At 46.8% G+C, this 70,752-nt stretch overlaps 4 protein-coding genes and 1 long non-coding RNA gene across 8 annotated transcripts in view; 2 read left to right on the top strand and 3 right to left on the bottom strand.

Annotated features, from left to right (window-relative positions):
- The window catches only part of LOC309614065 (WAP four-disulfide core domain protein 5-like), a 94,078-nt gene extending 77,085 nt beyond the window's left edge, over positions 1–16,993 (bottom strand). Inside the window, exon 1 of the mRNA XM_082361845.1 lies at positions 16,574–16,993. Within this exon, the coding sequence (XP_082217971.1) occupies positions 16,574–16,676 (103 nt within the window). The 5' untranslated portion in view covers positions 16,677–16,993. The remainder of the gene's footprint in view (positions 1–16,573) is intronic.
- On the top strand, positions 2,623–7,039 carry LOC309614091. Of its 2 annotated transcripts, none has more exons than XR_014236009.1 (2): positions 2,623–5,994; positions 6,426–7,039. It is a non-coding gene; the product is annotated as an uncharacterized lncRNA (long non-coding RNA). The 2 variants fall into 2 exon arrangements; XR_014236010.1 differs by having other exon boundaries at positions 2,623–6,011.
- Positions 16,994–23,811: 6,818 nt separating the features above from the next.
- Positions 23,812–28,837, bottom strand: SLPI (secretory leukocyte peptidase inhibitor). The gene is made up of 4 exons (XM_082361844.1): positions 25,850–28,837; positions 25,012–25,170; positions 24,612–24,761; positions 23,812–24,025 (listed from the first exon to the last, which is right to left on the bottom strand). The coding sequence occupies exons 1-4, from the start codon at positions 25,929–25,931 to the stop codon at positions 24,021–24,023; spliced, it is 396 nt and encodes a 131-aa protein (XP_082217970.1). The 5' UTR covers positions 25,932–28,837; the 3' UTR covers positions 23,812–24,020.
- A 16,357-nt stretch (positions 28,838–45,194) lies between these two features.
- Positions 45,195–59,929, bottom strand: MATN4 (matrilin 4). Of its 3 annotated transcripts, none has more exons than XM_082361734.1 (11): positions 59,673–59,929; positions 54,508–54,590; positions 53,226–53,795; positions 52,371–52,493; positions 50,427–50,549; positions 50,215–50,337; positions 49,999–50,121; positions 47,954–48,367; positions 47,701–47,853; positions 45,639–45,745; positions 45,195–45,558 (listed from the first exon to the last, which is right to left on the bottom strand). In XM_082361734.1, coding segments are annotated over exons 1-11 (1,881 nt in total). In that variant the 5' UTR covers positions 59,675–59,929; the 3' UTR covers positions 45,195–45,498. The 3 variants fall into 3 exon arrangements, with proteins under 3 accessions (XP_082217860.1, XP_082217859.1, XP_082217861.1); XM_082361733.1 differs by lacking the exon at positions 59,673–59,929 and adding an exon at positions 57,022–57,356; XM_082361735.1 differs by lacking the exon at positions 59,673–59,929 and adding an exon at positions 57,022–57,149 and having other exon boundaries at positions 54,508–54,621.
- Positions 57,365–65,427, top strand: RBPJL (recombination signal binding protein for immunoglobulin kappa J region like; the record flags this gene model as incomplete). Its single annotated transcript, XM_082361759.1, has 11 exons — positions 57,365–57,547; positions 58,377–58,502; positions 59,685–59,755; positions 59,922–60,037; positions 60,307–60,481; positions 62,802–62,939; positions 63,351–63,460; positions 63,740–63,892; positions 64,640–64,795; positions 64,939–65,042; positions 65,154–65,427. The coding sequence occupies exons 1-11, from the start codon at positions 57,375–57,377 to the stop codon at positions 65,425–65,427; spliced, it is 1,596 nt and encodes a 531-aa protein (XP_082217885.1). The 5' UTR covers positions 57,365–57,374.
- Between the last annotated feature and the right edge of the window lie 5,325 nt (positions 65,428–70,752).

Raw genomic sequence — 70,752 nt, 5'->3', positions numbered from 1 at the left:
TTCTGTGTGTGACTGGCACTGCAGGTATTACATCAAAACAGGAGAAAGCAAGAGAAAGCGTCAGGAGAAAGCAAGAGAAAGTGTCACCTGCCATTCAGGGAAGAGAGTGACGCTGGGTAATCTGGCAACAAATGTGGCAACGCCCAAGAGTCCCAGAGCGTGGGAAAGTCAGGGCACTTAGACAGGCCCCAGCTAGCTGATTGCTTCAGGTTTTTAAGAAACTCCTTTTTTTTTTTTTTAATTTATTTATTTTATCTTTGGCTGCGTTGGGTCTTCGTTGCTGCGTGGGCTTTCTCTAGTTGTGGCGAGCGGGGGTTACTCTTCATTGCGGTGCTTGGGCTTCTCATTGCGGTGGCTTCTCTTGTTGCAGAGCACGGGCTCTAGGCACGTGGGCTTCAGTAGCTGTGGCGCACAGGCTTAGTTGCTCTGCAGCATGTGGGATCTTCCCGGACCAGGGCTCGAACCCGTGTCCCCTGCATTGGCAGGTGGATTCTTAACAACTGCGCCACCAGGGAAGACCCTACGAATCTCCTTTGTAATGCTCTGTTCTGCCCTCTTTGCCCCCTCCCCTACTCCACCCTAAAGGTGGGTGGTTCAGGTCCTCTAGCTTGTTCCTGAATGGCTTCCTGAGCAGCCTGGTGACACCTCCCCCTCCAAGTCCTACATTTCCCTTCCTAGGCCTCACGCTCTTGCCTAAGGGCAGAAAAGAGCCAGCAACACTGGGGATGACGTGGTCACTGTCCTCACCTGAATGTCGGGCTTATGAAATAGCAGCTGGGAAGGCTCGGGGCAATTCTGGCGGGACCACACGCATAGGAGCGGGTATAAAGGGTGAAGCCAGCACGGGCCACCACAGCTCCACCTGCCCTCAGGATGAAGCCCAGCAGCCTTACCGTCTTCCTGGTGATATTTGCCTTTGGATTCCTGATGCCCTGGGCTGTGGAAGGTGGTTTCGGAGGTGAGTTGGACTCTCTCAGGCCATACCCAGGTGCCTGAGTCAGTGAGAGCTCAGAGTGGGAATAGCCTCTTCCTTTTAGCCTGGGGGCTGACCTTGAAGCCACTGTTCCAATGGTCGGGCCTATTGCCCCTAATTTCAAGCATCTCTCTGAGGACTTCAACTAAGGGAGTTTCTGCACATCCAGAAATTTACCTTCCACCAGATGGACTTGTTTACCCCAGCCCCTGTATTTCTTATTTTTCTTTCTCTATAGCTCCTTCTTTACTGTTTTGTTTGGGTTTTTTTTCTCTGTCACATGATTTTGGTCACTATCGTTTTTAATTTTCCAAATTGGTCTCTTTTTCTCTTAATGTTTCTTATTTTAACTGTCACTCTCTCTTTCTCTATCTTCTTCTCAGTAGATCTGTTCTCTTTTATTTAATCTCTGATGAGTGGCCTCTCCTGTTATCACTGTCCCGTGCTGCCTCCCTCCCAGGCAAACCCGGGCAAGGGATACCTGACCATAAGCTCTAGTCAGCATTTACTGGAGCTGGCCTATACTGACCTGCAATGGCTGATTGTGAAATCTTCAAGACTTTTGCGAGCTAGTTGATGTCACATTGGTAGCTTGAAATTAGCCATGATGGGAATATTTACACCATGGAAATTGGCAAACTCTACAAAGTCTCCCTCTTAAAGCATCTAGTAACACACCACCATCTATACCTTCTTTCTTGTGCCATTGACTCCCTCTTGGCTGAGTGGTTGGCTGAGCTAGGCACTGCCCCACACCTGCCTTGAAACTGGAATCCTAACGGTTCCCTTTATTCCTTTGGGGTCAGCCACCTAGGTTAGGTTTTCTCTCCTCTCCTGGGAAGCTGATTCCTTCTCCAGGATTGTGGTCATGACTCAGCATCAGCTTCTTCTTCCTCCTTTGTTCTTACCTTTCAGGCTCATATAAACCTGGAATCTGCCCCTTCTTCGACCGTTCTGTGAAGTCCCTTAGATGTGCACCCTCTGAATGCCAGAATGACTGGCAGTGTCCGAGAAGGCAAAAATGTTGCTCCGACTATTGTGGCCGCAAATGCATGGATCCTATATACATGTCAAATCCAGGTGAGGAAGTAGAGTCCTGGAAACCGGGCCCAAGGAGATTTGAACTTGAGGATACGCATCCTGAGGAAGTAGAGAGCGCTCCTCTGAACTGGGATGGAGGCTGGGACACAGCCAGGGATCCTCCACCCCCAGCTCTGTATTCTCAGGGAGACAGTGGGTCAGTTCGTGAGCCAGTCAGCTAGCTGGCCAATCAGATAATGGGACTTAAAGTGCTGTGTGCATTGAGAGAGTGTTGCTATGGTTATGGCTTCGATTGGCTGGGTTATCTGGAACCAAAGGAAAGTCTAGTAAGATGCATAGATGTAGATCTGGCCCAATGCCCTGATTTTACCAGAGGGAAGACTGCAGCAGAGAGCCAGTGAAAAGCCTGGATTCTTTTCTTGATTCCTAGATCAAAGACTGGCACTGTTTCGACTATCCCAGCACCATGCTCTCTCTTTACGTATCCCAAAGGACTTAGGGCCTGGTGGCAGAAGGACCCTCTTGGTAGGAAGGATATAAGGGTCACTTAAATTGTTCCTGCGCTGAGGCTCTGCTTTATTTTCTTTCCACAGATTCATCCGGGCCAGTGTGAAAAGATTAGCACTTCCTGGTCTGTGTGGTCTGGGGATTTCCTTTTCCCCCCAAGCCTGGAAAAAAAATGAGAGCACCTTGGTGAAGATGTGGTTTTGTGACCAATACCTCCTTGGGGGCCAAGATTTGGCCTGTTTTATCTATGTATCCCCAGCATCCAACGTGAAGCTTGGCACACGACAGGAAATGTCTGCTGATTAGTAAATAAATAAATGTCCCAGGTTTTCTCTGCATTTCTATCTTCCTTGACTCATTGAGTCTGGTCTAGGATATGAGGTGTGAGATGAAGTATAAAATATCTGCATGTGCGGGATTTCTCCCAAAACCTATAAAGTAGAAAAAAGAAAGTGTTTTGGATCTAAGCAGATATGGGTTTAAATCCTGCATCCATAGGTTACTGGCTCTGTAATTTTGGGCAATGACTGTTCCACTGAGCCTTAGTTTTGTCATCTATAACATGGACATGATGACTACAATGCCAATTTCATAAAATTATGAGGATTAGAGGTGATAACATGTGAAAGGAATAGCTCAGTGATTGTCACATACTAGGGGTTCAATAAATGCTAGACTTACCTCAGGGTAAGCAAGGCACAAGGAGTTAAGAAAATGACTGGTTAAATTTGATGACATCAGTATCAAAACTGACAAACACAAGAGTTGAAAGATAAATGATAGCTTAGAAGTAAATATTTGGAATGATTATCACAGACAAATAAATAGAATGAAAAATACGTGAAGAATTTTTACAAATAAGTAAGAAAAACAACCTACCTCTTAGAATAAATGAACTATGAATAGAATGGACAATCAAATAAGAGATTATTATTATAACGGATGGTATATAGACATATAAAGAGGTTCATCCTCACTAGTTACAAGGGAAAAGCCAATTAAAACAACCAAACACCATTTTTCATTGGTCAGAATGGCAAGAATTAAAAGTCTACAATATAAACACTCAGAGACTCTGAATAGTTTGCTGATGGAAGTGTAAATTGGTACAACCACTTAGAAGAGTGATTTGGTTATGCCTAATAAAACTGAAAATTCACATAAGCTATCATTTAGCAATTTTCCTTCCAGAGACATAGGAAAGACAAAATACCTGCCAATGGGAACCTAATACATGTATTAGGATGTTTAGTATAAGATTGTTCCAAAGAGTCAGAAATCGAGACCAGTCAAGATGGCTCTCATTTGTGAAATGGTTAAATTTTCGTACTTTGATATGCTTGCTATGCTATAGAAAAATGAAAATAAATTTATATGAATCACCATGGAGACATATCACAGAAAACTTATTGTAAATGTGTAGTATGAAGTATTCATATACATTTTAAAATTACACATAAAATATCAAGCTGGTTATGGGTATATACCAAAGAATACGCACCAAATGCAGGATGATGCCTTCCTTCATAGAAGAGGAATTAAAAATGGGACTGGTAGTGCTGACTATGGAAAGTGATGATTTATCTTCAAGATTTAATGCTTGAACGAAATAATGCCATTTGCAGCAACATGGATGGACCTAGAGATTGTCATACTGAGTGAAGTAAGTCAGACAAAGACAAATATCATATGATATCGCTTATATGTGGAATCTAAGAAAAGGGTGCAAACAAACTTATTTACAAAACAGAAATTGAGTCACAGATGTAGGAAACAAACTTACGGTTACCAAGGGGGAAAGGGCGGGGGAGGGATAAGTTGGGAGGTTGGGACTGACATATACACACTACTGTATATAAAATAGATAACTAATAAGGACCTACTGTATAGCACAGGGAACTCTATTCAATACTCTGTAAAGACCTATATGGGAATAGAATCTAAAAAAGAGTGGATATATGTGTATGTATTGATATAACTGACTTTGCTGTACAGCAGAAACTAACACAACATTGTAAATCAACTATTCTCTAATAAAAAATTAATTAATGAAAAATGGATTTAATACTTGAAAACAAAATGAATATATAATGTCCCCACTCTAGGTACTTCTAGGATAAAACAAATCTTTCTCAAAAAAACCAAAACAAACAAACAAAAAAACCTTTCTCTTTTTTTTCTTCCAAAAGCCACACCCAACAACATGGAGAGCAAAAAACGAAAACTCAAAAACCATCTCGGGTGAAACTAGAAATCATTTGTACCCACTGGCTACAATATAGAACTGGAAATCAAATTCTTAAATTGGAGAAAGGTGAAAGCTAATGGTTTGCAGCAGGAGATATTTATGGGAAGCCCTGCAGAATGTTTAAAAGGCTCTGAAATTAAGAGTGGGAAAGAGAGGGAGATTGTTTCAACGGGGGTGTGCTGTTTTAATATCTGTACAAAGAACAATTAGACTCCCAGGTCTATGCCCATATCTTGGGCATCTCCTAAAGAAGTTAGAGGCTTTGGTCTCTGTAGAAATTGAAAGGGAGGAACCCCGGGCTCAGCCATCCCTGGTATGGGGAAGGAACTGAGACATGGTGCTGAGAATGAGAAGAATCAAAAAGCTCTTGTGAATAGTAAGGTCTCCCAGCAGTCTTCCACTCTGGCTAGAACTTATTGTCAACTAGCTTATCTAAAATCAAATATTTGGACGACAAAGTTAATTTTTCTCTGAGACCCTCCCAAGGTCTATATGGAGGAATCCAATCTTATCGCACGTGGTCCATTAATTCTGCCTTATTGTTTTAAAAGAGCGTCTGCCCTTCCAATCCTCTTGGTAAGTTTTGAACCCATCCTTCACTGACTGACGGAGTTCTGTGCTCAAATCGCTTCTTCCTAGTCCCTTGGTTTCTCCCTTTTTAAGAAGATTGGGGGATGGGGGGATTTTCTTTCATCCTGACTCTTCAAATAGCTCTTCTTTCAGGGAAGTTAGCTTGAGGGGGTATCTCTTACTTCGAACCAAAACAAGCCTTGACTCAGTCTCTCAAAGAACAGGCAACGTGGGTGTTGAGAAACCACTTGAGCAGGTTTCGGGAATAGAGGTTGATTCCCAATTTTGCTGCTGACTCATTCTGTGACATTGGCCATGTTCCTTGACTCCTTTGTATAATAAACGGATGATCCAGTTGATCTTTAAGATTCCACTTTGTTCTGCTGTTTTACAAATTAATGATTCATAGAAGCACCTTTGAGGGAAAGCCCCAGTGGGATGGGCCACGTCATTGAGTTTGATGAACTCTCTGTGTCTACAGGTTCCCCTCTTTATCTTTCAGCCTCATCTTCTCCAGCTGTTGTGGTCAGCTTCCAGGGCACCTCCTTACCTGGTGATTGTGACTTATGAGGGTCCCAATGAGTCTAATAACACCGTCTCAGTGTACAGATGGGAAAACTTAGGCCCAAAGAAAAGATGGGCCCAAAGAAAAAATGTGCCCAAGATCATAGAGTAAGTCACTGGTAGATCTCAATATCTTTATCTCCAAGCCCCATATTCTTTTTCTTTATTTCGAGTTTACTTTTTTTCAGATTACATAGTGGATACTGTAGTGGGCTGTCAGATCCCTTTAGGATGAAGGCACTCATGCCATCAGTTGCTGGGGTGTTGCTGGCTGCTGACACTGAGAGCTGAGTCCCTCCCTGGGAATTTCCCTGGGCCATAGTGAGCTGTTTCAACCAAGGTTACACCCCATTCCCAGGGGCAACCTGTATCCACAGACTGGCTGATGTTGGCGTACAAAGGCTCAGCTCCATAGTTTGATTAGGGGCACCTCTGAAGGACCCTCCCAGCTCCAGAGCTCCCCAGGGGACTGGCTGAGCCTTTGCTGCAATGAATCACAATTCCACTTCTTCTTCTCCCCAGCTGTGTTCCTCTTACTTCTCGCAGGTGTTGCTTCTCAGAATACTCCCCAGAAAACCTCCTACACATAAACATGTGCCCCTAAGGCCGTTTCCCAGGAAATGTGACCTAAGGAAGATTATACAAGATAATCATTGCCAAAAAAAATTATTAATATGAAAAACTGCTCTGCAAAAGACAATGTTATGAGAATGAGAAGACAAGCCACAGGCTGGGAACAAATGTTTGCAAAAAAACACCCATGATAAAGGACTGTTATCCAAAATAAACAAAAGACTCTTAAAACTCAACAGTAAGAAAATAAACACGCAACTCACTTTAAAAATGTGCCGGGGCTTCCCTGGTGGCGCAGTGGTTGGGAATCCGCCTGCCAATGCAGGGGACACGGGTTCGTGCCCCGGTCCGGGAAGATCCCACATGCCGCGGAGCAACTAAGCCCATGTGCCACAATTACTGAGCCTGCGCGTCTGGAGCCTGTGCTCCGCAACAAGAGAGGCCGCGACAGTGAGAGGCCCACGCACCGCGATGAAGAGTGGCCCCCGCTCGCCGCAACTGGAGAAAGCCCTTGCACAGAAACGAAGACCCAACACAGCCAAAAATAAATAAATAAATTAATTAATTAATTAAAAAAAAAAAAAAATGTGCCGGACTTCCCTGGTGGCACAGTGGTTAAGAATTCGCCTGCCAGTGCAGGGGACATGAGTTCGAGCCCTGGTCTGGGACGATCTCACATGCCTCAGGGCAACTAAGCCCGTGCACCACAACTACTGAAGCCCCCGCGCCTAGAGCCTGTGCTCCGCAACAAGAGAAGCCACCACAATGAGAAGCCTGTGTACCGCAAGGAAGAGTAGCCCCTGCTCGCAGTAACTAGAGAAAGCCCGCACGCAGCAACAAAGACCCAAAGCAGCCAAAAATAAATACATAAATTTAAATTCAAAAAAAATAAAAAATAAAAATGGGCCAAAGACCTTAACAGACACCTCACCAAAGAAGACAGATGGCAAATAAGCATATAAAAAGATGCTCTACCTCGCAGGTCATCAGGGAAATGCAACTAGGAAAAACAGTGAGATACCACTACACACCTACTAGAATGAACAAAATCTGGAACACTGACAACACCAAATGCTGACAAGGATGTGGAGCAACAGGAACTCCCATACATCACTGGTGGGAATGCAAAATTGTACAGCCACTTTGGAAGACAATTTGGTAGTTTCTCACAAAACTAAACATACACTTACCACACAATCCAGCAATCATGCTCCTTGGCATTTACCCAAAGGAGTAGGAAACATATGTCTACACAAAAAACTGCACACAGATGTGTATAACAGCTTTATTCACAATTGCCACAACTTGCACGCAACCAAAATGTTCTTCAGTAAGCGAATGGATAAATAAATTGTGGTGCATCCAGACAATGGAATATTATTTGGCTCTAAAAAGAAATAAGGTATCAAGCCATGGAAAGACATGGAGGAAACTTAAACACATATGAATTACTAAATGAAAGAAGCCAATCTGAAAAGGCTAAATGCTGTGTCATTCCAGCTATATGACATTCTGGAAAAGGCAAAACTACAGAGACAGTAAAAAGATCAGTGGTTGCCAGAGATTGGGAAGGGGGAGATGAATAGGCAGAGCACAGAGGATTTTTAGGGCAGTGAATACTCTGTATGATATTATAATGATGGATATATGTCTTTATACATTTGTCCAAACCCATAGAATGTACGACACCAGGAGGGAACCCTACTGTAAATGATGGACTTTGGGTGATTATGATGTGTCAGTGTAGGTTCATTGACTGTAACAGGTGCACCACTCTGGTGAGGGATGTTGGTAATAGGGGAGACTATGCATATGTCGTGGCAGGGGGTGTATGGGAAATCTCTCTACCTTGTTAATTTTGCTGTGAACCTGAAACTGGTCTAAAAACGTTAAGTCTTTAAAAGAAGAACTGGAGAAACAAGGAATTTCTGGACTCAAATATTTTTAAACTCATTGATAAGAGTTTCATTTTTTAAAAGTGATCATTGTCAAAAAATTGGAGAAGTAGAAAAAAAAACCCTATCACCGCTTCTTCAGCATGTGTATAACCTAGGAGTTTATCTCCTTTCGGGGCTTGGCCTCCTCCCCCTGATGCAAGGTGATGCATGGGCTGGACTGTATTTCCCTGAGCCTGGGGTCCTTAGTCTGGAATAACCCTTGCTGGAGGTAAGGGAAGAATACAGCAGGATGGTCTGGTGAGGTCTTTGGCATTCCATGTTTCCCAAAATAATCCAGAGGGGGCATTGACACAACATGGTTAGTACACCTGCTGTGAATTGCAGATAATTTTCTTTATTTGTCCGCAGGTCAGGTGAATATTGGGTGGATAAGATGAGAGACAGACTGAAGGATAAACAATTCTCAGATCATGTACAGTCTAAATCTACACAAAGAGAAACATTTTCCGAAACTGCCCGTAATTTGCAAAGCCATCCTCCCAGCCAAGTATTGACGTTATTTCACAAAGCAGCCCTTTTGTTCCTTTTGAACTGTGGCTCTTGCAATCTATGGGGAATAAGAAACACTTTATACAGAAGACAAGCCAAGGTTTTCACAGGACCACGTGTCCAGGCGCGCCCGAGGTCTCAGGCAGGCCTCTTGCCTCCTCCCCACGCTTTGCCTAGAGGGAAGGTGTGGCTTGTTCTTTCTGATTCAAGTGCGTTTTTCCCTTGACTGTAATTACACTGTATATGTAATTTCATATCCTCTTTTCTGGTTTACGTTATAACACAATTTCCCGATGTCATACAAACTGCATCAATATCTTGACCCTCGTGAGAGCAGGGGCGTCAGCTCTATCAACCTCAGGTACAACATGCACTTGGCTGGGAAAGGCCACTCAGGAAACAAGTGTTTTGCTGAACTCAGCTAATGACTACATTGTTATCCACTTCAAGGCTTTGTCATCATTTCTGTAACTCCACTGGACAAACCAGTCATTTCCAGTTCTTGGTTTCTTTTAGAGATTATGTGTATATGTAAGTCCTTGTGCATGAATCATTTTTTCTTTAATTCAGATTTCTCTGCTGGGTCAGATGCCTAGAGGTGGAATGTATCGAGTCAAAGCATTTGGATATTTTTAAGGCTTTCAGCACAAATCATCCCTACTCTCTGCTTCTCCCAAGGCCTTCAACAAAATCAAACGAGACAGAGGATACAAATGATTGTGTTAAGAATTTACAGGGTGCCTGGAATATAGTCGGCCCTCAGGAAATACTCCCCTCATCACACATGTAAAGACACGCATAGGTGTGCTTGTAAACATACAGATCTGCAATCCAATGCACCCATCCTATGAGTACTGACCCTCTCTCCTAAACAAAGTATAAGCTCTCCTGGGCAGCTACAAACAGGTTTGCCAGACCTGTCAAACTTGACTGTGCACGAGAATCATAAAATGCATATTCTGATTCAGTAGGTCTTAGGTGGGGCCAGAGATGCTGTATTTCTCCAGCTCTCTGGTACGCCACCGCTGCTGGTCTGTGGACCATGCCTTGAGTAGCAAGCAGGTGTGCCACAAAGACACAACAGGCACATAGAAACACACATGCAGGCATAAGTGAAAACCCACATATGCACATGAATTTGCAATTTCCCAGAAATACACTAGGTAATAGGAGTCGGATCTCCAAGGGCATGGACCCACATTTCATGGGAAAAATTTGATCTGTTGGCATCTGTCCACAACCTAAGAAAAGTTAGGCTCTGGGAGTGCTAGGGCAGTGCTAGGGTGGGGTGGGACAGAAAAGGACAGGACAGGACAGTCTGGACATTCTGTCCCTGAAGTAAGTGCTGCTCCCATGAAATGGGGGCTTGGAGTCCTCCTAAACTGTCCAATCTAGACCTCTTTGGTACCTGGAAGCCTTCACTTTCCCTTAGGTAGCAGCAATCTCCTTCATCTGCCCCAGCTTCCCCAGGGTCAGAAAAGCAGGGAGTATCCGGTGAACTAGTAGTTCACCTTTTCCTTTTCCTAACAGTATCTTTTGTTAAACAGAATTTTAATTTTTTTGGGGGGGGAGGGAGTGACAAGAAAGAGCCCTATTTATTTATTTTTTTCAGCCAATCATTTAAAGTGAACAATTCAGTATCATTTACTACATTCACAGTGTTATGTAACTGCCACCTCTATCTAGTTCCCAAACATTTCCATCACTCCAAAGGAAACCCCCTTACCATTAAGCAGTAATTCCCCCACCCCCAGCCCCTGGCCACCTCCAGTCTGTGTTCCATCTCTGGATTTAGCTATTCTGGATATTTCATATAAATGCAGTCATACCATACATGAGCTTTTGTGTCTGGCTTCTTTATCCATGTCAGAGCATGTATCAGTATTTTACTCCTTTTTATGGCTGAACAATATTCCATCATAAAGATACACAACATTTTGTCTATTCACCCACCGATGGACATTTGCACTGGCTACTATAAATAGTGCCGATAAGAATATGTATATGCATGTGCTTTTTTTAAAATAAATTTATTTATTTATTTAATTTATTTTGGCTGCTTGGGTTTTTTTTTTAACATCTTTATTGGAGTATAATTGCTTTACAATGGTGTGTTAGTTTCTGCTTTATAACAAAGTGAATCAGTTATACATATACATATATCCCCATATCTCTTCCCTCTTGCGTCTCCCTCCCTATCCCACCCCTCTAGGTGGTCACAAAGCACCGAGCTGATCTCCCTGTGCTATGTGGCTGCTTCCCACTAGCTAGCTATTTTACGTTTGGTAAGGTATATATGTCCATGCCACTCTCTCACTTCGCCCCAGCTTACCCTTCCCCCTCCCCATATCCTCAAGTCCATTCTCTAGTAGGTCTGTGTCTTTATTCCCATCTTGCCCCTAGGTTCTTCATGACCATTTTTTTTTTGTTGTTTTTTAGATTCCATGTATATGTGTTAGCATACGGTATTTGTTTTTCTCTTTCTGACTTACTTCACTCTGTATGACAGACTCTAGGTTCATCCACCTCATTACAAATAACTCAATTTCGTTTCTTTTTATGGCTGAGTAATATTCCATTGTATATATGTGCCACATCTTCTTTATCCATTCATCTGTCAATGGACACTTGGGTGGTTTCCATGTCCTGGCTATTGTAAATAGAGCTGCAATGAATATTGTGGTACATGACTCTTTTTGAATTATGGTTTTCTCAGGGTATATGCCCAGTAGTGGGATTGCTGGGTCATATGGTAGTTTTATTTTTAGTTTTTTAAGGAACCTCCATACTGTTCTCCATAATGGCTGTATCAATTTACATTCCCACCAACAGTGCAAGAGGGTTCCCTTTTCTCCACACCTTCTCCAACATTTATTGTTTGTAGATTTTTTGATGATGGCCATTCTGACTGGTGTGAGATGATATCTCATTGTAGTTTTGATTTACATTTCTCCAATGATTAATGATGTTGAGCACAGAATTTTAAATTTTATTGTAGTCAAACTCATCAATCTTCTTTATAGTTAGTATTTTTGTGTCCTCTTTAAAAAATCTTTCTCTGCACTGAGGTCATGAAAATACTATCCTGTATTACATTCTAAAATCTTTATGGTTTTGCCTGTTGTATTGTCTACAACCCATTTGGAACCGATTTTGCATGTGATGAGATATAGTGATCAAGTTTCTCTTCTTTCTTCTTCTTTTCTAAAAATAGGGATAGGGATGTGGCTATTTGTCCCAGTGCCATTTATTGAAAACACTCTCTTTTCCCTACTGGTTTGCCAGACAACCTGTGACATAAATCAAATTCCTGCATGTGTAGGGGACTGTCTGGGGGCTCTTTTTTCTAGTCTACTTGAGTGAGTTTTCAATTTATTGCCTCTCAGCTCCAAATCCATCTTCCATTGCTGGCTTATAATATGGGAACATTCTCCCTTGCTGGCCAACGTGATGTTAATCTTTATCAGTAGTGGGTGCAGGACGGACACTGGAGGAGGAAGGGGCTCCTCTTCCTGATTCTGATGTGCTTTCCTTTTTCTTGCTCTGGTGCTGCTGCGCTGGTGTGTGGTACCCACCATTGGAGCTCACCCAGCAGGCGCATTCAGTGGAACGCACAGCCAGCTCCAAGAAGGGTTCCCAGGACCACCCGGCAGGCTTCCTAAGTGTGAGCCCTGCAGGTGCCCCAGCTTGCTTCCTGGTCACGGTTTCCCAGTTAGTCCAACAGCACCCCAAGCAGGCAGCTTCCCAGAGCTTTCCTCCAGCACCCCTCGGACTGTGGACCAGCTCTGGCTTGGGACGACCCACCCAACTTCTCTGCCAACCAGGGGGCTGCCACCACATCCTCTCCAATGAGTCTAAATCCTAACCTTGGAGAGGATTCACTCTCCTGCATTTTGTTCTTTTTTCCTGACTACTCTCCCTCAGCCCTAGGGTTTTCTTTCTTTCCTTTTTAGTTAATCCCTTGTAACCACTAATCATTTTCATATTAAACCTGCCCTGTTCACGTTACTGAGCTCTTTCTGTCTTCTCATTCAATGCTCATACACTAAAGGTCTATGAATCTATCCTTGGCCAATATCGCAATACTTTATTTACTCTAACTTTATAATAAAACTTTATAATTTGTAGCATAAGTTTTTCTGCCTTATTCTTTTTTTAATGTTTTTTTAAAATTTATTTATTTTTGGCTGCGCACGAGCTTTCTCTAGTTGCGGCGAGTGGGGGCTGCTCTTTGTTGCGGTGCGCGGGCTTCTCATTGCGGTGGCTTCTCTTGCTGCGGAGCACGGGCTCTAAGCGCACGGGCTTCAGTAGTTGTGGTGCGCAGGCTCAGTAGTTGTGGCTCGTGGGCTCTAGAGCTCAGGCTCAGTAGTTGTGGTGCACGGGCTTAGTTGCTCCGCAGCATGTGGGATCTTCCGAGACCAGGGCTCGAACCCGTGTCCCCTACATTGTCAGCATATTCTTAACCACTGTGCCACCAGGGAAGCCCCTTTCTGTCTTATTCTTATATTCTTCTTCATTTATGTCCATGCTATTCTTGTCTCTTTGCTTTTCCAAATAAATTTTTTTTCCAAATAAATTTTTATATAGCTTCTGCAAGATACCTACACATGCAAATAAACAAAGCAACAACAACCTATTGGGATTTTCATCCAGGGTGGCATTGAATCTATAAATAAATCTAGGGAGAAAATACATCTTTACAATATTAGGGTTTGCAATCTATGAATATGCTATATCTCTCTTTCTATTTAGATAGTCTTTAATTTCTCTCAAAAAGTTTTACCATTTACTACATAAAGATTCTACACATCTTTTCTGAATTTTATTTATAGCTATTTGATTTTTTATGCTACTATAAAAAGTTTCATCTTTAATTGTTTCTTTCTGGGATATAGAAATATAATTCACTGTTTACTGCTGAGTGCCTGATCTACCAGCATCAGAGACCAACATTCATGCCCAATATAGAGCCATTCCCTGGGGTGATCAGCCAGCTACCTGGTGGCAGGTTGGTTACATTGGACCACTTGCATCATGGAAGGGGAATAGACACTCTGGATATGAATTTGCCTTCCCTGTATGCAATGTTTCTGCCAAAACTACCAAACATGTACTTATAGGATGCCTTATCCACCTGTCACGGTATTCCTTACAACACTGCTCTGATCAAGGAACTCACTTCGCAGCAAAAGAAGTGTGGCAATGGGTCCATGCTCATGGAATTCACTGCTCTTACACTGTTCCTCACCATCCCGAAGCAGCTGGCTTGATAGAACAGTGGAATGGCCTTTCAAAGACTCAGGCAGAGTGCCAGCTGTGTGACAATACTTTGCAGGGCTGGGACAAGGTTTTTCAGAAGGCTGTCTATGCTTTCAATCAGTGTCCAATATATGATGCTGTTTCTCCCATAACCAGGATTCATGGGTTCCGAAATCAAGAGGTAGAGATGGGAGGGGCACCACCCACTATGATCCCTAGGGAGCCACTAGCAATTTTTTGGCTACTTGTCCCCTTGACTTTGTGCACTCTTGGCCTAGAGGGGTTAGTTCTGGAGGGAGAAATGTTTCCACCAGGAGACACAACAATGATTCCATTGAACTGGAAGTTAAAACTACCATCCTACCACTTTGGATACCTCATGCCTCTGAATCAACAGTCAAAGAAGAGAGTGACAGTGTTGGCTGGGGTGACTGATCATGACTACCAAGGGGAAATTGGACTACTACTCCACACCGGAGATAAGGAAGAGTATGTCTGGAACACAGGAGATCCCGTAGGGACCTGGTAATATTATCATACTCTGTAATTAAGTCATCAGAAAACAATGACCCAATCCAGGCAAGGCCACTAATGGCCCAGACCCTTCAGGAATGAAAGTTTGGGTCACCCCATCAGGTAAAGAACCATGACCAGCTGAAGTGCTTGCTGAAGACAAAGGAATATAGAATGGGCAGTGGAAGAAGGTAGTTATAAATATCAGCTACAACCATGTGACCAGTTACAGAAATGAGGGCTGTAATAGTCATGACATTGCCTCCTTATTTTGCTATGAATACATGTGTATGCATGTTTATTTTCTTTCCTCTCTCATTACCTTATCATGTAACATAAGATGTATTGACTTTATATCATAGTATTTATGTATCGTTAATTTTACGTCATAGAATTTGTTACTGGATATGAAGGAGGAGAGTAAACATCACTCTAGAGCTTTACTTCCTCTTCTGAGGAAGGAATTAACATGTTTTGGTTTGTATACGGGATAATTGTACCCTGTCTGGCAGAATTATGACCCTGTCATTGTCTTTACTTGAAGATTAAGTATGGTTTAAAGAGATCCACATAGGTGCCGAGTTGACTTGTAATGGTTTATTTTATGTGTCAACTTGACTGGCCATGAAATGCTCAAGTTAAACATTATTTCTAGGTTGCCTGTGAGGATGTGTCCAGATGAAATTAGCATTTGAATCTGTGGACTCAGTAAAGTGAATTTCTCTCCCCAGTGTGGTGGGCCTCATCCAATCTGTTGAGGGCCCAGTAGAACAAAAGGTGAAGGGAGGAGGAATTTGCACCTTTTCTCCTGCCTCTCTGCATGAGCTGGGACATCTCACCTCATTATCTCCTGCCCTTGGACTAAAATTTACACCATCAGCTCTTAGGGTTTTTTTTCTGGCTGTGCCATAAGGCATGTAGGATCTTAGTTCCCCAACCAGGGATCAAACCCGTGCCCCCTGCAGTGGAAGTGCAGAGTCTTTACCACTGGGCCACCAGGGAAGTCCCAGCTCTTAGGTTCTTAGGTCTTTGGACTTGAACTGCATTATACCACTGACTTTCTTGGGTCTTCAGTTTACATACGGCAGATTATGGGATTTCTCAGCCTCCATAACTGTGTGAGCTAATTCCTCATGATAAACATAAATAAATAAATACACACATATATACATTGCTATGAATACATTTGTGATATATATATATCTTACTGGTCCTACCAGTTCTGTTTCTCTTAGGGTAGAACCCTGACACTCTATGTTAAAAATTACTATTAAACTCAATAAAAGTTGTCAGTGTGAACTTTAAAAAAAAAAACCAATTGCTTTCATTACTAGTTTGAGCTTTGCCCTACCCAGTTGTAAAAATTCCTCCTTTTTATATAACAAATTTGGGGAGGAACCAAGATGGTGGAGTAGAAGGACGTGCTCTCACTCCCTCTTGTGAGAACACCAGAATCACAACTAGCTGCTGGAAGGTCATTGACAGGAAGACACTGGAATTCACCAAAAAGGATACCCCGCATCCAAAGACAAAGGAAGCCACAATGAGACAGTAGGAGGGGCGCAATCAGAGTAAAATCAAATCCCATAACTGGTGGGTGGGTAACTCACAGACTGGCGAACACTTATACCACAGAAGTCCACCCACTGGAGTGAAGGTTCTGAGTCCCACCTTGGGCTTCCCAACCTGGGGGTCCGGCAACGGGAGGAGGAATTCATAGAGAATCAGACTTTGAAGCCTAGTGGGAATTGATTGCGGGACTTTGACGGGACTGGGGGAAACAGAGACCCCACTCTTGGAGGGTGCACACAAAATAGTGTGCGCATCGGGACCCAGGGGAAGGAGCAGTGACCCCAGGGGAGACAGGACCAGACCTACCTGCTAGTGTTGGAGGGTCTCCTGCAGAGGCAGGGGGTGGCTCTGTTTCACCGTGGGGACAGGGACGCTGGCAGCGGAAGTTCTGGGAAGTACTCCTTGGCATGAGCCCTCCCAGAGTCTGTTATTAGCCCCACCAAACAGCCCAGGTAGGTTCCAGTGTTGGGTTGCCTCAGGCAAAACAACCAACAGGGAGGGAACCCAGCCCCATCCATCAACAGTCAAGTGGATTAAAGTTTTATTGAGCTCTGCCCACCAGAGCAACAGCCAGCTCTACCCACGACCAGTCCCTCCCATCAGGAAACTTGCACAAGCCTCTTAGATAGCCTCATCCACCAGAGGGCAGACAGCAGAAGCAAGAAAAACTATAATCCTGCAGCCTGTGGAACAAAAATCACATTCACAGAAAGACAGACAATATGAAAAGGCAGAGGGCTATATACCAGATGAAGGAACAAGATAAAACCCCAGAAAAACAACTTAATGAAGTGGAGATAGGCAACCTTCTAAAAAAGAATTCAGAATAATGATGGTGAAGATGATACAGGACCTCGGAATAAGAATGGAGGCAAAGATCGAGAAGATGCAAGAAATGTTTAACAAAGACCTAGAAGAATTAAAGAACAAACAGAGATGAACAATACAATAACTGAAATGAAAACTACACTAGAAGGAATCAATAGCAGAATAACTGAGGCAGAAGAACGGATAAGTGACCTGGAAGACAGAATGGTGGAATTCACTGCTGCGGAACAGAATAAAGAAAAAAGAATGAAAAGAAATGGAGACAGCCTAAGAGACCTCTGGGACAACATTAAACGCAACAACATTCGCATTATAGGGGTCCCAGGAGGAGAAGAGAGAGAGAAAGGACCCGAGAAAATATTTGAAGAGATTATAGTCGAAAACTTCCCTAACATGGGAAAGGAAATAGCCACCCAAGTCCAGGAAGCACAGCGAGTCCCATACAGGATAAACCCAAGGAGAAACACACTGAGACACATAGTAATCAGATTGGCAAAAATTAAAGACAAAGAAAAATTATTGAAAGCAGCAAGGGAAAAATGACAAATAATATACAAGGGAACTCCCATAAGGTTAACAGCTGATTTCTCAGCAGAAACTCTACAAGCCAGAAGGGAGTGGCATGATATACTTAAAGTGATGAAAGGGAAGAACCTACAACCAAGATTACTCTACCTGACAAGGATCTCATTCAGATTCGATGGAGAAATCAAAAGCTTTACAGACAAGCAAAAGCTAAGAGAATTCAGCACCACCAAACCAGCTCTACAACAAATGCTAAAGGAACTTCTCTAAGTGGGAAACACAAGAGAAGAAAAGGACCTACAAAAACAAACCCAAAACAATTGAGAAAATGGTCATAGGAACATACATATCGATAATTACCTTAAACGTGAATGGATTAAATGCTTCAACCAAAAGACACAGGCTTGCTGAATGGATACAAAAACAAGACCCGTATATATGCTGTCTACAAGAGACCCACTTTAGACCTAGGGACACATACAGACTGAAAGTGAGGGGATGGAAAAAGATATTCCATGCAAATGGAAATCAAAAGAAAGCTGGAGTAGCTATACTCATATCAGATAAAATAGACTTTAGAATAAAGAATGTTACAAGAGACAAGGAAGGACACTACATAATGATCAAGGGATCAATCCAAGAAGAAGATATAACAATTATAAATATATATGCACCCAACATAGGAGCACCTCAATACATAAGGCAACTGCTAACAGCTATAAAAGAGGAAATCGACAGTAACACAATAATAGTGGGGGACTTTAACACCTCATTTACACCAATGGACAGATCATCCAAAATGAAAATAAATAAGGAAACAGAAGCTTTAAATGACACAATAGACCAGATAGATTTAGTTGATATTTATAGGACATTCCATCCAAAAACAGCAGATTACACTTTCTTCTCAAGTGCGCACGGAACATTCTCCAGGATAGATCATACCTTGGGTCACAAATCAAGCCTCAGTAAATTTAAGAAAATTGAAATCATATCAAGCATCTTTTCTGACCACAACGCTATGAGATTAGAAATGAATCACAGGGAAAAAAACATAAAAAACACAAACACATGGAGGCTAAACAATATGTTACTAAATAACCAAGAGATCACTGAAGAAATCAAAGAGGAAATCAAAAAATACCTAGAGACAAATGACAATGAAAACACGACGATCCAAAACCTATGGGATGCAGCAAAAGCAGTTCTAAGAGGGAAGTTTATAGCTATACAAGCCTACCTAAAGAAACAAGAAAAATCTCAAGTAAACAATCTAACCTGACACCTAAAGGAACTAGAGAAAGAACAAACAAAACCCAAAGTTAGCAGAAGGAAAGAAATCATAAAGATCGAGCAGAAATAAATGAAATAGAAACAAAGAAAACAATAGCAAAGATCAATAAAACTAAAAGCTGGTTCTTTGAGAAGATAAACAAAATTGATAAGCCATTAGCCAGACTCATCAAGAAAAAGAGGGAGAGGACTCAAATCAATAAAATTAGAAATGAAAAAGGAGATGTTACAACAGACACCACAGAAATACAAAGCATCCTAAGAGACTACTACAAGCAAATCTATGCCAATAAAATGGACAACCTGGAAGAAATGGACAAATTCTTAGAAAGGTATAACCTTCCAAGACTGAACCAGGAAGAAGCAGAAAATATGAACAGACCAATCACAAGTAATGAAATTGAAACTGTGATTAAAAATCTTCCAACAAACAAAAGTCCAGGACCAGATGGCTTCACAGGTGAATTCTATCAAACATTTAGAGAAGAGCTAACACCCATCCTTCTCAAACTCTTCCAAAAAATTGCAGAGGAAGGAACACTCCCAAACTCATTCTATGAGGCCACCATCACCCTGATACCAAAACCACACAAAAATACTACAAAAAAAAAAAAAGAAAATTATATAACAAATTTCCACAAATACACAGATTTCTGTTTAGACATTCTATTCTATTCCATTAGACTATTTGTTTATTCCTGTACCAACATCATACTACATTTATTATTATAATGTAAAAATAATATAATTAATAATATTTTGATATGTGGTCTTGCTAGTTTCCATTCTTGTACTTTTAAAAAATGTTCTTGATTCTTCTGCAACCTTTATACTAATATATGAACTGTAGGATCACTTTGCCAAGTTGTTTTAAAAAATAATGTTGGGGATTTTATTGCAGTTATATTGAATTTACAAATGATTCTTTAAAGAGTTGCAATCTTTACCTTACTGAGTCTTTCCAAACATAAACATTATTTCTCTATTTATTCAGTTCTTCTTTCAGACCTTCAATAAAATTCTTTTTTTTTTTAATCCACAAAGTTCTGGCACAATTTTTATTTTTTTTAATTAAAAAAAATTTTTTTAAATATTTATTTATTTATTTATTTATGCTGCACCAGGTCTTAGTTTCAGCATGTGGGATCTTTTAGTTGTGGCATATCGGCCTCTAGGTTGCGGCATGCATGCGGGATCTAGTCCTCCGACCAGGGATCGAACCCATGCTCCCTGCATTGGGAGCACAGAGTCTTACCCACTAGACCACCAGGGAAGTCCCTCTGGCATAATTTTTAGGTTTGTTCCTAGATATATTGTAGGGTTTGTTTCTTTGATTATTTATGTCTACTTTTATTATTTCTGACTGATTATGGGTAATGTGGAGAAATGCTATAGAATTTTGTATAGACCTTATACCCAGCAACTCTGATGAAACTTATTTCATTCACTGTATTGAATGTCTTAAATTGTTATGTAGGAAATGATACTGTCTGCAAATAATGACAATAATCTTTCTTTTCATTCTTACATATTTTATTCCTTTATCTCATTGCATAGTTTTGTATATCTCATACACTGCTGAAAAATAGTGGTGACTCTTATTCTATTTATGACTTTAATGACAATACCTCTGAAAATTCAACTTAATGTAGGTTTTGCTACAAAGTTTCAGATAGGTGTTTTTTCTTTTCTTTTCTTATGGATTAATTTCTATCCTTTCATTTCCATTCTTAATTTTAATAAAGAATTCACATTTCACTTTTAGGAGAGCTTTTTAAACCCTCATGAATTCTAATGTTTAACATTCTATTTAAGATGTTCCCAACTTTGCTCAGAGAAGACAAAATTGGTACATAATTATTTTTTCTTCTACAGGCCAGAATATTTGGCTGTAGTATCAAATTTTTACTAACCTCAGCAAATTTGTTATTTATGGCTATGTAACAAATTGTACAAAAACTTAGCATCTTAAAACCATAAACATCATCTCACAGTCTGAGGGTTACCGTTCATTGAGATTCTGATGTGTCTTCATAATAGAAATAGAAGTCATGAATATATGTTGACATGGTTGAAATATAGAAATCTTCATAAATACCCAAGAAAACTATGTGAAACCCTTCCCTGAAAGGTCATATAATTAATGTACATCCGTGCATTTTGTAAACCATAAATAATTACCTTCCATTTTGTAAACCATAGAAATCACATTTCTCAGATCATTATATCAGAAGAACAGAAAAGTCTGAATGCTTGTAACTTGTATTTTGATTGGGACTATAGAGTGGATTTGGGAAGGCTTCATTTAGATTCTGTGTGAACTTACGATATGTTAATTAATAAAACTGAGTGGTTTTTATTTTTTCTATTTTTTGGCATGCAAGATCTTAATTCCTCGACCAGGGGTCGAACCCGTGCCCCCTGCAGTGGGAGCACGAGTCTTAACCACTGGACCGCCAGGAAAGTTCCCCCAAACTGGGTAGTTTTTAGTGTGTAAAACTTGATGTGTAATTGATGAAGTGTTATTCCACCACCAACATTAACATTAACGAGCATTGTCATCTCCCACCGTATTTAAGATTGTAGATAAACGATGATAACAATGAAGTATTTGGTAACAGAAAAAAAAAATCCAGGAACAGCTTGGCCTGGTGGTTCTGGCCTGGGGTCTCTCACAGGTTATAATCAAGCTGTTTGCCAGGACAAGACTAGACTGAGACTGAAAAATCTACTTCCAGGTCTCTCACGTGATCGTTGGAGGGCCTCAGCTCCACACAGGCCGTTGGCCAGAGGCATTAGCTCCTCACCCTGGGGGCCGCTCCCCAAAAGGCTGAGTGTCCTCACAACGTGGCAGCTGAGTTCTGCTTGAGCGAATGATCGAGGAGAGCACAACCTCCCCAAATGGAAGCTAATCTCTTTTAATGATCTAATTTCATAAGGACATAAAGATCTGTCACTCTGCAATATTTTATTGGTCACACAGACCAACTTTGCAAAAAGGTGGGAGGGGACCGTGCAAGGGTGTGAACACCAAGCAATGAGGATCATTGGGAGTCAACTTGGAGGGTGGCTAAAATGAATGAAATTAAAATGAATTGAATGGCTCATAAAATGAATTAAACGGCTCTTCCCCTTTTCCCTCACCTCTGAAATGGTTAACTTAATACATCCAGTTGTTACTCTTGGAATATTGGTTGAAATAGTATGGAATATTTTCTTAGACCAGTGACATTTTCCAGGAAAGGATTGAATTTTATTTTGCCTTTTTTTAAATCATTAATCTAATTAAGTTAATCATTAATCTAATTAATCTAATCTTTTTTTTAAAAGATTAGGTTGAAATAGTATGGAATATTTTCTTAGACCAGTGACATTTTCCAGGAAAGGATTGAATTTTTTTTTATTATTTTATTTATTTATTTATTTATTTATTTATTTATTTATTTATTTATTTATTTATTTATTTTTGGCTGTGTTGGGTCTTCGTTTTTGTGCGAGGGCTCTCTCTAGTTGCAGCGAGCGGGGGCCACTCTTCATCGCGGGGCGCGGGCCTCTCACTGTCGCGGCCTCTGGTGTTGCGGAGCACAGGCTCCAGACGCGCAGGCTCACTAGTTGTGGCTCACGGGCCTAGACGCTCTGCGGCATGTGGGATCTTCCCGGACCAGGGCACGAACCCTGCATTGGCAGGCGGATTCTTAACCACTGCGCCACCAGGGAAGCCCAGGATTGAATTTTATTTTGTCTTTTTTTAAATCATTAATCTAATTAAGTTAATCATTAACCTAATTAATCTAATCTTTTTAAAATCATTAATCGAATTAAGTTCTCTGTTTCCTTTAGAATCCATAGAGCACAGAAAAACGTGGAGCAAAGTTCCCTACTTGGCTCTAGCTCTCGGAATTCCGGTTCTTGTTACTCTTTCCACTCCACTGAGTCAAGAACAATATCACTCTCCTGTGGTTCTGGCCAAGAACATGTCATCAACATGACCTACCATGACAATACTCCTAGTGTTGGGAAAGGCAGTCTCATGCATGTATCCCCCACTGCAAAAGAATGGACCTTGGACCTGGAATACTTATTTACCAAGACATAAGGAGCCCATACAACCTGTGCCGGGCTTATTGTCATGAGTGGAAATATCTTTCCCTGTTTTAAGCTCAACGCATGCTCCTTTGTTTTGTGTGTGTGCCCTCTGGCATCTGGTTAACCCCACTGCTGTATCTGCCCTCAGCGGGGCAGGGATGGGGTCCTTCTACCGTGTCATGAGAGGAGTGCCTACACGTAAGTTGCCCGGAGAGACTCCCTAGCCATGGGACATCGAAGCCCGCTGTGGAAGCGTCTTGTGTAAGTGAAGCATTGTTTCATCCAGTGCTCGACTATGCTGTGCTTTCCTTGGAGACTCTGATACCAATATACAACGGACAGACAGATGTGTTTGGAGTCCTCCTTGGGACTGATAATCGGGTACACGTTGTTCTGTTCAACACTTATTTTAAGATAGAAGAAATAGTGTCTTGGGAGAGAGGAGAAATGAAAGAGGCTCAAGATCACCACAGAAGGAAAGTATCCACCATTTTCTGAGAACCTGCTATGGCCCCGTAACATTGCTCTTCATTTTGCATTGGATACCCCAAGGCTCCAAACACCAAACACTGTGAGAAGTTGATTTTTATCATCACTTTGCAGGTCAAGAGATTAAGATGTAGGAGATAAAGTCATTTGTCCCAAACCACAGAGCCAAGGCTTTTCAGACTCATGATGTAAATTCTGGTCTGTCCAGCCCCTAAGCCTCTTCCTTCCACTCCATATCTGTAAGAGGGAGGCCTCTTATTCAGACATTCCCTCCTCATCTCCCACCCAACTGATATTCCCCAGTGAACCACAGAAGCAGGATGTACAGGGAGAAATATGCTCATTTATTTATTGACCAATCAACAGGCATTTGCTGGCAGCCTACTGGGTGCCAAGCCTTTCTGCAAAGAAGATATTGGTGATAGGACCAAGGCTTCACCACGGAGTGCCCCAGAGATCCAAGCGTTGGAGTAGAAGGGAATTCTCAGACCACACAGAGTAGGAATCCAGAGCCACTTCCAAGTGGCAGGAATCAGGCTGTGAGAGAAAATGAGATCAGGGCTTCAATATAGGAACCAGCCAAGTCATCTCCACATTCTCTCCCCAAGAAACCCCTTGAGATAGAGAAAATAGCAAGGTGCTGATATAGTTGTATGAGTCTTGGTATCAGGAGGCTGATTTCAAGTCTCTATTTTACTAGAAAACTCTAAAGTCGGAGCATTGAGCAAGATTATCCTCAAAATCCACTGATCTTTTGGACTTTGACCCTAGACAACATCTTGGAAATAACCTTAGTAATACATACTTAGTGCACAGGGCTTTTGACAATGCACTTTCAAGTTCATTATGTCCATTTTACAGATAAGGAAACTGAGACTCTGAGTCACTTGCCCTGGGGCCCTTATTCAGAAGGGCTGGGATAGAATCAGAGCCATGAGTCATCCTATGGAAATCCTTGCCCTGAGGCCTGGGGAACAGGGCTCTTGAAAGACAAGGGAGTCAGGCAGAGGCTTTGCTTGGGGTTGGGATCAGGAGTCTCCCTGTTTATATGCCTGGAACTCCAGAGGGTTGAGACTGAGAGAGCTGGAGGGAAGGAGGTCAGCCTGCCCCAGCCCCTCCTTACCTTTCACAGGGGAAATGCAGACTTTCCCACACATGCCCCTGCAGCACTTTAATTTACCCACACACTGGCCGTCTGTCTCACAGTAACTGGGGGGGTTAAGCATCAGACATTGGCCGTAGACCACTGGACACTTCCCAGGCTTCTCCTCAACTGGTGAGAGTAGAGTCATGGGTTAGAAACCTTGTACCTTCCACACCACCCCCCTGCTTCTGGACCCCAGCCCCTGCCCCAGGCCCTGCCCCAGCCTGAGCCTCCCATCCCCATGACCACCACATCCTTCCTGAGGCCGGGATACCCCCTGAAGGTAGGATCTGGCTCTCTTCTGACATTGGGCCCCCAGTCAATGCAGGTGGCCAGTTGTACAGTGCTGCGTGGCTGGGTGGCTCTCCCACCTCCTCACCTGTGTTCAAGATGTTGACAGGGTCCAGGCATTTGATTCCGCAGGTATCAGGGCAACATTTCTTCTTCTCTAGACACTGCCAGTCACTGTTGCACTTGGGTTTCTCATATCTAAGGCACTGGGCAGGTTTTCTAGGAGGGCAGGCTCCAGCTTTCAAAGCTTTGGAAGAGAAGTTCAAGAGTTTGGGAGGAGGCTGGGTGTTAAGTAGCCATCACGGCTCCTGGACAAAGCGCCGCTTTCCGGTAGTGACCCTCACTCAGGTGACCATCCACAAAGTCCAAAGTGAAGTCCCTGTCTGACCTCCATGAAGAGTGACAGGCTTATAAAATCACACACGTGGTCAGGAGAAAGGCATAGGGTTCCCAGCCACGGTTTCTTTCCCCAGGGAGAAGCAAGGCTACACACAGGCAGAGAGGCAGGCTGAGCATGATGGGGATGGAGGGAAATAAACAGAGATAAATAGAACCGACAGAGCAGGTGAAGAGCTAGAGCCAAAGACAGGAAAACAGAGATTAACGGAAAGAACCAGCAAGAGTCAGACTGATGATTGGAGAGCCACTGACCGGGAAATGAGGCAGAGAGAAAGAGAGAGAGAGGAATAGAACAGAAAGGGAGTGAGACCTGGGCTGACAGATGGCTGAGTAAACGAAGAATTTCCAGATGCTCAGAAGCTTGCACAGAGACCTTGGAGCCCAGATGGACATGAACACACCCCCAGGGACGTCTCCTGAAACTAAGCTGAGAGATTACAGTCTAGAGAAGGGGCCATCCCCACACCACTATGAGCCCCCGTCTCTGACCCTGCAGCCGAGATCATACCCGGGTGACTCCAACTCACCATTTCCAGCACCTTCCACAGACCAAGGTGCCAGGGTTCCCAGGGCAAGAAGCACGAAGGGGAAGAGGCCACTGAAGGTCATGGTGAGGGCAGGAGCAGCTCTGCTGGCCCAGCCTCCCTGTTTATACCTTCCCTAGTGGGTGTGGTCTCACGAGCATTTCCTCGGCCCCTCCCAGCTTCAATGGCATAAGCAGGAAGCTCGGCCAGAGACCAGGAAGCTTGACACCAGAGAGACAGTGGCTCATTCCTGTCCCGAGCAAGACTGTTAGGCCAACAGAGTAAGGGCCAGGGAAGAAATAGGAGAGGCTGGCCTGGGAGATGTCGCCAGGCTGATAAGGAAACCATTTCAGGTGTCCGTCTGAACCCTGAGCATCGTAGGGGCCCCAGGCTCCTTAGCCTTGTTAGTGGAGATGGGGGGTAAAAGGTCAAAGGCAAAAATGCTATTTAGACCTGGATTCTGAGCTGAGACGTTGGGCAATGCACCCCTAGTTCTCCCACTCCTGGACTCCCAGGGAATTGTGAAACTCTCTACTGATTGCTCAGTGCAATTTCCTTCTCAAATTTCAGATGACATTGAGACAGACTGGGACCGTTTGCTGCAGTGCTTGCACCTGGAGAAAAGTCTCCTCCTCTCCTCAAGCAACAGAATACAAAGAATCTATAAGGGACTAAAAATAACTGCTTGCGTGAGCAGTTGGGGCAAATTATGAACAACAAGATACAAAAGGTCCAAAAACCCAACTGCCACTTCTGAGGTGTAGGAGCAAAAGCAGGGTACTGTGCATGACCCCTGCACACAGCACCACCGAGGGGGTGGGCAGACCACCCAAGCCACACCTCCAGTCCAGCCCCCTGGACCCGCCCCTACCTTCACCCAATTTAAGGGACCACCTCGCCACCTCCCCAGTAAGTGAGCAAGGGAAACTGTTACTTGTTTTCTCTCCCTGGTGCTGCAGCTCCCTATCCCAATAAAGCCTTGCTTGAATTTCTCCTCTGGCCTCTTATCAATTTCTGTTGATTAAAGAGTCCAAGAGCATATCCCTCAACCAACAGATATTGATCTCCCTCCAGTATTAACACTGTTGTATCTCCAGTGCATATTCCATGCCTGCTACATGGAAAGTGCTCATAAAGACTTGTCACATAAAAGGTGCAGAAGAAAGAGCTCTGCCCTCAACAAATCTCTTTGGAGCTCAGTTTTCCCAACTGTGAAATGGGATGATCCTAACAAATCAGCCTTCTCAGAGGGCTGTGAGGTTATCGGTGTGAAAGGACTCTGAAAAGAATAAATGAATTGTTTCCCTTACGACTAAAGAGAAGTGAATCTGAGATAAAGGAGCAAAGCAGCTCACCAGTCACTGTAATCAATATTTAGTTATAGTGTGTAATATGAGATGTTAGAGGAACGTTTCCTACCCCCAAATCCCCTACAGATTTCACGTGATAAAAAATGATGGCTCCCATTTGGTAAACCTATTCTGTGTGCTACCCAGTCTATATAGATTGCTTCTAATTATCAAGAGAGTGATCATTATCTCTAAAAGCCGAGTCTAATTTGTCTAACTGCAAAGCCCAAACTCTTTCCTCAATAACATGTAACTTCCTGATGCTTACAATTTCCCCATTCACTCTTCAAAGGGAGGGGGTTTGTGGAAATTCAAATAGACACAAAAGAGTCATGCATTGTCAAGATCCAAATGAACTAATTTGTAAAGTATCCTCCAACTAGACAGGCAGCTGATCCCTCTATGCAGAAGTCATTCAACGATTTAAATTTTGGTGGGAAAAGTAAAAGAAGAAAATCGTCATGCACTGGAGAACTACTATATGCCAGGGGCTTTCACTCCTGGCTGGCACACTTAGTAGGGCAAGTGAGAGTGAGACGGCAAGTCTGAATTCCACCACTGGGTAATATCACTGTTGGGTCAAGCAGCTTGGCTTAGGTTCAGGATTTTGGTTCTCACTTACACCACGCTGGGGACAATTTGATTCCTCTCACTCAGGAATGAGAGTGGAAGAATCGGCCAGACTTCCCACTCTCTGTTTCTTCCTATTTTCCTCAATGCCACATTCAAGAGAGTATCTGCAGTTTTCCAAATATTTGCTTCATAAAGATTGAGAGAGAGAATGCTCCAGCTAGAGTTCTCTACATGTGATTGATTATAAAAGCCAACTCCTTTCTCATCAGAAGAGTCCTGTGATCAATTAGCAATGTCTGCCATGGACACCATAGGAGGGTAATGACACTGTATGATCATTTCTGTCCTTTATATGTTTGGTTCTAAATCTTTAAATCATAGACTGTTGAGACTTCCCTAGCGGTACAGTGGTTAGGACCCAGCACTCTCACTACCGGGGCCCTGGGTTCAATCCCTGCTCAGGGAACTAAGAACCCACAAGCTGCGTGATGCGGCCAAAAAGAAAAAAATCATAGACTGTTAAGATTAAAAGGGATCTGAGAGGTCATCTAGACCAGGCGTCAGCAAACTACAGCCTGGCGACCAAATCCAGACAGCTGCCTATTTTTCTAAATGACATTTTACTGGAACATAGCCGCTCATTTATTTACTTATTGTCTGAGGCTACTTTCTCACTACAGTGGGAGAGCTGCATAGTTGGGGCAGAGACCCAAGGCTTTAGACAAGGCCTAAAATATTTATTCTCTGGTCCTTTGCAGAATATGTTTGCTGACTCCTGATCCAGACCCAACCTCCAGCTGGCAGCAGGAGAGTGAGGCCCTCAGAAGAAGGTACAAGCCCAACGCTACATAATGAGTGAATTACACAACACCAGATCAAGCTTTTCTAAAACTAGTTACTCTCGTGCTGCTCCCCAGAACCCGCTTGATAATGGTAATGGGTGGATACTCCCCTCTCCTAGCCCGATCTTAACCCAAGATTGATTCACTAAACCCACCTCACACACCATCCGTTGCCTTCTACAAATACTATAGGCTCATTCATTCATTCAGTTCATTCACACAAAAATTATTTAATGGGAGCTTCCCAAATGGCGCAGTGGTTGGAAATCTGCCTGCCAATGCAGGGGACACGGGTTCGAGCCCTGGTCTGGGAGGATCCCACATGCCGCGGAGCACCTGGGCCCGTGAGCCACAATTGCTCAGCCTGCGCGTCTGGAGCCTGTGCTCCGCAACAAGAGAGGCCACGATGGTGAGAGGCCCGCGCACCGCGATGAAGAGCGGCCCCCACTTGCCGCAACTAGAGAAAACCCTCGCACAGAAACGAAGACCCAACACAGCCATAAAATATAAATAAATAAATAAAGTAATAAAAAAAAAAAATTATTTAATGAATTATTATTGCATGCCAGATATTGTGCTAGGCCCTGAGGCTACAATCAAGAAGATACACAAAGTCAATACCGTGTGGTCGTAAGAACCTAAACTTCACAACACTGTAAATCAACTATACTTCAATAAAATAAATTTTTAAAAAACATTGTAAAAAACCTACACTTCAATAAAATAAATTAAAAAAAAAAAAAGAACCTAAATTTAAGGTGTGAGATACCTGGCTTGGAAGAAAATCACTGACCTTCTCTGAGCCTCAGTCTCCTCAGCTGTAAGATGGGAGTATTGGTTTCTCCTATGTCACATGGTTGTTGTAAAGACTAATTGGCAAGCACTCAGCACGGTGTCCGGTCCACTCAGCATGGTGGACATTTTTCTTATGACAGTTGGGTACACTGGACATTAGGCACACAGGCGACTGTCAGGTCCTTGGGTCCTTGGGTCTGGACCCTTCTTGCCCAGCCCCATTAAATGTCTGACTGAGCCTTCAGGACAGAATTGCTCTTAGGGTGTGGGGGGCCTCTGTCTATATAAACAATTTGATTTTAAAGTATATTACAAAATTCACAGGCCCGTGTGAGTTATCATGATTTATCTATGAAGATTTGAAATAATTGCAGAGAAGAGGTGCCATCATATTTACTTACCATCTAAACAGAGCATGTGAAGATTCTTAATATCCAGGCATCATGTCTTCCTCTGTTGGTCCAGAAACCAGTCTTCATGTTTTGTATTTTTTGCTTTTTGTTTTTTGTTTTGCAGGGGGGTGGTGGTGGTTTGTCTGCACTGTACAGCATGCGGGATCTTAGTTCCCTGACCAGGGATCGAACCCGTGCCCCCTGCAGTGGAGGTGCAGAGTCTTAACCACTGGACTGCCAGGGAAGTCCCTTCATGTTCTTTATTGCGAGATGTGATAAACTTTTCACATCTCCCAGCCCAAGAAATGGTGGCAGCTCTGTTACTACTTTGAGTGCCATGGCTCTATTTTGTTTGTATTAAAGTAATATAGACCTTTGTGATAATTAATTTTATGTGTCAACCTGGCTAGGCTCTAGTACCCTGTTGTTTGGCCAAACACCAGTCTAGATGTTGCTGTGAAGGTATTTATTAGATGCGATTAAATGGGAACTAAGATCGCATGCCACGTGGCACGGCACGCCCCCCAAAAAATCCATTGGAAGGGCCCCTTGGTGTTGCAGAGCTACAGCCCAGTACGGTGACTGCCATGGATGCCAGAAATGAGAGGATAAGTAGAGGGTGGGAAAGAGCCCCAAAAGGGAGAAAGGAGGACCAGAACCCAGGCATGTCCTAGTCCAGGCTGGAGGTGCTCCGCCCCGATGGCACGGCTGCCTCTGACCGGCCCCAGGCAGCAGAGGGAAAACAGATGATTTTGAGGAAGGGACTCCAAAGCACAGAGCCCTGAGGTGTAAGGCCCAGGGCAGGAGCCCCAGTTGCCCAGATCTAAGGGAGATATGTTTCCATCTCCCCACACTGATAGTAGATGGCATCTTTGCCCTTAGCTAAAATTCACTGTTTCTCTGTCTCAAACAAAACAAAACAAAACAATACAAAAAAACAAAAACAAAAACAAATCAAAACCAAAACCAAACAAAGAAAAAAACCCTTTCAGAATCTATAAGTCAGGAGACCAGGTTCTCATGGCTCATCTCTATATGTATGAGGCAGCCACTGCCTTTCTCTGTGCCTCAGTTCCTCCATCTGTCCCATGATGATAATTGTGACTCTAAGGTACCATGTCGCCCAGCTTCCTCTTAGGCCATAAACACAGCCCAGGAGCTCAGCCCATGTTCTGATTTCTGCAGTTGTCTTTATAACTTAACTTGAAGTATTCTCGCCCATGAAACATACAAAATATTCAATAATGACAGAAGGGGATTGGAGATGCAGAAGCCAGGAGGCCTGGAGAAGTAGCCAGACGTGGTGGTGAGGGTAGCAGGGAAGAATGCCACTGATCTGGGACAGGAAGAGTAGACAGAAAGAGAAGGAAACCAGGGAGGGTCAGGGCATTTCACTCACGTCTGGAGACCCATGGGTGACAGGTGTGGCAGCCAGGTGTCCCCACACCTTAGAGAGAAACAGATGGCCTACCCACTTCCTACTTAGTGTTTCCCCACCCAAGAAAGTTTGAATTTACAATTCAAAGTTTGAATTTCTCCCCCAGCCACTGATCATATTCCTATGAAACTGGGAAAGGTGTACTATTCTTTTGGCTCAAATGTGAACCAGTGGGAAGCTACCAGGTAAAGCAGAATCTAGGCAAACGTGAAAAATATCCATCCACTGAGGAAGTAGCTGGAGGAAATAACCAACATGGTAGATCTCATATCTTCCTATCGATACTTATCTAAGAGGTGGTTCATGGATAGATCAGGGTTATGCAATTTATTCCTTCAAAGGCTGAGTGTCTCCCTAAAAGAAGACATCCATTTACCATGAGGTTAATGAAACAGAGACTGTGGTTGGTCATGAGGAAATGCTTCACCGTCTGGTAAAACAAAAAGAAAATTGAGTGTTGGACATTGAGAAATTGTGAGTCATACTCCCCGTGGAAGAAAACAGGAAAAAGAAAAGCTGAATTTTTAAACTTATTCAAACTCTTTCCAAACCACCAACACTTAGATAAAGTGCACTCCACCTCTCTCATGAAGGAAGATAACAAAATGTTGCTTCCGGTACTACATTCATCTAGTTCTGGAATCTAAATGAAAGCAGTTCTCTCAGTTAAGTCCAGATAAGGCTCTTTATATACTACGAATTAAGTAAGTTTAGTAAGTTTAACAACTGCTCACGCACCCAACATAAAATAGTAGAATGAGAACAGAATAACTGCAATAAAAAAAAAACCTCCTATTTTCAAAAGAGAAACATGTAAAGCAACATACAGGCGGTCACTAGTCTACAGAACATTTTGTATATCCTATAAGACAAGGATGTGGGGACTTCCTACCTGGTGATGGAGTGACTTCCTTGTTCAGTGAATCTGGCTGATCCATTCTGCTCTCTGGGAGCCTCACCCTTGCCCATTGTTTCCCATGGCCATATCTCAGAGAAATATTGCAGAGGATGCCCTTTGCGGGGAGGGGGATATACCCCTTTTCAGGAATTCACTTCATAAGAATGCAGCAGGACATCCATATTGATGTGAGCAATCAGTGACCACTGTTGGAGAGGTTTAGGTTTCTTGTTTAGTTAAATCCTTATCCATTTGCTTCAAATAAAAGCATAAGCTAATAACCATAGTTGGAAATCTTGTCATGTTTGTCTTTTATTTACTCTGCTCAACCTTAAATGTACACCTTTAATCTGAATATGTATGTCTTAGTTTTGAACACTTTCTTCTTTTTATCTCTTTGAATATTGCTTCTCTACCATTCTCTCCATTCCCCTTCTAGAACTTTCATTGGCTACTTATTAGATCCTCTATTTATAGTCCCCTTGTCTTCCCTTTCTCCTGTATTTTTCTCTTCATCTCTCTGTGCTGTGTTCTGGGTGAATCCCTCAGTACTATCTTCCAATTCACTAATTTTTCTTTCAACTGCACCCAGTCTGGACTCCATTTTGTTTAACGAGTTTTTTAATTTCAACAATCAGTTTTTATTTCCAGGATTTCTATTATATATATATATATATATATATATATATATACACACACACACATATGTGTATATATATGTATATATATATAATATATTTCTATTATATATATTTCTATTTTATATATATATATATATATATATCTATCTGGTAAAGCTAAATGATGTGTATTTTCTGCTACCCTTTTAGTAAATTAAGCAGAACAACCCTTTGATTGATTGTTAGGTATCTTCATGTCCTGAGCATTTGGCCTCATTGTTTATTTTTAAAGATATCAAAAGAGAGCTAGTCTGAGCCAACAACAAGCACCTAACAATAGCTGTCTTGTTTGGTGTTGTTTTTCCTTCTGCGAATGAGAATCAAATTATCAATCATGGTGCTTTCATGTTAATTTATTTTTAAGATATTCTCCAATCAGACAGCTCACTAAGGGCCAATCCCTACAAAAAGAAGACACACAAGTTATATATTGGCGGAGGAAGGAAAGGAAGGAAATTAGCATGATTTACTAACCTAGTGTGTGCCTTATAATTTTCACATAGGAAATGGAAACTGATATCTCTATTCTGGTTTCTGCCATTTTTTGGAGGTGACTGGGGTGTCTATGAACTTGGCTTCAATTCCTTCGTCTCACGATAACCACCTGGGAGTGTGGGGTGAGAGGCACTCTCATTCCTTTCCTGCTGAGCTACCCTTCCCCGGTCCTTCTCTGATACACTCATGCATACACCTCCATGAGGTTTGGAGTTTGGAATTACCTAAGTATCTGCTTCTGAATAATAGCTCTGTCGATGGATACAATCTTAAAAGAGTTGAGTTTTCTGTCACTGAGAAATTGGTAATGAATCCTGACTTTGAGAAGAACTCACAGGAAAGCACTGTACTTGAGCAGTGATCAGCGAGCATAGAGGATGGGACAGTACCAGATATCTATCATCTGTAACCTGATTACCATTGGTACTCATCTTAAAATCATATAACGTTTGCACTGAAAGGTACTTCAGAATAGATTTAGGCCAATCTGTTTCACAGAGGAGAAAACAGAGTCCCAAAGGGAGGGAACCCATCCAAAGTCACACAATAAATTAGTTACCACATGTGAGATGTGACTTCTCTGAATCTAGTCACTCCCAACTTATCCCAGGAGCCTGTTCTATTTGGCCATCCCCCTCTTTTTTTGTTTTTTAATAAATTTATTTTATTTATTTATTTACTTATTTTTTGGCTGCATTGAGTCTTCGTTGCTATGCACGGGCTTTCTCAAGTTGTCGCGAGTGGGGGACTACTCTTCAATGTGGTGCGCGGGCTTCTCACTGCGGTGGCTTCTCTTGTTGCGGAGCACAGGCTCTAGGCGCGCAGGCTTCAGTAGTTGTGGCACACGGGCTTAGTTGCTCCGCGGCATGTGGGATCTTCCCAGACTAGGGCTCGAACCTGTGTCCCCTGCATTGGCAGGCAGATTCTTAACCACTGCGCCACCAGGGAAGCCCCATCCCCCTCTTGATTTGATCTGGATCCTGGATTCTGACTGCATCTTCTCCATCCAGCCTCTATCATCTCGCCCAATATCCAATAGTCTTAAGGACATTTATTCATTCACTTACTCAAAAAAAAATGTGTTGAGTGCCTACTACGAACCAGGCACTATGCTAGGCCTTGGGAATACAAAAGTTAATGGAACACATAGATGCAGCACAGTGTAGTAGATAAATGTATGAATGTTAGTGTTAACCTAATCTGGATTCAAATCTTGGTACCACAATTTACTATCTGTTGCCTTGGGCAAGTCAGAAGACCTTCTAGTGTCAGTTTCTGTAAAGCAGGCACCATTAACATTTTTCTTCTTATAATTGTCATGGGAAGTAAATGCGCATCTGGCCCAAGGCCTGGGATATAGTAGACACTTAAAAATGGTAGCCATTATAAGTATTATTATTATTATTATTATTATTTCAAAATAGTCTCTCTCTCATACACACACATGCGTGTGAGCACGCATGTACGCACACACACATACCTCGGAGCTCACAGAAAGTTATCAAGTCTTCTGCTAACTCAGATTATTTATTATATTTCGAAAGCTCTTAGTCCAATTGACTGTCTATGTAATCTACTTCTGTATTCTAGAGCCTCTGTCACTGACTCGCTGTGTGACCTTTGTCAGAACACTGCAGCTCTCTGAACCTCAATTTCCCCATCTGTACAATGAGAGGGTTAAACTAGGAGGTGAAGGTCTCATCTAGAACTGGTATTGCCATGACTGAACAGCCCAACACAGACTGAGGGCACTGCTGGTAGCCTCTCCTACTCTCAAGGCCCGTCTTGGCTACGCTCACAAGATGGCCTCTTAAGATCGGGGGTAGGAAGAGGCACCAGGAGAAAGACTGGTGGCCATTCCTTCTTAAGGAAGGCCACCATACCTCATCTCTGGTTCTTGGCTGTAAGACTCACGGTCATGCCTCTGATTGGCTCTCTCTCTTTCACTCACAAATACCATCTGCCTTGCCATCCACTGGTGCTGGGGGAAGGGAGAGTAGGGGGTCTCTGACATCCTCTATGTTAGATGCTCTTCTCTGGGCCTCGCTTTACCTACTTCTTTGCCTATTGATTTGTTTCCACACAAGACTATGATTTCTTTGAGGGAGAAAACATGTCATTAAAAGATCACAGACTTTGGAATTACACTGACCTGGTTTCAAATCCTGACTCTCCCACTTAATAAGTGTTCCTTTACATAATTACAGCTAATAATTACTGAGCATTTGTTATGTTCCAGGCACAGTGCTGAATACTTTGCGTGATTTCTCACCCTTAAACCTCATAGCAATATATTAAGTAGGTACTATAGTCATCCAATTTGGCCTGCCATACAAGGTGAGAGGAAGAGGGAATACTTTGGGTGAGGTTGATCAGGGACTGCCTAAGAACTGACGTTACTTGCCCAGACATGGAAAGCAGCCAAGAGGTACCGTGAGTCCAAAGCTGGGGTCAGAGGTGAGAACCCCTGTGAGGGTCACATCTATAGTTTGTGCAATTCATGTGCCAGATGTGCAGATGATAAATGAGCTCCAGAGAGAAATATCAGTTAGCATAAACTTTGTTTTTGGTGTCATCTTTTAAAAAGGATAGGGAAATCCCTGGTGGTCCAGTGGTTAGGACTCGGCACTTTCACTGCCGTGGCCTGGGTTCAATCCTTGATGGGGGAACTAAGATCCCAAAAGCCGCGTGGCGTGGCCAAAAAAAAAAAAAAAAAGGATGTATATATTTATTTTGAGAGAGTCAGTTTTACCCATCTGTCCCTCTATGGATTGTACTTTTTGCGTCAAACTATCCTTACACAATCCCTTCCATTTTGTTTAAATATTTTTACAAGTTTTGTCTTCCACATTCAAGTCATTAATCCATCTGGAATTTATTTATTGTGAATGGTTTGAATTAGGGATCTTGTTTCCATTTTTTCCTAATATGGAATGCCAATTGTTCCCCCGTATCATTGATCCCTTATTAATTTATAAAACCACATCTATTTTGTACCAAGTTTTTGTATATAGATGGATGTGTTTCCGTGTTCTATTATTACTCAATTTGTTTATTCTCAAACCAGTCTTCCTTGGTACTCTTTTCATTAACATCTACGTTTTACATACCTTGGTGCTTTGCAGCACAAGTCTTTTCTGTTTTACTTATTCAGAATTGTTTTGGCTATTCTTGCACTTTTCCTCTACTACATAAATTTTAGGATCAATTTCTCAAGGTCCTCAAAAAAATCTGTTGAGATTTTTATTACAATTACATCAAAGCTATAAATTACTGAGTGGAACCAAATTATTTACCATATTAAGTCTTCACAAATATAAAAAATGAGCATCACTCTATTCAAGTCCTCTTCAAGTCATATAATAAATTTTAATTTTTTCATGTAATTCTTGCAAATTTTTTTTTGGTTTATTTTTAGGTAGTAATAAAATTCATGACTATTGTGAATAGGAGCTTTTTCTCTCTAATTTATTTGATAGTTTTTGGTGTGTAAGCATGCAATTGGTTTTTTGCATATTGACTTTTTAAAATAAATTTATTTATTTTATTTTTGCCTGCTTTGGGTCTTTGTTGCTGCGCGTGGGCTTTCTCTAGTTGCAGCGAGCAGGGGTTACTCTTCGTTGCGGTGAGCGGGCTTCTCATTGCTGTGGCTTCTCTTGTTGTGGAGCATGGGCTCTAGGCGTGCGGGCTTCAGTAGTTGTGGCACGTGGGCTCAGTAGTTGTGGCTCCCGACTCTAGAGCGCAGGCTCAGTAGTTGTGGCGCATGGGCTTAGTTGCTCTGCGGCATGTGGGATCTTCCCGGACCAGGGCTCGAACCCGTGTCCCCTGCATTGGCAGGCGGATTCTTAACCACTGCACCACCAGGAAAGCCCTGTATATTGACTTTTGTAATTGCAAACTCAATATATTTTCTCATGAATTTTAATAGTTTACCCATGACTCTCTTGAATTTCATCTGAAGGCATTCATATTATCTGTAAGCATTAACCATTCTATCTCTTCTTTTCCCACCCCTATTCCTCTTTATTTTTATGTCCAGTTTTATTGCATTGGCCTACGATCACTAATTTGATATTGAATCAGAGTGGTGATAGAGGGCAGTCTGGCCTTGTACTGACTTTAAGGACGCTGCTTCTAGAGTTTCACCACTGAGTATAATACTTCCTGTAGGTATTTGTAAATACCCTTCATCAGGTGAAGAATATTCTCTTTTGTTCCTAGTATAGTGTGTATTTTTATCATGAATGAACATAGAACAATATGGAATGATTTTTATGAATCAATTTAAAGATTCATTTGAATTTTTTTCTTTAAACTTTTAATTTACTTAATCACATTGATAATTTCTGGTTCTTGAACTACCCTTAAACTCCTGGGATGTACCCTATCTATTTACAAGGTTTTTTAGCACACTGAGAAATTCAACATCCTAACATGTTATTATACTTGTCACTTTGAAATAATGTCAAGGGTATAGAAAAAATTGGAAGAATAGTACAAAGAATTATCATCATATTCCTTTCACCCAGATACACTAAATGTTAATATTTTGCCACGTTTATCCTTCTCTTTCTTCCATGTGTGTGTGAAAATAATGGTTTATTCTGACCATTGAGAGTAAGTTGTATACATCACACTCCTTTATACGTGAAGACTTCAGTGTATATTCCTTATGAATAGCTTGATTACATCATTACAGTAGCCCTGATGGAACATTTAAATATTGGGGTACATATCACTTTACTATAACTTTTCCTTTGCTTTTACTTCATTCCTATAATTACAGTTAGGACACCATATTAACTTGTTTTTGATATTGCATGTGTAGCAAAGTTATATTAGATATTAATTTCATTTCGGATTAGTAAAGGGGATATGACTAAAAAAAAAAGGCATCAGGGTCTATAGGGTTGAAATCACTTATATGAGAGCCTCTGACTATGGTACAAGTTTGGGTTTGACTCTAGGCAGCAACCCCTCATCCGTTTCCAACCCACCCAGAGATCCCAGCAAACAGGGAGGATCCCAGCAAACCATTTCGGAGATGGAGAGCAGAGGCTGTAGCAGAATCTATGGATTGACTTACTAACATCTATTTCAACCTCTTTCCTGTATCTCTATATAGACCAGAGGCTGGAAAGTTAAAAGCTACAATTCTGAGACCAACAATCCGCCCCACTCCCAGAGCTGTGGTTCTGGATGTGATTTGAGTTTCACCAATCAGGTTCATTCTCTAAAGTGTCCAACCAGAACTTAGTCTGGAAGGAAGGAAAACGCAGGGCACAGACCATGGCAGAACAGCATTCCTGAACTGTGGCCAAGGCAACATGACTCAGGATGTGTTGGGGGGTGGGGAGGAATTTATCCCAGAACCTCAATTTACAGCCTCCTTCTCCAGCCCTTCAAGCGATTTTATAGGATACAAATTCATGATAATAAATAGTTTTCTGCTTAGGCTAGCTAGAGTGACTCCTGGTTTTGCAACTGACCATTAACCAATATCGAGGATGAGAGAGATACAGGGCTTGCCTGTAGTCAATCAGCCAGTCGATGGCAGAGCTGAAGTTCAAACCCAAGACTCTTTAGGATGTGGCCTCCTGCTCTCCATCCTCAAGCAGCCCTCACTTCCAGGACCCTGATCAAAAGTAACTGGGGTAAAAGCACTTCTCAGGGAGACCCCATTGGTGAGGGAGTGATTCCTACCCTAGGGTATAAGGACAGCCAAACACATGATCCCCAGCACTGACTGGATGAGATCGACAGCAGTTTATCGGTTCTCAGCTCGAGGGAGAACACCACACATCACACACGACCACGTGAGGTTGCACTTGGGAACAGAGTGAGCAACCAAGGGTCGTGGGAGGCAGGGTTAGTAGTATCAAGAGGGTGGGGTGTTCCCTGGTTCCCATATGAGGATGTGATTGGCTTGTTGAAATAATTCCACGAGCTAGCAGGGAACTGAAAGGCGTTACTCAGGGGTAAGCAGGAACTGCGCCTGGCCCTTGATAAGGGGGTTGTTTAGCTAGAAGATCTTATCAATGGGAGCAGAGTGGAGAGGGGACCCTGAGGTTAGGACATTCTAGGTCTCCTCCTATCTTACCATATGTCAAGGCAACACATCATATTGAATCCTAATTTGAAGTCTTGCACCACAGCTCCCTCGCACAAAATTGTTAAAGTGATGGAAGAAGGTGTTGAAGTTAGAAATGCCAGGTAGATGCTCTCCCTAAAGGTGAACGGGCAGGTGATCTCTTATCCATGGCCCAGGGCAACAGAGGTTGTGCTCACAAATGGGTTTTGTGTGAGGTCAGCCTCCTTTGATCTTTCACAATGGGGATACATGGGAAATACACACCCTTGCAGTTGTGTGGGGGTTTGAGCATCACATACTGGCCTCTGGATACATCTAGGCTTGCATCACAACAGGGGAGCACAAGGCCACAGGTTATCTCCATCACTATGCTTCTAACCAGCTACTCCTGTAGGTACAGTAGAGCCTGAGGATTACTTTCAGGCATGGGAAACCCAACTGTTGGCCAACGTTGGACTTGCCCTGCCAGTACAACCTGTAACTTAGTCAGCTTCTGGCCTGTTGGCTTCCAATCAATGCCATGAACTTGCAAGCTTCTGGAAAGCAGCTGACTTGATTGAAAGCACTCACCCCAGCCCTTCCCCCAGTCTCCTCTCTCCTCCCAGACCTCTGCCTTTTGGCTGATGGTACTAAGTCAAGGGAAAGCCTCCCAATTTCACTCCAAACATTCTCCCCATTACTGATAAAGTGGAAAGAGCCCTGGACATAGGTCTGCTCCCAGAATGGCTTTGGGAACATCTCTTCCCCTCTCTGGCTTCAGTTGCCTTTTCAGTGAAATGGAACTGGTGATACCAACCTCACAGTGTTGCCATAAGAATTACATGGGATTGTATAGGATAAAGAGCCCATCACCATCCCTGGAACATAGGATGGTCTCTGTTCAGGTATGTGACCCTGGCTGCCTGAAATCCCACCGTGAACAGTGTGCCCTTTGGGTGAGCCTTACTCCCTTCCTTCCAGGCTTCTTTCAAAGTGCAGATGCCCCTGGGAGGGGCACACAGAAGTCACTGGTCCCTCAAGGCATCAGAGGCTGTGCAGATGTTTCCTCCCATGCTGAACTGAGATGATGAAGACCAACACGGGGAGGGGAGGGGTCTGGGCATGAGGGGCCCAGGCTGGCTGCCCAAACACACCTGCCTTCCCAGAATCATCTGCCACTCACTTCCTGGCCCACTGAGCTCCCTGCTGTTTTAAACGTTTGGCCAATCCTGCCTTGATTAAACAGGCAGAGGATCACAGCCACCATGTGAGCCTGTGGATGAGGCCACTCCCCACCCAACTGTGTGCCTGTGGGGGTAGGGAGAGTCAGAGATGAGGTTATAAGGGCTGGAAAATAGGCTCTAAGAAGCATGTCATTGTGTCTGTCTGTGGAATGTCAAAGAGCTGTAAATTACCCAGATATCCTCCAATAAGGGGTGCTGAAATGAAATATGACACATACATAGAATGGAATACTATGCAGCCCTTACAAAGAATGAAGCAGGGCATGGCCAGAGGTCTTGGGTGCAAGCAACAGACACACCAAGCCTGGCTCACTAAGCAGAAAGGGCTCTATTGGAAGGCTAACAAGAGGACCATTTCACCACGCTAGGGGGCACCATTCACATTGTGTTCTGAGTATATGCCTCTCTCCCACCAAGACTTTTGAAATTGTGCAACTTGGAAGCCTTGCCAGGATATCAGGTAGTTCGTGGAAATAAAAGTCAGAAACCAAGAAAATCAGCCAAGGTCACCAGCGAGAATCATCTGGTTAGGGTTCCAACAACGGACTCTCAATACAGTAAGTCCATACATACAAACAAGTTCCGTTCTGAGAGTGCGTTCCTAAGTCCAATTTGTTCGTAAGTCCGACAAAGTTAGCCTAGGTACCCAACTAACACGATCGGTTGTATAGTACTGTACTGTAATAGGTTTATAATACTTTTCACACAAATAATACATAAAAAACAAACACAAAAATAAAGAAAACATTTTTAATCTTACAGTACAGTACCTTGAAAAGTACAGTAGTACAGTACAACAGCTGGCATACAGGGGCTGGCATCGAGTGAACAGGCAAGAAAAGTTACTGACTGGAGGAGGGAGAAGAGGTGGGAGATGGTAGAGGTGAAGGATCGTCAGCAATAGGAGACGGAGGGCAAGCTGCAATTTCACTCTCACCTGACGCTGATGGCAGAGGTTCTGCTTCCTTGCTGGATTCAATTCTATCTACCGTCTTGAAAAAACGATGCAGTGATGTCTGGGTGGTAGCTCTTTCTTTCTCTTCATAGATGACACGGTAGTACTGGATGGCATTCTGAATGGCTGCTGTAACCTTCGTGTACCATTCTACGTTTGGGTCCTGTGACTCAAAAACTAACAGTGCCTCCTCAGATAAAGAAAATTCCCTTGCCGCTTCCTGTGTTGTGAATCTCTGGGGTTCTTCAGTTACTTCTTCTTCCTCTTGTCGCTCCACTCTCTCAATTATTTTCACTTTTGTTTCCATCATTATCACTTGGCACTTCTTAGCAGTACCAGCTACAACACTGCTGCTTTTACACTTGCTTCCAGACATCCTGGGCTACTGTACAGTACGGTACAATAAAGTACACAAAAGCACAACCACTTGTACGGGATGCATGCATGTGACAATGTACGCCAGACATGTGAACTAACTTACGTGACTGGACATGCGAACACACGTTCGCCTCTTTGAAAGTTCACAACTTGAAGGTTTATATGTAGGGGACTTACTGTACTATCACTGCACTGTCTTGAATGACTTCCCAACTGTCCCTGAACTTTTGCCTTGTTGCCTCAAGATTCATAGCCCAAGGAGAAAGCATAGAATTTATTAAACCTCAGCTGTGCTTTTTTGTTTTTTACATTTTGTACATACTATGTACCAAGCAGAGTTCTAAGCATATAAAATGGATTATCTCATTCAATCCTCACAAAAACCGAGTGGCATAGGGAATATTGTCATCTCCATTATATACAGATGAGAAAACTGGGTCTCCTTTGACAGAAGCACAGAGAAATTCAGAAACTTGCCTAAGGTCACACAGCTCATGGCAGAGCTGGGATTCGGATAAGCAGTCTGGCTCCCATGTCTGTGCTCTTAACAGCTGCACTGTGCCATCATGCCCACATTCTAGCTTCCAAAGAGTGGATAAAGGAGTTCTGGCTCCTGCAACCTCCCCAAAAGAGAATCAGGAAATGGACAAGGGAACCAGCCCTTATCAACACCTACACACAGTTAGTAAATAGCAGGGCTGGTCTTCAAATCCAGGAGTGTGTGGTTATTGCCTAGGAAATGAAGCAGCTTCTAGGCTGGGGTGGTAGGGTCCGCCAGAGTGGGGAGAGGGGTGTGAAGGGGGAGGAAGGTCTTTCGGAGAAGGGCAGGCCTGGCTCAACACAAGTGCCAGCCGCCAAGGCCTGTAAGGGCTCTGGGACCCAACTCCAAATCAGAGCTCCAGGCGCCATCCAGTGGCTACTGTGGAGATTGCAGGAGAAGAGCAGGCGAGAAAAGAAACCCCACAGAAGACAGTCCTGGCCAGCGCCAGGGAGGAGGGAAGCAGGAGGCCTCACCTGTGCCACCCCCATCGTTGAGGTCCCTGTTACAATCAGACCTCCTCCCCTCAGGCTACTGCCTGATCCAGCTACGGTTCTCTCACTGTGATCTTGGGCAGACAACTCTGCCCTCTAGTCCTGGTTTCCCGGCCGTAAAACAAAGGGGTTGGACGGGCACTTTTGCTCATCTGACCCTCAGGTCCAGGTGAGACCTCAATCATCCTGTCACCCTGTAGGTTAAGGCTTGGCTGGAAGTCACCTCCTCTGTGATTTCTCCCTCCTTACCCACCCTTTGCTCCATCCCTTCACCTGAAGGGTCCTCTTTCCGCTACCGTTATAGTCAGGTGGACTTCACCCCCTCCAGCCCTGGGCTCCCCCAGCTCGGGGGCTTTTCTCAATCATCTTTCTCCCTCCTCCAGTGAGCCAGGGATATGCATGCTTAACAGTGCCTGCTCTGAACTCTGTCCTCCTGGCTTCAAGCCCTGTGTGGTAAGCAGAATAATGCACACCCCCCCGCCAAAGATGTCCACATCCTAACCTCTGGAACCTGTGAATATGTTACTTTACATGGCAAAGAGCGTTTGCAGATGTGATGAAGAGCTTGAGATGGGGAGATTATCATGGATTATCTGGGTCAGCCCAGTATAATCACAAGGGTCCTTACAGAGACAGGAAGGTCAGAGTCAGAGAAGGCGGTATGATGCCAGAAGCAGAGGTTGAGGTGATGAGAGGAATTCGGGTAGTCTCTAGAAGCTGGAAAGGGCAAGGAAACAATTGTCTCCAGAAGGAATGCAGCCTTGCCAACCCCCTTTAGACTGCTAACCTCAAAAACTATTTGTGTGTTTTTTAAGCCACTAAATTTGTGGTGATGTTACAGCAGCCACAGGAAATGAAAACACACTGGTTCAGCTTCTTTTTTCTTAATCATTTTTATTTGTTTTATTTATTTATGGCTGCGTTGGGTCTTTGTTGCTGCACGCGGGCTTTCTCTAGCTGCGGCGAGCGGGGGCTACTCTTCATTGTGGTGTGCAGGCTTCTCATTGTGGTGGCTTCTCTTGTTGTGGAGCACAGGCTCTAGGTGCACGGGCTTCAGTAGTTGTGGCACACAGGCTCATCAGTTGTGGCTCATGGCTCTAGAGCACAGGCTCAGTAGTTGTGGTGCACGGGCTTAGTTGCTCCGCGGCACGTGGGATCTTCCCGGACCAGGGCTCGAACCCGTGTCCCCTGCATTGGCAGGCGGATTCTTAACCACTGTGCCACCAGGGAAGCCCTGGTTCAGCTTCTTACTTGTCATGTGACTCTGGGAAACTTAACCTCTCTTTGACTCAGTTTCCTTGTCTGTAAAAGGGAATGATAAAGGCAATAATTCCTACCTCACAAGGTTGTGAGGATAAAATGAAAATACCTGCAAATCACTTTGAATAATGCCCAAGACTAAACATGTTAGCTATTAATAGTTAAAAGCTGCCATTAACTGAGAGCCTAATACGTAGTACCAGGCACAAGGTCAGATGCCTTAGAATAATTTCCTCCATTCTCACCATCACCCTTGGGCATAACGATTTCAATCCCCATTTTACACATAAGGAAACAAACCCAGAGTAATTTGCCCATAATCACTCTAGGACTGGAAGCATTTTCATCTTTGCACTTGGGAAATTGTACCGGTTTGTGCTCTTTACCTAAAGAGGGTTCGTTTTTATTTTGTTTTTTTTTTGGAGGTAAAGCACAGGCTGGGAAGGCTACTCTGGGCCAGAGGTCCTGGCTGACACCCCCTCCTTTTCCTATCTAGTGCAGGGAGATAAAATCCAGGCGAAACTCACCTATCCTCCCCGCTCCCGTCCCTTTAGGGGATTCGATTACTGCCTCCCGCTCCTCACCAACACCCCCGCCCCCGCCCCGCCCAGTTCGAACAGTTTTTGAGCCAGACTCGGGGACACCAGGAGATGGGCACAGCCAGAAAGCGAGGTGTCCGATCCGCTGGGGGATGGAGGGGCGCAGAATTGCCCAGACCCCAAGGGTACCCGTGGAGCCCCCTCCCTTCCCGCAGCCTGCATAAGGAGCCATCTGTTCTCAGCTGAATAAACAAGCGGGGGGAAGCAGCTCCAGGTCCCCTGCCCCCCGGCCCGACCCCCGCACAATGCGCCTTTCTCCGAGGAGACGCCGCCCGGGCGCCGCCGGAGCGCGCTCCGTCTGGCCTCCCCTCCGCCTGGCGGCACAGCAAGACACGCACACCGACCCCGTGGAAACCAGATTTTTTCTTTTCTTTTTTTTTTGTAAGAAAAAGAAAACAAAAAAAGAAATCCTACAAAGAACTGAGCGCAGCACGTGTCCCCCACATCCCCTCCCACGATCCCCCGCAGTCCGGCTTCTAGTCCAGGCGAAGCCAGCTCGAGCGCAGCGCTGGGAGCCCGCCAGCGCCTCCTCTCCAACAGCCCAAGCCTGGGGGACCCAGGTTCTGCCCGGCCCCAGCGCCCGGACGGCGCACGAGGGGGGCCCAGTCCGCGGGGCCGCCCCTTTTGCCCGGGTCCGGGCCACCCGCGGCCCTCACTTCTGGGTGGCCAGTTGGTTCTCCAGATCCTCCAGGCGCGCCGTCAGCTGGGCCAGTGAGTGGTTAAGGAAGCCGCCGGGGGTCGCGGGGGGTCCCTTCTCCCCTCCAGCCCGTGCCCCGGGACCCAAAGGATATGATTCTGCGACAGACTCTCGAGCGCCTCCAGCGTGCGGCCCTGGAACTCCACAAGACTTTCGCACTCGCAGGGGCTCCGAAGCTCTGTCCCCGCGCTGATGCCCTCCTCTGGCAGCCGGGCACAGAGAGTGGGGGAGTGAGAAGCTGGAGGAGGACCAACCAGCCCTGGCTGAGGCTCTCCGATATCCCTCCACCCGGCCTACGGCTGAGTGTTCGGGTTTGGGATTCAGACAGACCTGGGATGAGTACCAGCTAGGTAGCTGTGAGATATTGGAAACCCCCCCTCAACCTTTCTAAGCCTTAGTTTCCTTATCTGTAAAAATGGATACAATGAGAACACCCATTCGTCCGGCGGTGCTCAGGATTCAGTGATTTTCGTGTGTGTATGTGTGTACACATCTCAGAAGGTTTCTCAAACCTTGATGCTCATTGGAATCACCAGATCTTGTTAAAATATAGATTCTTGTTCTTAACAGGGAAGGGGCTGAGACACTGCATTTCTAATAAACTCCCAAGTGATGTTGATGCTGCTGGTCTGTGGACCACACTTTGAGTAGCAAGAGTCCACAGCAGCACTGTCCAAATGAAACTTTATGTAGTGATGGAAATGTTCTGCATCTGCCTTGTCCAGTGTGGCAGCCACAAGACACAGGTGGTTATTTAACACTTGAAATGTGGCTAGTGCACCTGAGGAACTAAATTATTTAATTTAATGTAACTTAATTTAAATGGGCGTATGTAGCTAGTGGCTACCTTATTGGAGGGTGCAGATCTAGAGCATTTCCTGACGCAAGGAAACACTTTATAGGGTATTTCAACTAGGCCAATGGTTCTCCAAGTGTGGTCCCTGGACCAGCAGCATCGCCTAGGAAGTTATTAGAAATGCAAATGATCAGATTCCACCCCAGACCTACTGAATCAGAAACTCTGGGGTTGGAGCCAACAATTTGTGTTTTAACAAACCCTCCAGGTGAGTCTGATGCACACTAATGTTTAAGAACCACTGATCCAGGGGGCTTCCCTGGTGGTCCAGCGGTTAAGAATCCCCCTCCCAACGCAGGGGACACGGGGTTAGATCCCTGGTGGGGGAACTAAGATCCCACATGTCGCAGGGCAGCAGGGAGACTAAGCCCGTGTGCCACAACTACAGAGCTTGTGTGCTGCAACAAAAGATCCCATGAGCCCCACGCAGCCAAAAATAAAAAATAAAATAAATAAATATTTTTTTAAAAGACCCACTGATCCAAGTCTATTTCCTCATACATTTCAACATCTCTGAAATCAAAATAGTTGCCTTACAATTAAATTCGGCATCCTTTTTTTCTTAGCAGTATAGAAAATAATGAATCTTACAACGGGTGGTATATTAGATTCACTGAATTCTGTAAATGTGTGCCATTTTTAATATTACAGTACAATGCCTGGCACTTGGCCTTCAGTACAGAGTTGCTGTTATGATTTAAAAGTTATATCTCAGTCTGTATGTCATGTTTATCAATGATATTGACAACAGTTCCAGAAAGGCTCCTAACTTTGCAGATGGGGAAATCAAGGAAATAAATATATATTAAATATATATACTTAATACACATCTTTGTGTACCTGAAACACACCCAGTCCTGCCACTTTGCCAGGTCTGTAAAGTTGAATTCCAACCAGGTAAAGGGCTTATGATGTGGCTCCCCTTACGAGTGCTGAGTTGGGTGTGCCTTTGAAAAAATTCCCCCCAAATTATTCTGAACGCCCACTAATTTGGGGAACAGGTAGTTTAGTCCAGTGCTTCTTGCACTTTAACATAATTCTAATCCCCTGAGGGTCTCGTCAAAGTGCAAAACTGTATTCGGTAGGTCTGGAGAGCGCTGGAAATGCTGTAGTTTTAACAAACCACTAGGTGACAGCCCTGCCTCCGGTCCACGGACAACACTTTGAGTAACGAGGCTCTGTGCAGCGAGCCCATCCCCTGGCTGTCACTCAACGAAGTGGGGAGGGAATGAATAGGACCGGGAGATCTCGGAGGGTGGGCAGTGAGGGAAAGGGAGGGGTCCGGAGACCGATGTGCTCACCCGGGCAGATGCTGCCTTTGAGGTTCTCCAACAGGTGCGTCATGGTACTGAAGTCGGGGGAGTAGGACACGTGCAGCTCGGCTGGCTCCGAGGCGATCTCTCGCAGCTCCTCCTCCACCGCTTTGCCTACGCCCACGGCGTACATGACGATGCCTGCAGGGTCGAGGGACGCAGGGGGCACTCTAGGCCTCAGGAAAGCCGCCTCCCCGCATCCAACCCAACCTCAATCCAGCGCGGCCCGCGCCAAGCCCACCTTCCTCCTTGGCGCGCGCCGCCCACACTGAGACGTCATCCTGGGAGCGGCCGTCGGTGAAGACCAGGCCCACGCGGGGCACGTTGAGCGCCCGGGGCCGCGCGCCCTGCGCCTCTGAAAAGCTGTGCTCCACCATGTGGCGCAGCGCAAGCCCGGTCATGGTGCCGCGCTCCATATACTCCACAGCCAGGACCGCCTGCTTCACCTCGGCCGCCGTGCCGTAGCGGCCCAGTGGGAACTCGGTGCGCACGCGGCTGGAGAACTGCACCAGCCCCACGCGCGTGCCTTCTGGGGACACGTCCAGGAAGTCCACGATCTGGTTCACGAAGCGCTTCACCAGCTCGAAGTTCTGCGGACGCACGCTCTTGGAGCCATCGACGAGCAGAACCAGGTCCACGTGGCCTTCCCGGCACCCTACACCCACCCGAGGAGAAGAGCTGGGGTTAAGGGATCAGATCCTTGGCTGGCAACGGCCACCTGCTCACTCATTCACTCGCAAACATTTATTATATAACAGATATTATGTGTGAAGTCCTTCCTATGCCAGGCACTGTGCTAAATAATAATAATTATTATTATCATCAGCGGCATCATTATAATCTTTGCCATTTATTAAGTGCTTAGCACAAGCCAGGCAATCTGCTAAAAGCATCTTTTTAATCATCATCATCATCACAATAGCTACCATTTATTGATCATCTACTATGTATCGGACAGAATTCTAAACACTTTACCACTACTAACAATAATAAATAAAAACAAAAACATTACTATTTGACAGCTTACCATGTACCAGGCACTGGGCTAGGTGCTTTATATATTTTTTCTCAATTCTCCCAATAACTTTGGGTATTATCCCCATTTTCTAAGAATCTGAGATTCTGAAGGATAAAGTCATTTATTTGCTCTGGATTCCACCACTAGTAGTGGCTGAGCCAGGATTTGAAGCCAGGTCTGTCTGACCCCAAAACCCAAGCTCCTAATCACTCTACAAGATCGCCTCCCCTGTTCTGAGACAGGGACCTTGCTAGGCCCTGAAGGAGGTTCGCCAATAAATGAAACATAATCCTGATCCATAGGATATCAGGATAGAGCAGAGCAGTGAGACATACCATTTGCTACCATCAAGGAAAGTGCTTGAATAGAGGGGCTTGCAGGGAGCAAGGCAGGAGTAACTCATTCTTCCTGGAGTTAGTGAGGAAGGCTGCATGGAGGTGGTGACATGTGATTTGATCTTCAGGGATGAGTAGGAGTTCTCCAAGGCAGGAAGGGACATTCTAGATGTTGGGGGCAATGTGTGTAGAGGCATGGAAGCCGGGAGCCCTGGATACGTTTGGGAATGGGCAGGCCAGTATGGCTCAAATGTTCAAGTTTGGCAGGAGATAGGCTGATGGGGTTGGCTCAAGCTAGATTATAATGACCTAAGCCGGTGGTTTCAAAAATTTGACCACAACCCACAGTAAAAAAATAATAATAATAATTAATAATAATAATGTAACAATACATCATGATTCACTTATACTCACATATAATTAAAATTAAGTTTCGTGAAACAATACTTACTCTTTCTACATCCATGCAGTAAACTCTATTTTCTCTCTTTTTTAAAAAAAATTCTAGTTTTTAACCCACTAATTTGATTTTGTTATCTACTGTGGTTACACCCAGCATTTGTGTATCCACTGTGGTTACACCCACTATTTGTGTATCCACTGTGGTTACACCCGCCATTTGAAAAACTCAGGGGTAAGGCATTTGATCTTTATTTTGTAAGCACTGGTGAGCCACAGAAGGCTTTCGAGCAAGGGAGAAATGTGATCAAATATGTATTTTTGAAATTAACCTTGGCAGCAGGGTAGAAGATTGAGGAGAAAGACATGGAGGCAGGGCATGGCACAGCCTCCAACTCCACCACCACCAGCACACACACACACACACTCATACCACATTCTTGGGCCACAGCAAGGACAGGACAGAGTCAAGGATACTCAGAATGTGGGCAGTGGGTCAGAGGCAGACAGAACCCCCTCCCACCCATAACTCACGGCTGCAGCTCTTGCCATCTGCCTGGAGCTGCCACCGCTCAGGGCACAGGCAGCGGTAGGAGAAGCCCTCACTCACGCACTGGAACTCGCACCCATGGTCTACGCCATTGCAAAGGTCCTGGGCTTAAAGGAGAGACAAGACAGAACGAGTCAGGGTGGACTCCACCAGCTAAGATCCCTCGTCCCTCTGCACAAATGCAGGAGACCCCTCCTCACCCTGACAGCTCCTGCCGTCGGGCAGCAAGTTGTAGCCCCCTCTGCAGCGGCACCGTGGCCCACCAAAGGTGCTAACACACTCATGCTGGCAGCTGTGGTTCCCAAAGCTGCAGTGGTCAATGGCTGGTGGGAAGGAAGAGACAGCAAGATGTCACTTCTGACTGGAGCCATCAGAGACCTTGGTCCAGGTGCTAATCGGGGGGTTCGCTCACCCCTGCAGCTCCTCTGGTCCTGCTGGAGTACAAAGCCAGCTCGGCAGCGACAGAAATAGAAGCCCGGGGAGCTGACGCAGTGATGCTCACAGCCATGGGTCCCTTCAGTGCACAGGTCGAGGGCTGAGGAAGAGGTGAGGTCAGGCTATGCCCTGGGGCTGCCCTTCTCAGCCCTGACAGCACAACCACCTGGGGAGCTTTCTAAAAATACCTATGCCTGGACCCCAACCCCCCAAAATCCTGACTTAATTAGTCTGGGGTGGTACCCAGGCATCTGCGATTTCTCCAAGCAAAGGCCCCCTTCCTACTGAGCCAAGCGGCCCTCCCAATTCAAGCCCCAGATGTATCCCAGTGGGCCCATGACTGAGCCACGCATAAGAATGGGAACCCACAGTTGTAGAAGACAGGACCCCTGCCCTCAAGATGTTCACTAACTCACAGAGGAGGACCAGAGTTAGTGAGGCTCTGCCACTTTACCTGTCTGAGCCTCTATTTCCCCATCTGCAAAATGGGGATATAATGGAAGAGAACAATTGCTATTTACAACTGCCTTCTGAGGAGGGTGAACTATTGCCCCGCTGAGTATCTTCATGGTTTCGATGTGCAAATATGGCCTAGAGCTGAGCTGGGGAATAGGGGCTGGAGAGAGATGAGATGCCCTGCATAAAAGTGTGAGAATGTGGGGTTCCTAGAAAAGAGATGGGGAGTGGAGAGAGGAAAAAAAGAACAAGAGAGATGGTGTGGAGATGAGTTACTGTGGGTTGAGTTTGCCAATGGAAAATCCCCTATAGTGGGGTGACTGAGGATTTTCAGGATCAAGGGTGCCTAATGTTCAATTATACATAATGGGTGTTTCTTTTTCTGTGTGTATGTTTGACTTCACTTAGATGTAAGTCACACCTCTGTCCACCCCCCATCTTTAGTAAAATAGATGTATGCACGACTTAACATATACACACACATGCCCTTGTGTGCACAAGTGTGTCAACCAAGGAAGAGGCTGATTTACATGCACAGGACAAGAACAGCATGCGTGGATTGAGAAACTGCACGAGGACCCATAAATTGAATTCAGCAGAAGCTCAGAGCTAGAGGTGACCACAGAATGTAAGCACTTGGGGAATTCCCAGAGATCTTGGGAAGGGTTTTGAATGTTCACAGGTCATCAAATGGGGCTTCACGCCAGCCTTTTCTAAGCCCCAGAAACAAGAAGACCCCAGCTGACATCTGGGTTATTGGAAACACAGGACCTCTTTTTCCAGAATGTTGTGAGGTTGAGAGATGATGCATGTAACACTCCTAGCTTAATGTCTGATGCTAACCTGGCATACAGTAAATGGCAGCTGCCGTTATGATCAAAGGATTGGACATATATACACAGGGGGGAAAACCCCAACTGTATAAGCAAGGCAGTGTGTGTCATAGCTTTTCAGAAAGCAAAAATGAAGAACCAGGCCTTGAGAGATCTGCAGGTGCAAAGAGGAGTGGCAAGAGCAGCCCAGGTGAGCAGCCCGGAAAGAACTGAGATGCAGAAGCTGGAATGAGCAGCGTATATGAGGGTGGGGAATGAAGGGGATGTATGGAGACCCCAACTCTGTCAAGTAACAGAAACAGTAAGGATATGCCTGTGAAATCACACAAGTTTGGGAGCTGTTTTGGAGCCAGGTGGGAGATGAGCCTGAAAGAGGGGGGAGAGAAGGCTACAGAAAATACACTTAACTGTATTAACTGTATGACCTCTGTGAGGTCAAGATTTCTAGCCCTGGTCCCACCAAGGACTTGTGTGACCCCAAGCAACACCTTCCCTTTCCTAGACCTGTAAAGTGAGGGAGCTGGACTTTGACCTCCAAAGGCCCTTCCAGACTCATTGTACTGATGCTAGGCCAATGGGGAGCCACAGAAGGCTCAGGAGCCGTGAGACTGAAGGGTGGGGGTAGCTCTCACCCAAACAGCTCTTGTCATCTGCTGCTAGCCGGTAGCCGGGGTTGCAGGCACAGTGGAACGTGCCGGGGGAGCTGACACATTGGTGCTGGCAGCCGTGTCCCCCCTCAGCACACAGGTCCTTTCCTGAGGACATACAAGAGTAGAATCAGCAGGGGACAGATGGGGAGAACCCTCCAACAGGAGAGAGCTGAGTGCGGTCAGAGCAGACCCCATGCTCAAGGATGTCTTTAGATGGAATATGGCTCGTTTGAGAGGGGCCAATCCAGGTGGAAGGGCTTAGGGAAAGTATAGGGCCTCAGTGGCCCCTGCGAATAGGCTCGGAAGACCGGAGCACCGGGCCAGAGGTGTCAGTGGGATAAGGGAGGACTACAAGGTGTAAAGTAGAGGAAGAAGAGAGATGCTAAATCAAGGTAAGCGGCATAACTCAAGGTGTGACGAGAACAGATCTTGCAGCATTGTGGGAGGAGTTAAAACGAGAGTGGGAGGGGTCATCCCCAAGTGGGCGGGGCTTGACTCCGGAGTGGGCTACGGCTCTCAGCCTTGAGGGGTGGTGCTTCTTGTGTAGAGAGGCGGTTTTGGAGTTAGACGTTAAGCCTGTGGTAAACCACAACAGTCCATCAAGGTACGCGGGCACGCGAAACGTTGCTCCTTGTGGGCGAAGCCTTGAGCAAAAATGGTTAGAGCTGGAATTCCACACAACCCGCGATAGGCCAGGGCAACTCCACGGCCTGTTGGGCGGGGCTAAAGATGGCGTGGGCGGGGCCAGCCGGGAGGGGAATGGGATTCACTGTGGTGGGAATGGGAATCGGAGCGGTTGGAGAGTTCCAGTCTCGCTCCAGCGTTCCCCTCACTCACGACACAGCCGGCGCTGGAACTGAAGGCCAAACTCCTGGATACGGTCGAAGGACTCGACGAGGAAGACGTGCTCGTCCAGCGGGGGAGACGCCATGGCGCGCAGGGAGGCCACGTCTGCGCGCTGAACCCCCACGGCGTAGATCTCGATGCCGCGGGCGCGCGCCTGCGCCGCCACTTCGGCCACGCGATCCTGGGGCCGCCCGTCGGTCACGATGACAGCGACGCGAGGCACGCGCGCCTCCGGCGGGCGCGCGCCCTCGGCCACACTGAAGGCCACGTTCATGGTGTACTGGATTGCCAGCCCGGTCATGGTGCCCTGCGCCAGTGGCACTAGAGCGCGGATGGCGCGCTCCATATCCTCGCGACGTGAGAAGGTTCCGAGCGGGAAGACGCTCTGCACTTGACTCGAATACTGGATCACGCCGACGCGCGTGGCGTTGGGCCCCACGTCCAAGCTGCGGAGGAGGCCCACCAGGAACTGCCGCATCGTCTGGAACTCGAAGGGGCGCACACTGCGCGAGCTGTCAATCACGAACACCAAATCCAGGGGCCCAGTACGGCACCTGGGACCTGCGAGGAGATCAGGGAGGACTTTCCTAGGTTAGCCAAGCCTCACCTCCTGGGAGAACCCCACAGAAACCCAGGGCGGAATGGTGCTCTCCCGGTGTAACAGCGCCTAGCAAATGCAGGTTAGCTCCATCCACTCACCCAGCATTTGAGGAGGGCCTGGGCTGGGAGACTGCACCAAATCTCTATCCTACAGTTCTGAGGGCTATACTGAGGAGGTGTTATCCATTTGGGAGGAGGGCGAGGGGACGTCGCAAACTCAAATGCCTACAGGAGCTAGGCAGGCAACATAAATAAATGAGTGAATGTGTTGGGTTAGGACGGAGGACCCAGAGAGCCCGTATAGCTCATAAAGTGGGCAGCTCCAGACAAACGTTGCCTTGCAGCCGTGAGGACCCCATGTTGGCAGATCTTTGGGCTTTTCAAGAGAAGTCCGAAATTGGGGTTTTTATGTGAAATCTCCTGGTTTTTTTCAATTAACTTTTAAAAATTAAACGCCAACTGGACAGTTCTGCATGAGCCCAACTTGGGTACCTCCAAGCCACATCCTACAGATGGGAAAACTGAGGCCCAGAGAGTTGAAGCTGTGAACTCGAACCCAACCCCTATGGTTCCAAAGCTCTTGTTTTTCTCTCCCCAGCAGGCAGTTGGCTGCAGATGGAGAACCTGCTTTTGCGCCCCTCCCCCTGCTTCTGAGGGCTGGGCTCTGGCTCACCTGCGAACTGGAGCTGGGTTTCCCAGGGCTGGAGAAGGAGTAGCAACATGGGCAGCAGCGAACATAGAAGCCCCCTCATTGCCCTCGGGGAACAGAGAACAGAGGTATCAGAGCCTGAAGGGAGGAAGGAAAATAGCAAAGCAATAGAATTTACAGAGCTCTTATTCTAGGTGATGGGCATTTTGAGGGGGAGGAGGGTCATGGGTTTATTTTACTAATCTCTCTAGTTTTGCGTATGTTGAAATTTTTCGTAATAAAAAAATTTCATCACGGTGAGATTGCTGGAAACACAAGGAATTCCGCTTTGCAGAACTGCAGAATAATAAATAAATAGAAAGTAGATTTAAAAGATACAGAATTTAAAAAGGAAAAGCCTTGGGACTTCCCTGGTGGTCCAGTGGGTAAGACTCCGTGCTCCCAATTCAGGGGGCCCGGGTCTGATCCCTGGTCAGGGAACTAGATCCTGAATGCCACAACTAAGACCCGGTACAGCTAAATATATAAATAAATATTAAAAATAAAATAAAATAAAAAGGAAAAGCCTTTCCTTAATGCCAGCCACGATGTTAAACGTTTTTCACGCATCGTGGCATTCTTTGAACCCTCTCGACAATTCTATGGGTCTAAGGCTGTTGTTGTTCCCATTGCAAAGATGAGGAAACAGGCTCAGAAAACTTCAGCCCTAGTACCCAAAGTCGCGCGGCAAGAAAGTGGCTGTACCAGGATGTAATCCTACGCCTGGGGGGTTCCGAGAACCAGCCCGCGTGAACCTTTGCAGAGGGAAACCATTCCGCACCGCGCCCCCTCCTCTCTGCACACAAGGCGCCTCTGTGTGACTGTCCTCCCGCCCACCCGCCCACCCACCCACCCCACAGCCAAACAGGCACCGCCCCAATGCAGGCCTGCATCGCGTTGGCCTAAACCCTCCACGCAGATGAAGTCGCGACTTGGCGCCGCCCCTTCCCGCCAGCTCTCAGGAGAGACCGCCAGGGGGCGCCTTCGCGCGTCTGTCTGTGTTGGCTAGGTGGCCGTGGGAAGCCCACATCTGCCCAGCAGGTGCCCCTGCCCAAAGCAAATAGGGGGCTGGGAGCCCCAGGGCCTTGGCGATAAGGCCCGGGCAAAATATATCCGGCGCTAGGGCCAAAGAGCAGAAGTGCACAGGGTTCCGGGGACAGTGGCATTGGATGCGCCCAGGACGCGAGCCGGCCCGGGCCTCGGAGCGCAGCCATGGACCCTGTGGGGGCAGGTGAGCGCTCACTCTCCCGCGGCCCTTGGCGACGCCCCTTGAGAATCATGAAGGACTCCCATTGTACAGATGGGAAAAGTGAGGCCCAAGAAGGTGGCCCGCCGAGCTGCAAAGGAACCTAGGACTCCTGGCTCCCCTTCTCCCTTCTGAGCTGTCTGGCAACCTGGCCCCTAGGCGTCACCTCTTTTCCTTCCATTCGCTCCCTGGGGTCCCTATCCCCCCCCACCCCCGCACCCCCTGCTGAAGCTGTGTTAGCCATTTTTCTGTTTCTGTTTCTTGGCAGAGGTGGCCAGCTGCCCCTAATCCAACCGCAGCCCCGCCCCCCTCCCCAATTCCGTGAATGGTCCTATTCTGAGCAAGGTCGGGTGCCTGGAGAGAGCGACAGGCGCCCTTCCCGTCCTGGATCCTCACCGTCTTCGCCTTTCAGGCCTGGTAGAGGAACAAAAATCCCTCTGACAGGACCCATCGTGGGAGGGTGACTAAGCCAGATGTGCCAGCTGGAGGTGGGAGGGTGTGGAATGCCTTCTCCAGCTTGGGCCACAGTCTAGGCAGGCGAGCACCCCTGGGGAGTATGAGGGTAAAGGCACAAGGGGCCTTCGCTGCCTCCCATCCGTTCCTACCTGCAGAAGCCTCTGAGCCCCAAAACCTTGATTAAGTTTCCCCTTATCCTGCTCTTGGCCTGAGCCAACATCTCGCCTTGCACCCCACCTCCACCCAACCCTAGAAAGTCGAAATAGCGCCTGCCTCAAAGTTCATCACCTTTCCAACCCCTCATTCTACAGAGGAAGGAACCAGGACCAGAGAGGGTAATGTCTTGCCCAGGTCACACAGCAACGTGGCAAGGTGATAAGGCTGACACTAGAACCCGGAGCGCCTCTGAGGCGGTTAATCATTGCTTTAAGAAGAAATGCCCTTAGGGTGGGAAAAGTGGACTCTTGAGGGAGGAGAGGTCTGCGAATAATTCCTCAAGAGTTGGCTGAAGAATAAACACTTTGAGGACGTTCCGGGGAGCGGCGGTGGGAGGTGGGGACCCGGGGGGGGGGAGGTTCCTGGAGGGAGGAGGTCAGGGAAAAAGTGCCCCCTCTGCATTTTGGCGGCCGTGCTGGTGGGGCCTCAATTTGGAAAGGACCCTACATAGGTGGGAAAGGGCACGGCAGGTCGGACGGGGGCATCGTAGGCGGTGCAGCCGCGCTTAAATACGGTCGCCAGGTCTGGCTGGATGCCTGCTCCCCGCAGACCCCTCAGCGCACCCAGGCCCTCTGACTCACCTGAGCCTGCCGGACAGCTCGGAGGCGCGGCCGCAGAGCGGAGCCGACGGGCGGAGCCTCCCGGGCAGTTGGACCAGGTAACGGCGCGGGCAGCGTGCCCAAGATGCGGATGGCCAGGCAGCTGGAGCGAGCGGAGGCGGCGGCCGCATTTAACCCGGGGGCTGGCAGGTGGGGAGGGGGAACGCGGGCCGCGACCCCTCCCACTGGTAGGGAGCGACCCCCCTTCCTCCGAGGGCTGGGGCGGGGCCAGCGCGGCGCCCCCTGCTCCGCCACCCCTGAGCTGCAGACGCCTGCTGCGGGGCCGGAATCGGGCTACAGTTGGAGGCTGGGCGGCTACGCTCTCCGCAGCTGGAATGCTTTGGAAGCCGCCGAGGCCCTTCCCCGGGGAGAGCCCCAAGGGGCGGAGCGGGGCCTGGCTCGGCCGCCGGCTGCTTGGCTCCGCTACCGAGGGCGCGGCCAGGCTCTTGTCCCCCGCCGCCCCCTCCAGAGGTGGGGAGAGGCCTCGCACTCTGATCCTGCGAAGAGGGTAAAGGGTTCAGAAGGGCAGCCTCAGGGTTCATTGCTCTTCCCAGGCCCCACCTGGTGGTCCCTCAAATTCTGCCATCACCGACGCCTTTCCACGGTCTCTGCAATTACTTAGGTCTTGGGCCCATCACCCTCATCAAAACTCCCAGGCGGAGACGCCACCAGACCCCTAGGCTCTTACTGGCCCACTCCACAGGGCCGATGGAGGCCCTGAAATCAGGAGAAGGAAAGCTAAGACAGCAACAGGCGCCTTCTCTTGGGAGAAAGGGGGTTGAGAGTGTTGCTTTAACCCGGAAAAGACGAAAATATTCCCCCAGGATCCTGGGCACACAGTTTGGGGGGCCGTCCATTTTTCCAGGCATCTGCAGGTAGGCAAGAGAGCACTCTGGTCCAGGGGTCCAGCAAAAGCTCCCCCCCATCAAGACTGCACCGGGGTGGGTCCCCCCAGGGTGTAGGGAAGCCAGGCGCCCTCACAAACTCTGCCTCCGTCACAAGACGGGCACAAGCGGGGCCTTTGTGCCTCTGAGGCCTCTCCCCAGTGCTCCAGGCTGCAATGGGCGTGGAGCCAGACCTGCGGAATGGCGCCTGGGTGGTCCCGGGTGGGCTCCAGGCAGACCTCAGTGAGCACCACGCAACCCAAATATTTAGCCCACAGCTTGCACCCAAGTCCCCTCCCTTGCCTAAGGCTTCTTCTCTTTGACCCCGAGGGGGCAGACCTAGAACGGTCCCTTCAACCCATTCATTGCATTCCACCTGCCCCCTTCGGGCGCTATGCCACCTCGCCCCTTGACGCTCCCTGCTGCGGGCGGCCGGCCTGTCCCCACTCCCAGGTCATCCCCAGAGCCCGCTGCGGTCCTGAGGGAAGGTGTGCGCCAGTGCCTACAGCAACAGTGCGAGCAGACCGTGTGGATCCTGCACGCCAAGGTGGCCCAGAAATCATACGGAAATGAGAAGCGGTAGGTCCCTCAGTGGCCCTCCAAGGTCCCTGCGACCCGACATTCTGCTCTATGTGCCCCTCCCTTTTTAGTGTCTTTTAGAACCTGGAGAGGACTCAGGGCTCAGCTATTGGCCAATCAGGGGCCTTTTCCTTCAGCCACCATCAGCCCTGACTTTGGTTTATAGCAGAACCTCCCTGTGAATCTCTAGTCCCCATTCACCCATTCGTTCATTCTTTCATTCCACAACGACCTACTGAGTGCTTATCATGTGTCAGGCTCTCTGGTACTGCTGGGCACCGGGCATACAGTTGAACAAGACAGCTATGGTCCCTGCCCTCCTGGCATCTTCACTCTAGTGTGGGAGAGACAGACAATAAACTCCTCACAAATCAGTAAACAAGAGGCTTCCAGATTGTGATGAGAGCTAGAAGGGAAATAGAACAAGGTAAGATGATAGAAACTGAGGAGCGGGGATGTACTTTAGCTAGCAAGGTCAAGGTGGTAGAAAGGCCTTTTAAGAAGGTGACATCTGAACTAAGACTTGAATGTGAAAATGGAGCCAGACATGAGAAGATCGCGGGGAAGCGTGTTCCAATTAGAAGGAACAGAAAACACAAAGACCTTGACACAGTACTAGCTTGGCCTGTTCCAGGACAAAAGAAGTCAGAGTGGCTGGGATTAGAGAAAGAGGTGGGCATTGCAGGAAGTAAAGTTGGAGAGGTAAGCAGGGACCAGATCATGTGAGGACTTTGAATTTAAACCACTGGAGGATTTTAAGAAGATGAGTAACATACTCTAAAAAAAATTTAAAACAAACACATTCTGGCTGCTGTGTGAAAAACACGTTGAAGGGGGTAGGAGTGGAAGCAGAGAGACCAGTTGGAAGGCTGATGCAGAGGTCCAGGCAAAAAGTGATGGCAGTAGGAACTAAGGTGGAGGTGGTGAGAAGTCAGTGGATTCTGGATATGTTTTAAAGGGAGTGGATAGGACTTACCGATGGATTGAATGAGGAATGTGAAAGAAAGAAAGATTCGGGTGTTAATGGGGTTCACAGTCATGGAGAAGCCTGGGGAGAGCGGTGAGAAAGGTGTGGTGGGGGGGGAATCAAGGATTCTGTCGGGTCTTTGCTACCTTTGAGACGCCTACAGGACAGTCAAGTGGAGATGGATACACGAGTCCAGCGCTTACATGTCTCCGCAGGTTCTTCTGCCCCCCGCCCTGTGTCTACCTCGCAGGTCCCGGATGGAGGGTGAAGCCAGTGCAGGGCCAAGGTGAGGGCGGACTCCAGGGATGCCGGGCGCCTCCCTCTGTAAGGCGACCCTCAGTAGGGCTCGGGAGCGGGGCGGTTCTCAGTCGCAGTCTCAACGCGCCCTCTGGCGGCGAGAACTAAGCTTGCCTGACACTTGAGTCCCAGAGCCCGCTCGCGTCCCTTTCCAGCCCACCAGGCAGGGGAGACCGGGCCCGTCGTCTGCGGTTACATGGGACTGGACGGCGCGTCCGGCAGCGCCGCCGAGACGCAGAAGCTGAATTTCGAAGAGCAGCCGGACTCCAGGGTGAGAGCGCATGGGAAGGGGGTTCGATTCTTGCTCCCATCCTTGCCTCTCTCTTTGGTGCGGGGGGGCTCCTTTACTCCCCTGCAGAAGCCAAAAGATAGGTGGGGATGCTGAGAGAACGGGATTCTGCCTTGAGGGTGAGCCCAAGAGCTTGGACGTGCAGCTTCATGTCACGTCCGACGGGGCGGACGTCAGATAACGGGGGAAAGTCAGTTCATCCAGGGACTTAGGGCTGGGGTGAGACGATCCCATCTCCGCCAACCCTGTAGGAATTCGGTTGCGCCAAGACCTTGTACATCTCGGACGCAGACAAGAGGAAGCACTTCCGGCTGGTGCTGCGGCTAGTGCTCCGAGGGGGGCGGGAGCTGGGCACTTTCCACAGCCGCCTCATCAAGGTCATCTCCAAGCCCTCGCAGAAGAAGCAGTCGCTGAAAAACACCGACCGTGAGCGGGGTGGAGCCTGGCCGCTGGGCGGGACGGGGAGGTGCCCCAGGTCTGGAAGCTGCTAGGTTCGGGAGGGGGGAAGGGGAGATGCCTGGATTGTAGGGGTGGGGTCAGGGTGGGAGAGGTGGAGTCTGAGCCGGAAGGGGGCGGGGTCTGGGTGAGTAGGTGTGGCTTAGGTCGGGGAATGGGAAAAGTTGGAGAGGCAAGAGCAGAGGAAAGGGGACAGAGGCCGACTTGAGTTTGGGGTTCCCCAAAATGGCCGGTAGGTGCTGAGCTAAAGACAGATTAAAAGTGATAATGAAAGGGCAGGGGAAATTCAGTTAAAAATATTTATTCAGTGCCTGATGTATATGCAAGTGTCTGTTCTGGAGGAACGGACAGCCTGGCAGAGGAGAGAGACACACATAGCTGATCAAAGAGACAGTTTGAGATAAGTACTGTCCTGGCTGCCAAGTGACAAGTCCCAGGGCTGATGGCTTTGAAAATATGAGGAAACAAAGCCTGAATGACAATGACAACATCACTGCTACCCTCGCTGGAAGATGGAAGGGAGAAGTAGGGGATGGGGGACTTTCTTGGCAGGTAGATACATACAACACCCTGTTTGACGCTCAACCTTGTTAGGTGAGTCGTAGATGACGAAAATGAGGTTTGAAACATTCATCCATTCATTTAAGAAATATCTGGGCCTGGGACTTCCCTGACGGTCCAGTGGTTAAAACTCGGCACTTCCACTGCAGGGCACGCGGGTACAATCTCTGATCAGGGAACTAAGATCCCACATGCCATGCAGCGTGGCCAGAAAAGAAAGGAAGAAAGAAAGAAAGAAAGAGAGAGAGGGAGGGAGGGAGGAAGGAAGGAAGGAGGAAAAGAAATATTTGGGCCTGTCACCTTACAGGTGACTTGCCTAAGTTTGCCGAGCTAGAAAGTGGCCCACCCAGGGTCTGAACTTGAGTCAATGTGACTGTGAAGCCCAGCTCCCACCCCTACACCTTACTTACTGTCTGTTAAAAACCTTGAAGAATGTCTCAGATCCAGGCAGTGCTCTGGCTGGCCCTTGGTGTCAGGAAAGGGCCAGGGAGGGGTAAAGTGGTATAGTGTGATGGTTTGTGTTTTTTTTTAAAAGCTTGAATGCATTATTTATTTATTTATTTATTTAGGGCTGTGCTGGGTCTTCGTTTCTGTGTGAGGGCTTTCTCTAGTTGCGGCGAGCGGGGGCCACTCTTCATCGCAGTGCGTGGGCCTCTCACTGTCGCGGCCTCTCTTGCTGCGGGGCACAAGCTCCAGACGCGCAGGCTCAGTAATTGTGGCTCACGGGCCCAGTTGCTCCGCGGCATGTGGGATCTTCCCAGACCAGGACTCGAACCCGTGTCCCCTGCATTAGCAGGCAGATTCTCAGCCACCAGGGAAGCCCCAGTGTGATGGTTTTGAGTGCAGATTCTGGAGCCAGGAGGCCTGGGTTTCAATCCTGGCTCTGCCACTGGCTAGCTGTGTGATCTAGAGGGAGTTGTTCTCTTGAATAGAGATAATATTTTCTACCTCAGAGGGTTGTTAAGAGAAGCAAAAGGGCTAACACATTTTAAGCATTTAATACAGTACCTGAAACACAATAAGCTTTAGCTATCATCATTATGCAATGCATAGGAACTTGGGTTAAGTATACATTGAGCACCAACAGTATGCCTAGCACTGTCAGGGGAGAGAGGGCGATGACCCAGTGCTTTCTCCCCAGGTGGTCAAAATCCAATTAGAAAACAAAGTGGCTGCTCTGAGTCTGTGTTAAAAGGCTGGAAGAGATCAATGTCAAGCCCTAGAAATATACTGCTGTTTCACACCACGCAGCCTTTGCTTATGCAGCCCCCTGAGCAACTCCTACCTACTTCATGCTTCCCAGCTGAGAGTATAACCTCCTCCAAGAAGCCCTCCTTAACCCAGCCAGCCCTCACTATATCATATTGAAAATTTATATTTATTCCCTGTCTCCCCTCTGAGACTGTGAACTCCTCTAGAGCAAAACTGGGTCTAATTCACCCTTTGGCACCCAGTACCCAGCACAGTGCCAGCCACCAAGTAGGCACTTAGTAACTACTTGATAAAATTCTGTTTATTGAACTGAAGGATGCCCAGGCAGCAAAAAGAACCAGACAAAGGTACAGAAGCAGGATTACAGCAGGTGCTAGATAAATAGCAGTGACATATGAATGCCCAGTGTGTCTGGGAATTTGAGCCAGACTGGCTCAGGGGACAGAGGATGGGAACTTACCTGGCAAGTCCAAGGGACCAAGCCAGGCAGGGGCACTGATTCCACCTCCCCTCACAGTGTGCATATCCTCGGGCTCAAAGGTCTCCCTCTTCAACCGCCTGCGCTCCCAGACGGTCTCCACGCGCTACCTCTCTGTGGAGGATGGGGACTTCGTGGCCAGTGCACGCCAGTGGGCTGCCTTCACTCTCCACCTGGGTAATCCCACCAGAAGACCTGGGGCTGGGCACTTCACATGCATTCCCTTTTTAAATCTTCATCACAACTCCTCAAGGAAATTTGCCCCATGGAACCGAGGCTCAGAAACACAAAAAGACTTGCCAAAGGTCCCAGTGAGTTGGTGACTGATCCAAGCTATTCAGACTCCAGTGTCCAACCCCTTCCCTCAACTCAACCCCCACCCCAGGGGGCAGACATTCGCAAGGATGGCCACAAATGACATCTCCAGGCTGAGAATCTTCAGCCTTAGCTGCCTTCCTGTGTGCCAACCTTGCCCATAAGACCCATGTGCAATGTGAGGTGGAGTCAGAGGCAAGAAGGGTGGAATTTGGGGCAGAAGCTTGGGACCCCTGAATCCCTCCTTCCTTCCCTCCTTCTTTTTACTCCCAGCTGATGAACACTGTTCCCAAGGAGACTTCCCGCCTCGAGAGGGCTACGTCCACTACGGCTCCCTGGTGCAGCTGATCTGCACGATCACGGGCATCACACTGCCTCCGATGGTATGGGAAGGGAGGGCACAGCTGCAGGGGTCCCCCCAGATCCACACAGAAGGTGTGACCCACAAGTGCAGCGCTGGAGAGTGAGAGCCCAAAGCATGATGACACCTATCCTCACTTGGGATACTCAGTGCTTTGTGGGGCTGGATGGAGGTCAAGCGCTGGCGTGGGGGGAATATGCCAGTGTCCTGCCTGGCTATCGAAGTAGCAGAAAGAGGGAAGGGAAGCCTGTGGGCACCCAGGCAACTTGCTGCCACGCTTCCTCCCACCCTTTTGCTGTAGATCATCCGCAAAGTAGCTAAGCAGTGTGCACTCCTCGACGTGGATGAGCCCATCTCCCAGCTGCACAAGTGTGCATTCCAGTTTCCAGGTGGTCCTCCAGGAGGGGGTGGCACCTACTTATGTCTCGCCACAGAGAAGGTGGTGCAGTTTCAGGTGAGAAGCAGAGAATATCAGCACCAAGGCGTCCCAGAAAGTCAGAGTGCGGAGAACGTAGAATGTAAGGTCACCATCATCATCATGGCTGCTACTTACTGAGCAATACTGCCTCCCGTGGAATGTTAGAATTGTAGACTATCAGCACAGACTCAGAGAATGTACAAAGAATAGTGATAATGGTATTGAGCAATACTTCCCAAAGGATATTAAAGTCATAGAATGTTGTGATATAAAATTGTAGAATGTAAATTAAAATAATAATAAGTAATAGTATTGAGTATTATTGAGCAAAGACTATTAGAATCGTAGAATGTTAAGACAGAATTGTGGGAAATTACTATTATTATTATAGTAATAATATATTACTATAAATATAAATAAACTATTATATTATCATAAGAGAGAAAACCATAACATGTAGAAAATAACATTATTATTGAGCAATAATCCCTCCCAAAGAATCTTAAAATTTTGGAATGTTAGGGCACAGAATTGCACAACGTTTAAAAAAATGGGATATTCTAGAATTCTAAGCAAATACACCTTTAGAAACCAGCTAGTCCAGCGAGCTGATTTAACTCCAAAGAGAGAACTTAAGGATTTTGTCCAAGCTCGCACGGCAGGTAAACCGCAGAGCCGAGGACCGGAACGCTAGGAACGCGGAAGCCTCTGCACTGAGCTGGATGGACGCGCTGCCAGCCGCCAGCCGCGGCTTCTGCCCCATCCCCTCGGATCTCCCCCCAGGCCTCCCCCTGCCCCAAGGAGGCGAACAAGGCGCTGCTCAACGACAGCTCTTGCTGGACCATCATCGGCACCGAGTCAGTGGAATTCTCCTTCAGCACCAGCCTGGCGTGTACCCGGGAGCCTGTCACTCCGGTGCCCCTCATCAGCACCCTCGAGGTGAATCGGCCGCTGGGGGGGCGCTGCCGGGCGCTGCCGGGCGTGGATACCACCTGCGCTGGAGGGTGGGAGTGCAGGTGAGGGAGGGCTGCGGGCTCTCGGCCACCGCTTCTCCCACACCCCCTGGTCTCACCCTCCCCCAGCTGAGTGGCGGGGGCGATGTGGCAACCCTGGAGCTCCACGGTGAAAACCTCCACGCGGGGCTCAAGGTTTGGTTCGGGGAAGTGGAGGCCGAAACCATGTACAGGTATGAGGAGGGGGGGACTCCTATGGGTCCCAGGGAACGGAGCAGGTTAGGGGTGGGGGGATGCGTGCCATCAGTATCACTGCAGCCCTGACCTCGATGCCCCACCCCCAGGAGCCCGCGGTCCCTAGTGTGCGTGGTACCAGACGTAGCCGCCTTCGGCAGCGACTGGCGCTGGCTGCGCACACCCATCACGGTGCCCGTGAGCCTCGTGCGCGCCGACGGCCTCTTCTACCCCAGCGCCTTCTCCTTCACCTACACCCCCGAGTACAGCGTGCGGTCCGGGCCCGCGGGCGCCTCCGCGCCCGCCGCTGACGCCGATGCGCTCCTGGAGAGCATCCATCACGAGTTTACACGCACCAACTTCCACCTCTTCATCCAGACGTAGTAGGCGCGGCCTGGACGCTGGGCCTGACCCCCGGTCGGTTTTCTGGGTCCTGGGCCCTGCCCTCTGCCCTGTGCTGCGGAAGTGAAGGCTGCAGCCCGAGCAGCAGAAGCCTCTTGCCTAGAAACCCGGCCCTGTGGGTCTAACACGGGTCACTCGCTCGTCCTTTTCCAGCTAGGAAGACACGACCTGAGTGACGCTCCCTTTGTGTCCAGTCAGGAGTGTGGCTTTCCCTGTCTTTGTTTCTGGTTCACTCTCTAAATCAATCACACACTCTCTCTCCCTCAGTAACTTTGTAAATCTCTCTTATTTGTGCATCCCTAGCCCTCCATCTTTGTCTTTCTCCATCTCTCTATGTGTCTTGCATACAGTTTCACACACTCTGAAAAGTGTGTGAAATTCCAAGCCTAGAGCATTTCCCCTCCTGGCAGCTGTGTCTCCCCTAGAAGAGGAAATCCATAGTTTCACACATCCGGGCAAGGGGCAATGGGCTCCTGAGGCATGGCCTGCTTGCCCTGATGCACCAGGTCTTAATGTGGAACCCTGGATCCCACTCATAGCACTGAGTCCCTTCTGGAGCACGAGGGCCCTGCCCTGGAGTACTGGGTTTCACCCTGCAATACAAAGCCCTAACCCTCCATATTCTTCCTATGGCTGGAGCCAGGCACAGTACCCATGCGGGCTGTTTGGTCTCTGGTCCACAACTTTGGTGGCTGGTTAGGTCCCTGGTGTGGTGGTCAGGTCTTGCCATCTTAACTGTCTACCCAGGCATTTCTCTCACAGGCCCAGTAAAATGCAGTCCTGAGGATCAGAGATTGCTCTGCTGTGCCAGCATCAACTCCTATCCAAGGCAGAGTCTGATCTGTATGACCCACCTCCACACAGAGGGAGGTGCCCCAGTGTACTTCGCCCCCCATACACACAGAGGAAAGGACCACACGTGCGATGGAGCAGATAGATTTGTGACGCTTTCTGGAGGAGGAATGGGGATTCAGAAGCAGCCAGCATCCCTGAGTCCCTGTCCCTGCCCTGGGGACCACCTGTTGCCTCTGGGGATAAGTTACCCTACTAACTATCCCTCCACCTCAAGCAGAGTTGCACCCCAGGCCCAGGGGCAACCACAGGACACAGAACAAAACTTTCCGAGGACCACTCCAGGCAGAACTCCTGGGATCGACTGGGCGATAAGCCAGCCAAGAAAGTAGCTTCTTTGCTTGGAGCCCAGGGACCGAATCAAAATTCATCCCTGCCCAGCCTTCCCACCCTCTGCCAAGTCCACTCTCTACAGGGAGGGTCCTGGCTCGGGCTTTTGGAACAATGAGGCAGATCTCAGAGGTGCCAGCTACTTGTACCAGCCCCTGGGGGTGCTGAATGGGGAGAACTGCTGAATGGGGAGAACTGGTCTGAAATGTGGGTTGAGAGCTCTCACCCTTCTGGGTCTTCCTTTGAGCTCTAAGTTCATTTCCTGTGACACTCTTCCCCGAGAACATGGAAACCCCCGTGTAAAAGGAGAAGCTGACATTTCCCAGGGGGGCGAAATGGGCTTTTGCTCTTAGGCTCCCCAAAGTCTTGGCTAAGTTCTGTCCTCTGTCATCAGCAAGCTGAAACCCATGATGATGGGAAAAGAGAAGCTTGTTCAAAGCCTGTCATGGCCCCTGAGAGTGGATCCTGGCTGAGGAACGCAAAGAGCAAATTGATAGGAAATGTCCTCGACGTGAGTGCCTGCCCTAGGAGAGTTTGAGCTCACTGCCCCGTGATGATGTTGAAGCAGGAAGCCACTTGTAAAGAGGCTAAGAGGAGTTTCATAGCACATCACACGGGGAGTTAGGGCTCAAGGGCCTTTCCAGCCCTGCCCTCAAGAACTTCCTCTACCACTCCACAAGGCAGAAGTCCCAGAAGCCAAGGACCTAGTTGGCCTGAAAGCCCAGGCCCAGCCATGCAGCTCTGTCTTTTTTTGCACTCCCCTTAGGGCACCCCAGGACCCTTGGTTCCACCTACGCACCCATCTGAAAGTCTGTGGCCTCAGAGCTCCAACCCTGGCCTGTCTTCTGAGTTCCAGCTGCTGGACTGTCCTTGGAGGTCTTCCCTGCCATGAGCCTGAATCCATCTAACATCAAACTCCCCTCCCTCTCCCCGTCCCTTTGCTAGAATAGGTTTCTTCCTCTACTCCACTGCTGCCCTGTTCTCCAAACTCAGCCTACAGAGTAACTTCTTCAAGATTTCCACAAGGCAAGACTGGCTACATAATTTGTAGGGCCCAGGGCAAAATGAAAATATATGGCCCCTTGTTCAAAAATTATTAAGAATTTCAAGACAGCGATAGCACAGCATGAAATCAAGGCAGGGCCCTGCTAAGCACAGGGCCTTGTGTGACTGCCAAGGTCACAAGCCCACGAAGCTGGCCCTGGCCCCAGGCTTTCCACCTTTTTCCCATAGAATCCCACTGGGACCATGTACTGCCCACCTTGGATCAAAGGGCTTTATATATGCGTCAATTGTCCCCTCTAGACTGTGACCTTCATGTGGAAAAGAGCTCATTCTGGTGTGTCTTAGGAGGTGCATTACAACGCCTTGAACACTGAGTCGGCACTCAATAAATACCAAATTGCATGGCATTGCATTGGCAGGTATTTGGATTTTGCACGTGCAAAGTGAAACCAGCAGATGGCACTGTTCTCCCCTCAAGAATTGAGTTTTCATTTATAGTTTGAAGAACTGTTAGGGTCCTTAAAGATAATCTTAACTCTTCCAAGCTCTCAGGATTAGAACCCCACAGGGTTGAGAGTCATTGCTGTGGTCCATATTTCCTCCTCATTTTACACATGGGGAAACTGAGGCTCTGAGAGAGAAAGTCCATGAAACTGAGAGCAGCTTGATGGCAGCACCTGATTTGAATCCTATACTTTTAATGCTAAGTCTGGGGCTCTGAGATTCTTTTAGCTTTCTACTTAATACTCTTTAATACTCTTAATTCCCTGCTACGTGTAGGTAGAATGTGTATGTTACAAGGGGCGGAGGGTGGGGGAATGGGGTAGGGCACATAGTGTACTCTCACTATGAATAAGGTCAAAATCTCCATTCCAAAAATCTCCCAATTTACCAGCTCTCATGCTGCCTGAGACCCCACTGGGAAAAAGCTAATCTTCCGGTTTAAGCATTGACCTTTGAGTTTCTCTCTCTGTTCTGTTTCTTTTCAGTTGTTTCCTCAAGTAGAAAGTCATTATAACCAGTGTGGGTACAATTCTCAGACCCCTACTCCCTGAGGAGGATTCTGACAGCTGTGGGCACAGACCGTGAAGATGGCAAGGGAGAGAGGAATTAGCTTTAAGGGGAACGAAACCAGTCAGATGATATATACTAAGTTTTGCAACGTCAGCCCTGACCATATTCACCCAAAAAGGCCCCCCAGGCAGACCTGGCTCTGTTCCAGACTCCAAGGGACAAAGGCGGGCCGGGCATCGGTGCTACAATAATGATTTCTGAGCTTAAGTGGTAAACACCTGTTATGGCTGGCTGTTCGCCTCCTGGGGGGACGGGAGGGGCAGGTGAAGTTCTGGGATGGGGGCGGGGGGGTAAGGCAGAGCCTTGTGACCAAGTTCTCTATGGACTCACTCTGGTTATAGGGCACTGAAGTGGGCCCCACTCTGCCAAGCTCATCCCCAAGCCCCCATCTGGTTCTAAGCACCCTCCTCCCGACCCTGGCTGGGGTCCGGAAGTACACCAAGAGCCCCTCATCCAGGGTGGGAGTATCCTGGGCTCGGCTGGTTGTGTCCTGGTGTAGACGTATACAGATGGTCCCCAACTTACCATGGTTCAAATTACGATCTTTTCACTTTGCGACGGTGCAAAAGCAATACGCATTCAGTAGAAACCGTACTTTGAATTTGGATCTTTTTCCGGGCTGGCGAGATGCAGTCAGATTTTCTCTCCTGATGCTGGGCAGCGGCAATGAACCTCCGTTCCCAGTCAGCCACGTGATCGTGAGGGTGAATAGCTGATACACTGACAACCATTCTGTTTCTCACTTTCAGTACAGTATCAATAAATTACATGAGAGATTCAACACTTTATTATAAAATAGACTTTGTGTTAGATGATTTTGCCCAACTGTAGGCTACTAGAAGTGTTCTGAGTGCATTTAAGTTGGGCTAGGCTAAGCTAGGATGTTTGGTAGGTTAGGTGGATTAAATGCATTTTCAACTTATGATATTTTCAACTTACGATGGGTTTATCGGGACATAGCCCCATTGTAAGTCGAGAAAGAGCTGTATATACGTACACTATATGTATATACATACATTGCCTTCTCCTACACTAGTGACTCGTATGTATTTTCAGAGAAGTCACCTTAAAATGAAGGAATGCAGAGCTAACAGTGACATTTCAGACGACAGCCAAGCTGTATGTACTAGGTGGGTGAGTTTGTCTAGTTCAAGGCACTTAACCTCTCTGTGCCTCAGCTTCCGCGTCTGTAAATGGGGAAAATAGGATTGGTTTCGTAAGATGTCATGAAGAATAAGATAATACATGGAAAGTACGTTCAACAGTGGCCCAGAGTTTACCACTTTATATAGGCTAGTTGCTGCCATTGTTACTCCAGAGGCACTTGTAGAGACGATCCAAACACTGCAATTTTCCTCCAACGTACAGATGAGGAATTTGATGGTCCAGAGGAGGCAAGTGACCTTCCTGCATTCATGTTCCATGTTCCGTAACTAATTACCACAAACATTGCAGGTTGAAACAACATGGCTTACTGTCCCACAGTTTCCATGGGTCAGGAGTCCACACACAGCTTGGCTGGGTCTTCTGATGAGGGGCTCCCAAGGCTGTCATCAAGGTGTCAGCCAGGGCTGCAGTCTCTCCGAGGCACAGGGCCCTCTTCCAAGCTCACATGGTTGTTGGCAAAATCCACGTCCTTGTAGGTGCAGAACTCAACGGCAGCTTGCTTCTTCAGGGCCAACAGGAGGGCATCACTCTCATCAGGAAGGTCCCAGACCCTCTTATACATATCTTCAACTGATTAAGCCTGGCCCACCCAGGATAATCTCCCCTTTTACTAACTCAAAAACCAACTAATTCAGGACCTTAATGACATCTGCAAAATCCTTTCACCTATGCTACCCAATGTGCCCTTACCATGGGGGTGACATCCATCATAATTAGAGGTCCTGCCCATACTCAAGGGGAGGGAATAGACAGGTTGTGTACTCCAGGGGGCAGAAATCTTGGGCGCCATCTTGGAATTCTGACCATCCCACTCCCCAAAACCACATAGCAAATTATTGGCAAGGGGGAAATCTATTTGGCCTGTAGGCCTCCCTCCAC

This window comes from Balaenoptera borealis (genome assembly GCF_965194805.1).
Source record: "Balaenoptera borealis genome assembly, chromosome: 16".
Lineage (NCBI taxonomy): Eukaryota > Metazoa > Chordata > Mammalia > Artiodactyla > Balaenopteridae > Balaenoptera > Balaenoptera borealis.
This window is presented reverse-complemented; position numbering and strand designations above follow the sequence as displayed.

Coding starts and splice junctions, on each gene's coding strand:
- SLPI (XM_082361844.1), bottom strand. CDS start 25,931: ATGACCTTCAGTGGCCTCTTCCCCTTCGTGCTTCTTGCCCTGGGAACC. Junction 25,171..25,849: donor TGTGGAAGGTGCTGGAAATG/GTGAGTTGGAGT, acceptor TCTCTTCCAAAG/CTTTGAAAGCTGGAGCCTGC. Junction 24,762..25,011: donor TGTCAACATCTTGAACACAG/GTGAGGAGGTGG, acceptor TACTCTCACCAG/TTGAGGAGAAGCCTGGGAAG.
- MATN4 (XM_082361733.1), bottom strand. CDS start 57,170: ATGCGGCCGCCGCCTCCGCTCGCTCCAGCTGCCTGGCCATCCGCATCT. Junction 50,122..50,214: donor CGACGGCAGGAGCTGTCAGG/GTGAGGAGGGGT, acceptor CTCTCCTTTAAG/CCCAGGACCTTTGCAATGGC. Junction 45,559..45,638: donor TCGAGAGTCTGTCGCAGAAT/CATATCCTTTGG, acceptor CTTAACCACTCA/CTGGCCCAGCTGACGGCGCG.